The sequence below is a fragment of the Meles meles genome, chromosome 20, assembly GCF_922984935.1.
Source record: "Meles meles chromosome 20, mMelMel3.1 paternal haplotype, whole genome shotgun sequence".
Taxonomy (NCBI): domain Eukaryota; kingdom Metazoa; phylum Chordata; class Mammalia; order Carnivora; family Mustelidae; genus Meles; species Meles meles.
Window position 1 is genome coordinate 2,109,608 of NC_060085.1, and position 52,290 is coordinate 2,161,897.

The following is a 52,290-nucleotide window of genomic DNA, read 5'->3' on the forward strand; positions in this document are numbered from 1 at the left end:
CGTGGGCCTGGAATTATCCGGGGGCCTCCGAGGCACCCCAAAGAGCCACGAGCTCATGTTCCGCAGCCCCTTGTACGTGTGCAGCGACTTGGGAGGACTCGGTCCCGAGAGCGGGCCGTAAGAGACCCAGGCAGCTCTCTCTGGGGCCAGAGCCCCGAGCGCCTGTGGGACTTCCTCTCCCTGCAACGCTGGACACCCCCCGCTGTATGTCGTGATGGCAGAAAGTCCACCATCCTGGAGCCCCAGGTGTCTACCTGGAGCTGAGCCCCACCAGCCCGGGGACAAGAGTGAGCGATCAGGGTCTGTTGTGTTCAGCCACGGGGGTCCGCGGGTGTCCCTTAAGCCGCGCTGCCCTGTACCACGCCAGCTGCTCACGGCGCACCCCGCGCTGTTTGAGGCAGGACCGGCTCCTTCATCATCCAGGGAAGGAACAGGACGCCGAGAGGAGGAAAGCCACTCACCCCTCCCCAGTAACGGTGCGCGAGAAAAGCCACAGCTCTCCAGCCCAGGACAGAAAGGCAGTTGTGATAAATACATTTATTTCCCCAAAGTCCACCTGCCCGTCCAGCCCCACATCCAGCAAGGAAAGGTGGGAGGGAGTCAGCCAGAGGGCAGACGAGACTTAGCACTCACAGGTATGAATGGAGAGGGGGTGTCGGGGTCTCTGTCCGGGATGCCCCTTCCCCAGGATCCGGGCCAGGGGTGCCGGAAGACGGCGGGGGGTCTCAGTAGACCACCTCATACACGGTGGCCTTCTTGTCCCCTGAGCCCGTCACAATGTACTTGTTATTTCCAGAGATGTCACAGCTCAGCACGGAGGATGATTCCTTGGACTGTGGGCAGGGATGGGGAGAGGGCGAGAAGGGGAAGGTGAGACAGGGCCCTGCACAATGTTCAGAGGGAAGAGGCAGGGCGTCTGGGTGAGTGCCTGCCCCCAAGGATGAGCCGGCACCAAGACAGGACACGGGAGCCCACGGTGGGGGGCCAGGACTCTCCCAGTTGGGGGACAGTAGATGGGGGGAAGGAGGGTGACATGTGTTTCCAGAAGAAGGTCCCCTGGAACCGAGCCTCTGGACAGGTGACAGTGCTCCTGGGAAGGGCAGGACCTCTGTGTTCTTGACCCCGAGAGGGATGGAACTGCAGCCCTGCCCCTTTGCAGGCCGCTCAGAGAGCATGTGCAGTGGGCCAGCTGAAGCTCCCGCCACAATGAGCAGCAGCGCAAACCTTCGCTGGAAAGGGCCCAGCACGAAGTTCTCAGGCTTCGCCAAAGGTCCGGATACATCCCTAGCCAGCTAGTCCAGAGGCCAAATCTGTGTCCCATGATTCCCCTTTTGTCTTCCTGCCCTTAAGAAATGTAGAAATCCCGCACTACTGGGTATTTACCCTAAAGATACAAACGCAGTGATCCGAAGGGGCACGTGCACCCGAATGTTTATAGCCACAATGTCCACAATAGCCAAACTATGGAAAGAACCTAGATGTCCATCCACAGATGAATGGATAAAGAAGATGTGGTTCATACACACAATGGAATACTATGCAGCCATCAAAAGAAATGAAATCTTGCCATTTGCGACGACGTGGATGGAACTAGAGAGTATCGTGCTTAGTGAAATAAGTCAATCAGAGAAAGACAACTATCATATGATCTCCCTGATATGAGGACATGGAGAAGCAACATGGGCGGTTAGGGGGATAGGAGAAGAATAAATGAAACAAGATGGGATCGGGAGGGAGACAAACCATAAGTGACTTTTAATCTCACAAAACAAACTGGGGGATGGCTGGGGGGAGATGGGAGGGAGGGGGGTGAGGTTATGGACATCGGGGAGGGTATGTGCTATGGTGAGTGCTGTGAAGTGTGTAAACCTGGCGATTCACAGACCTGTGCCCCTGGGGATAAAAATACATTATATGTTTATAAAAAAATAAGAAATAAATAAAAAATTTAAAAGAAAAAAGAAATGTAGAAATCCCCCCATAGCCACTAGGATGGCTGGGACCAAAAAAGACACACTGACAAGTGTCGGTGAGGATGTGGACAGTTTCGAGCCTGCAAGTGCTACGTTTCCATCGACAGGTAGACAGATAAACACCGCCAGGTCCGTCCCCACGCGGGAATGCGGTCCAGCCTCAGGAAGGGAAGGACCCTGACTCCTGCCACCACGCGGAGGGACCCCAAGGACACAGGGCTCAGGGAGAGCAGCCAGACCCAAGAAGGACCCGTCCCGCAGGACCCCACTCCCAGGAGGTCCCCAGAGGAGTCCTGTCCACACGGACAGAGAGGAGAGGGTGGGAGCCGGGGCTGGGGCACGGGTGGGGAGTCCGTGCTTCGTGGGGACGGTGCTCATGCACTTAGTGCCACTCAACAGTACACTTGAAAAGTCTAGGATGACAAATTTTACATCTTAAAAAATTAAGTACACAAGTAACTAAAAACAAAAAGAAAGAACCGGGGCTGCAGGCAGAAACGGCCCGCGGGCCAGTGTGCAGACCCTGCTTCAGTGACTGCCGGCCCGGGGTTGGCAGGGAAGGGGGATGGGAGGACCCGGGGAAGTTCTCCGGTTTGCCCCCCTCCCCCCTGCAGCGAGGCCACCCTGGGGCCCCAGGCGCGTGGCGACCCGCCCGGCGCTGCCCGCCCGCCAGGCGCTGCGCTACCTGGAAAATACTGGCCCCATACGGCGTCCTCCAGGCATTCAGCAGATTGTCCTTCCCGGTGCTCACAAACCAGCGCCCTGGGAAGGGAGACAGGGTGCGTTGAAGACAACCAGGGGCTGGCCGCTCCCTTTCTGGCACCTCTGCTCTCACAATGGGGACCCTGGGCCCCCCGGGGCTCCACCTGGCCTTCGAGCAGGGGGAGCCCCCAGGAGAGGGCGGCTGGATAAAACCTGGGATGTCCGGTTACATTTAAATCTTCGAAAAAAAATCATAAATCGCTTTCAGTACTGGTGCGCCGTATCTTATGATTCATTATTTATTTTTAGCGTATGTGTGTGTCCTGGGAAATCCTCGGGACAGACTTACACTAAAAACCGTTTGGCTTTTTTTTTTTTTTTTCCAAGTGTAAGTATATCTCACGCACCGTTTAGGATCTATTTGTGCGAACAGACGAGGGCAATATTGGGGAAAAACTTACACTAACAAATGATCCGCTAAGACTCAAATCCCACCGGCATCCTGGCCGTGTGGGCTGTCTGTGGTGCGCCGTGTGCTGGCAAGCCCGCCCCAGCGCCCGGGAGCCCTGCCCAAGCCCGAAGACCCACCGCAGGAGGCAAATTTGAGGGCGAGCACGCAGCTTTCGTGCAGGTGCAGCTGGTACTTCTCGGGCTTGCGGACGTGCAAAACCTCCACGTTGCTGCTCTCCATGCCCACGGCCAGCCAGTCCTGGTTGGGGCAGTGGCCCAGGGAGAAGATCTGGGGGGGTGCAGAGGGGAGATCAGAGGGTGGAGGGTGCCCAGGAGGGGAGGGGAGGGGTCCAGCGCTCTCCCGCCGCAGCCCCGCACGGAGAGGCAGCTGGCCCAGGGCCTGGAACGCAGCAGGCAACTGCATGTCGAATCATTAATATTAATCAGAATTACACGGAACCCTGGGGCCTCACATCCATTATCCGCTCCGAACGCACAACAGCTCTGGGAGGGAGGGAAGCGGGGAGAGCATGAAGCCGGGCGAGGACAGTCGTCGTGTCCCCCCCCCCCCGCTCACGCCACTGCGAGCAGATGGTGGAAGCAAGCTGAGACCCCAGCAAGCTCAAGGTCATGGATCCGTGAAGGATCGGGGCCTTGGGACTCCCAGCTTGGAGCTCTCCCCGCCTGCCAATGCATCCTCTGACTTTGATCTGAAAGGGTTCAGTGGCCTCGCCCTGCCGTGCCCAAGGCTGAGTGGGGCACAGGGAGGTATAAGGCCCTGTTCCCCCCAGAAACTTCTCAAAGTCTTACTGAGAGGACACTTGTGGGAAGAACCATAAACTGAGAGCAGAGAGAACACTGGGAGGTCTTACGAATTCTTTCCTGGCCATATAGAAGTGTTCCTGTATAAAGACGGGGGGCGGGGCACTGAGGGGGGCGGGGCACCTGGGTGGCTCAGTGGGTTAAGCCTCTGCCTTCAGCTCAGGTCATCTCAGGGTCTTGGGGTCGAGTCCCACATCAGGCTCTCTGCTCAGCAGGGAGCCTGCTTCCCCCCACCCCTGCCTCTCTCTCTCTCTAATAAATAAATAAAAATATTAAAAAAAAAAAAAGACAGGAGACCCCACGGTATCCCCAGAGAACCACCCATCTAAGTCTCAGGAACAAGGGACAGACAACTATGTCCATCTGCACCACGACTTCCTTATCAAAGCAACTTTCAAGCTAAAGAGAAGATAAGGTAGAACCAAAGGAGTTTGGGAGTTAGCTACCCCCAGTCTTCAAGGAAGGGGGCAAAATGGAGTTGGGTTTTGAAGGATGAGTAGGAGCTCACCCATTTGGCAAAAGGAACAGGAACACATGTCAGCTAGAGGGAATCAGCTGTCAGCAGAGGGGTCAAGGTGTGGCAGGACATGCTGTGCCTGAGACTAGAGCGCCGAGGCCTTAAATGTCAGGCCAACAAGCTCACGTCCTGCCCCCAAGGCAGGGGGAGAGAGGATCTGGGTGACTCTGCTCAGCCCTGAGGAGCCCCCTGGTTCTGTTCGGCCCCTTCACCACATCGTTCAGCCTGGACTCCCACGATGCCCTCAACGGAGACCTCTCTGCCCAACTCCCATGTCAACCTCTACCTGTCCCCCCGATCAATGGCTTCCCTATGCTAAGCCCCAGGGGCGGCCAGGAATTCTTGGTTGAAGGCCAGGAGGAGAAAGGAAGGAATGGGGGTGGCTTGGCACAAGCATCTGGGAAAGTGATCTGAGGGTCTTAGTAGGCCCACAGCTTAAAATCAATCAGTTCCTCTGTGCTTCCCTCTGTCCCTGGAGAATTTAGGGGGAAGGCCTGTGGATCTGTCCAAAGGTCAGACAGCAAGCCTCTGGGCCCACTGGGCCTGTGGAAGTGTGGGGAGGAGGGGTCTCCGGATTCCTGAAACTTCTATGGCCCTCCCAGCCAACCCACTGCAGCACCTGGGAGCTGAAGTCGTGCTGCTGCAGCTGGCGGCCCTCCCGCAGGTCCCAGCAGCGCACCGTGTTGTCCAGACCCCCGGTCCAGAGCCGAGTGCCGTAGTCGGAAATGTCGATGCAGCTGGCGCCGTCGGTGTGGCCCTGGAACTGCCTGCAGGGAGAAGGGCCAGGGTCCTTCGGGGCCGCCCCGGGCCACTCCTCTGCCCCCCACAGCGTACAAGCCAAGGCGGGGTGTGGGGGGGGGGGGGTCACGACGCCCACCTGACCATGGTCTGGTTCTGCAGGTCCCAGACCACGATGTTGCCATCGCTGCAGCAGGAAAAGCAGACCTTGGCGTCGGGGCTGACCGCCAGGGCGTAGCAGGCGGGAGCCGAGGAAGTCAGCTCTGCCTTGATGCGCGGGGTGGGCGCCGCCAGGTCCCAGATGGACAAGGTGCTGGCCTCGCCGCCCACGATCAGACTCCGGCCGTCGGGCAGCAGCTTGCAGGAACGAATGTAGTTGTCCCGGTTCTGCGATGGAAGACAAGCGAGGGTGTAGGCCTGGCCCTTCCCCCCCCCCCACCGGGCCGCGGGTCCCCCCCCACCTCTGGCCCGCAAGCCCCGCCTCCGCCAGACAAGCCACGCCCCCACCAGACAAGGCCACGCCCCTCCCGGCGGCCTCCCGGGCTCCGCCCCCATCGGACAAGCCCCGCCCCCACCGGCCTCCAAGCCCCCGCCCCCAGGCGGCGGGCCCGGCCCTCACCAGGCAGTCGAGCTGCGCCACCGGGGTCTTGGCGCCCGGCTGCCCCACGTCCCACACTTTGACGCAGCCCTTGCCGCCCGTGTACACGTGCTGCGTGGAGCCGCTGATGGTGACGGCGCAGACCACCTCGCCGTGAGCCAGCGTGTGCAGCTGCCGCGCGTGCCGCGGGATGCCCGCGCCCACCAGCGCGTCCGAGGGGAAGGGCACCGGCTGCATCTGCCCGTCGGCGGACACGTGGAAGGAGTAGGCCCTGCGCCCGGGGAGCAGGAGGGCGGCCGTGACGCGGGGGAGCGGCCCGCCCGCCGCGCCCTCGCCCTGCCTCCCTCCCCCTGCCGGGTGCCCCCGTGCGTTTGGGGAAGGAGCCCCGTGATCACCGGTGACCCGACAGCGACAGCGCGGTGCAGGAGAGGAGGGGTCCTAGCCCTCGCCCGGCGCCCCGCCCGGTGCAGAGTAAGCGCTGCGTAGAGGGGACCTGCCGGGACGGCTCCAGAGAATGGGACCCGGGGAAGCCACCAGCCACAGGGGCCAATTAAATGTAAATACATTTACAACTTCAGTTCCTCCATGGCCAAAGCCACAGGTGGCCGACAGCGGTGGCAATCACTGGACAGCTGTGCGTCCAGAGCATTCCCGCGGCGGCAGAAAGTTCTGGGTACCCAGGGCTGGGTCCATCTCTGGGTCCACGCACTGCAGGGTGGGCAGCAGTACCCGCGGCCCCCACCCACTAGGGGTCGGACGTGGGTGTGGCAACCACAAAGTCACCAGAAGTGCCAAATGTCCTGGGCTGGGGGGGGGCAAAATTCCTCCCCTCCAGTTGAGAAAGAGTGGTCTCCATTTGCTTGTTACACACCGCTCTCTCCAGAGAGACCTTCCCGGAAGGCAGCCGGGGAACCCCAGCCCCCACCCCACAATGGGGGCCCCGAGCCAATACTCACGGCTTTCCGCCAGGGATAGTGGGCAGGGAGGAGGAGATGGACGACCCTCGGAGATGCGGATGACACTCAAATGCCATCTGCCAAAATGCCAGAGGGGGTGTCACGGGTCAGGGGACTCCAGCCCACCTGTGCCTTCCCCCAGGCTCACCCGCCATATTTCTCCGTTTATGAGAAGATCCCCAATCTGTTCATGGGCCCCTCCCCAAGAGGCCAGAGATGCCCTGTCCTCCACCCACACTGCAGCTAGGAGAGTGGAGGCTTTCACTTGCGGGAACCCCGAAGTCTCTGCCCAGGGAATCCTAGAACCGCAGAGTCGTAAGGACCCTGAATGGGACCCTCAGCCCTGTGGCTGGGGCTCTCTGCTCTTTACAAGGCAGCATACTCACTGTTGCCTCTGCCGGTTACAGGTGCCGGTTATAGGTATTAAGCTTGTGGGCTACTGAGACCCTCAGATCACCTCCCCACACGCACATTGACTTGCTAAGCCAGATTCCCATCCCTTTCCCTATTCCCTTGTCTCTCCTTACGTAAGTGGTTTCTCGTCCTGGCCCCCAGCCCCTGCACCCTGCTGGTACCTCCTGGTGCCCCCACGCCAAGGACTCACCATGGGGGACCGTCCATACACTACAGAGCCGCTGACCTGGGGGGACAGGTGGAGGCTGACGTAGGAGCTGGGCACAGAGAGGTCCCCATTAAGGGCGCTGTGGGAGCTCAGGCTGAAGGACGTGGTGAAGGGACTAGACAGCGTGAGGGGGCTCCGCAGGGCTGAGTGAGAAGAGACAAAGCTCTTCAGACACCTCGGGCCCAGATCCCACCTTCCACAGCCTCGGCTGTCATTCAGGGCTGCTGTGCTCTGGTCCGGCATCCACCACGGCCTCTCATGTTTCCAGATGTTTGAGAATATATTGTTCCCTCTGGCTGACATGCTGTTACCTTTCCTTCCTCAGCTGCTAAACTCCTACTTACCCTTCAAAACCTAGACCCAGGGGTGCCTGGGTGGCTCAGTTGTTAGCCGTCTGCCTTTGGCTTAGGTCACGATCTCAGGGTCCTGGGATCGAGCCCCGCGTCAGGCTCCCTGCTCAGCTGGAAACCTGCTTCTCCCTCTCCCACTCCCCCTGGCTTGTGTGCCCTCTCTCACTGTCACTGTCTCTCTCTGTCAAATAAATAAATAGAATTTTTTTTTTAAATAAAAAAAAACAACCAATAACCTAGATCCAATGTCCAACCATATCTCAAGAACATCACTGAGCCTCTTCACCCCACCCCTCACCTCTAACCTTGCCCATGCTGGTTCCCTCCCTCTACCCTAGCCATGATCACACAGGACGGCCAGTTTTGGGGTCTGGGTCTCCTTCCCCACCATCTGGGAGCATCTTAAGGGCAGGCTCCAGGGCTGATTTCTTTTTGGGACCCCAGGACTAGCACAGGGCCTGGCCATAAGACAGAAAAGAGGAACACTGTCATCCCGACATTAACGATGGGGAACCTGAAGCTCAGAAAGGTTGAGTCACTCGCCCACGGTCACACAGCTGCTGAGTAGCCAAGGCTGGCCTCAACCCCAAGGCTGCCTGACTCCGAAGTCCATCTTGCCAGGGCTCACTAGGCTAAAGCTCTTGAGTAAATCACTTCCCCTCTAGGCCTCAGTTTCCCCACCTGTCAACCCAAGACCGTAAGGAGAGAGAGGTCCAGAGGGAGTCAGCGCTGGGCTCAGACGCATGGAAAGGGCCAAGGCCATGCCCGAGCTGGATTCAAACCTCCTGCTTGCCCCACTCCCTACCATTTTCTAACCCCCCCACCCCACGCCAGAAGAAACCTGTTTTGATGGGCCCCAGCAGACACTCACCAACACTGTCCGTGCAAGGCGCTGGCTTGGCAGCAAGCTGGCGGAGGTGCCCGGCCGAGCTGGGGCCCGGGGTGGATGCATCCTGGGGCGGGGAGGAGTCGCAGGACTTGGGGGCAGGAGTGCTGGCGGGAAGGTCGTTCTGGGGAGAAAGGTCAGGACTGATCGCCCCCTGGCACCTGGCACCTTGCAGCCCATGAGGGGGTGAGAAACTAGATCAGAGGAGAGACTGGGTATATCCGCGCTAGGCCAGGGCAAGCAGGACCAAACCCTCTGTGGTTTCGGGGACGCAGGCCCCTCAGCTGGTCCCCTGAACACGGACACGCGAGGGTCTGCACACGGCCACACCAGGTGCGCGTCTGAGCGGAAGGGGCAGGCATCGCCCACAGGGCTGTGCACAGGTGGGGGAGGGGAGCCAGCACCGGCTGCCCGGCCGTGCTCCTGTATACTAAGATACCCGGTTAGGAGTGCGGGTGTAGACTGGCCTTGAGCAGGGGCACGCCTGCGGGGAGAGGGGGACAGGAAGTCAGGAGGTTGTCCCATCCTCTGGGGACAAGGAATGGAAAACTCCCGGGGCGGGCGGATGAGCTCCCGGATGAAGGACCAGCACCCGGATGAAGGACCAGCACCCCGTGCAGGTGCCCGGCCCCCCACCTGCTCCCACGGGGCGGGGTGTGCCTCCTCCCACCCCTGCTGGCCGGCTCTGGAGGGGAAACGGCCTTCATGGACCAGCTTCCCCCTCTGCCCTCTTTCTGCTGCACCTCCCTGGCCTTCCAACAACTTCCCATCCTTATCCCCTCTTTCCACTATACAAGCCCACGTTTTGTGCCCACCACAGGCGCACGCCCACGACAGGGCGTGGGTGGCGACCACGTGGGACAGGGAGGCCTTGGGGGCGGGGGCGCTTCTCTGGGAGAACAGAGCTGCCCCTCCCCCTCTGGTCTCCTGGAGTGGAGGAGGTCACCGAAGATGCCTCCGGAGCCCCAGCCTCTGCGGTTGTCATAGCAACCTGCTGGGAGGGGAGGCCTAGAAACCGACACACTCTCTGGGTAAGTGCAGGGCAGGGGTCTGGGGAAGATTTGGGGGAGGGAGGGGGTGGGACAAACGGACCCCGACTGTGAATGTAGGAGGGGGGAGCTCTTTGGGGGGGGAGTCCTACAGCTGGCACTGACAAGATTGTTCCCATAGGAATGTTCTTGCCTCTGGGGACAGGGATGACAGCTCGGGTGGGGCTGGTGTGTCTCCTGCGCCTGCAAAGACTTTAACACTTGGGGGGCTGGAGTGGCCCTCAAGAGAGCCTCCCTCCTCCAGCTCCCTGTGTTCATCCCCAGGGGGCTTCCTAGTTTTTGCAAGAGATACCTGGCTTCTCTACAAGACGGGGAGTGGTCTCTTCCTACCCACAGAGCCAGCGCACTTGGGAAGCCCACTCAGATAGAGGAGAGGCGGTGTTTCAGAAGGTGGCAAAGAATCTAAGCCGGGCTGGTTCCTGTCCACTCCGTATCCAACGTGGTGGCATCTGTTTCTAGGTCCCCAGGATGAAAAAAGTGAGTTTCAAGGCCTCCCCTGCTCCTTACCAGGACAAGCTCCTTGGCTCTGGGGAGTGGGGAGCCGAGGCTGGAGGCCAAGGACGCCGGACTGTCCACAAGGTCCCGACGGGCAGGGACGCAGATGGGTGCCTTTCCACACGGGGTGGTAGCTGGGCTGGGGGGCTCCGAGGGTTGGTCCTGGGTCCGAGGAGGTGATGTTAAGTGGAGATGAAGTGGGTGAAGGAGGAGAACCCCTCTCCATACTCCCAAACCCCATCCCACACTCCAGACTGGGCACCTACGGTCCACCTTGAGAGGATTATGAGCCCCCTGGCTCCATGCCTTACTTTACTCATCTGTAAAATGGGACTGATAGTTCCCAGCCCATAAGCACACAGAGCCGCAGCTACATCAGGACTTGCTTTTGTCGCCCGCCTTGAACAGATGGGGAAAGTGAGACCCTTGGAGGGGTTAGACTACCCCAGTCACACGGTGAGGCAGGGCTTAAAGCCACTTCTGCTGCCCATCCCCAGGGTCCCCTGGGCCTCCGTCTCCCCACCTGCACTATGGAGAGGAGGTCGGCCTGAGGTGTCCCTCTATCCCCTACTCCCCTTGTCCCATGCCACCCTCATCCCAGCCATCCATGGGGGGAGGGGGCAGGACTCCTCCTTGCCCCTGGGCCCCCCAGCACCCAGGAAAACCTACAGCTCGCTGTGCCCCGACCTCCGAGTCCCGGAAGTCAGAGGCTGGACCCTGACTCACCTCGTCCACCACCAGGTTGTAATCGCTCTTGTCTTCGTCGCTCTCCTGGGGGGATACGGGGGGGCAGGGGGAGCTTACCTGGGCATGCCCCTGCCTCCACGGCCTCTGACTCATTCTCAGGCGCGGGGGTGTACACGGGGCCAGCCCCGTCTGATCAGGAGTCGGGGGCTTCAGAGGCCCATTGGCTTGGTTCGGAAAGAAGGCTGCCATTGCTCAGGTGCAGCGGGGAGGTGGGAGGGAGGGGACGGGGGGGTGGGGGGTCCCGGAGCTGCGTACCCTAGACTTGCTGCGTGGCCCTGAGCCTCCCAGCCCTCCCTGGGTCTCAGTTTCCTGCTGTGCAGGGAGGGGAAAGACAGAGACCAGGACTCATCCAGACCCGTTAGTATGGTCTGTCTGGTCTACCCATCTGCCAGAGACCTCACCCCTCCTTTCTCCTGGCCTTCCGCCTTGCCCTCTCCAGGCAGTCCTCCAAGCTTGCCCCCGAGGGATTTTCTTAACACCTGCCCCCACATCTATCCTCCCTCCTTCTGCCACTCCCCACTGCCCTTGGGAGAAACAGCGCGGTCTGGGCCACCCTTTGGTCTAGCTGAGAAACAGGGGAAGACCAGAGCCCGCAGCCCCAGGCCGTGCAGACCCAGCCGGAAGGCCGCAGCTTCCCAGCAGGGGGTGTTTCTTTGAGGGCCCCCAACCATCCCCGGTTCTCTTCTTTAAGACAGAACGAGTTGCTGACACGGAACAAGCTGTTTGATGCTTGAAGACCAAAGGCAGCTCTGGCCGAGACTGGGCCTGACAGGCGGCTGGGACCAGGGTAAGGCTGTCCCCACAGATGGCGTAAGTGTCTCCCGCCGGCCGAGTCCCAGCCCCCCCATTTCAGCCGGGCCCCTGGGTGCTAGAGGCGGAAACTAGGGGTGCGGGTGCTCCTCCAGTGAGGGAGGGGGTCCGGGCCCGGGACAGCCCCCTGCAGCGGGGAGCACTCTGGGCCTCGCAGAGAGACGGGGGGGGGGGGGGGGGCGTTGTAGACAGGCTGAGCCAAAGCCAGGAGGTGGGAACGGATGCCGGTCCTGAGGCTCCAGAGACACAGCAACCAGAGCTGGGCCCGGCCCCACAGGGCTTCCCTGGGCAATGGGGAGCTATGGAAGACTGCAGATGAGAGTCGTGGCTAGAGCTGGGCTCTGGGAGGCTCTGAGGAGCCAGGCTGGGGGCCCACTCCAGTCTTCTGCTTGCCCCCCACTTACATAAGGTCCCGATAGATCCTTGTCCTCAGGTCGCTGCTTCCCACTGCCCCCTGGGCCACCCGGTCGCTCCTCTTCCACCACACTCTCAGGCGGAGAGGGGGAGGCGCTCTGCAGAGAGACGGGAGCTGGGTGGGATGAGGGGTCAGGCTCCTGGGGCCCCAGACTCCATCCTGGCTGAGCCAAGACTGGGGGTCCCCAACACTGTTATGAGGATCTGTGCCTCAAGCTTCCCCATCTGGGAAGTGGGACCTTCCAAGGCTGGACTCGATGCTAAGCCCTTGACTTAGAAAGGCCAAGGCCACGGCCACGCGCCATGCTTGCTTTATTTCAGTGATGCATGTGGCCAGCTTTCCACGTTGCCACGTCTCAACTTTCTTTTTTTTAAGATTTTATGTATTTATTTGACAGAGAGAGAGAGAGAGAGAGGGAACACAAGCAGTGGGCGAGGGAGAAGCCGGCTTCCCCACAGCAAGCTTGTGGGCAAGTGATGGTTAATCCCATGGTACAGACAGGGAAACTGAGCCGAAGGGAAGACAGGGCTGTACAGTGAATTAGGGGCCGAGCCAGGACTCAAAGCCAGCCCACACACGCCAACAATACGGCCTCTGATAATAAAGAGATAAATCTCGAATAAATAAATAAAATGTTAAAAAAGAAAGAAAGGGGGTGGCTTTTCCTGGGTGGCTCAGGCATTGAGGGTCCGCCTGGGGCTCAGGTCATGATCCCAGGGTCCTGGGATCGAGCCCCACATCAGGCTCCCTGCTTGGCGGGAAGCCTGCTTCTCCCTCTCCCACTTCCCCTGCCTGTGTTCCTTCTCTCTCTCTCTGTCAAATAAATAAAATCTTTAAAAAAAGAAAGAAAGTTGAGACGTGACGACGTGGCAAGCTGGCCACACGTATCACTGAAATAAAGCAAGCATGGCGCGGGGCCGTGGCCGTGGCCTTTCTCGGAGACCCCGCGCGAGCGCCCGCACCGGTCTGCATCTGTGTCTCCGGCTGTGGAATCGGGACGGGAGCGGCACCTGCTTCAGAGCTGCTGGGAGGAGCCAGCGAGCCGCGGACCTAAGCCGGCACCCGGCCCGCCGCGAGTGACCCCGGGCTCTCTGGAGGACCAGCCCGTGTGTGTGCGGACACAGAAATCCACATCGCACACCAGGGTCTCTCGTCTTGGCCTTGTGGGGCCAGCACGGGCACGCTGGGGGGCTGAGTGGCATCTCACCCCCCCATCCCCTCGATGCCAGGTGCTCCCCCAGTCGCAAGAGCCACAGATGTCCCCACACAGGGCCTGGTGTCCCCGGGGGCATAATGTCTCATTTGACACCCCCTCTTTCCCGTGGGGCACACCTGACACCGGGCAGGAGCAGCCCTTCAAACGAGGACAGGAGTCGCTTTAGGAAAGGGCACTTGGATGCGGGGTGGCGGGGAGCCATGGTCCCTTTCCTGGGTTGGACAGCATCCCCCACAGTCACGCGTGCAGCCAGAAGCCCCGGATGGGGCCTTATCTGAGAACAGGGTCTTTGCAGAAGCGATTGGTTCCTGCGATGTCCACCGCGCGCCATCGCCGTGAGAGAGGGAGGCCCGGTCTCCGGCACATTCTGTCCAACGAGCAGGACCCCCAGCGGGGCGCAGACCGCTACCTCCCGTCCACTTGGACTTGAACATGTGCGAACGCGCGTTTACACGTAACAGAGAGAGGGCCAGACGCCCATCTCCGGGCGCAGCCGAGACGCAGGGTCCCCACCGCGGTTCTCCAGATCTGGGCCTCCAGCTCCGCATCTGCGAAACGGGACCGTCGGAGGGCGGACTCCAGGCGGTCGCGGGCACCACGGATGGCGGTGCCTGCCGGGCGCGGGCGCAAGCTGGGACGAGCTCTGCGCGCAAAATCTGCGCGTTTGGAGCTTGGAGCTTGGGCCCCACGAAAAGAGCGTGACCCGAGCCGGCAGTAACTGGGGCACGCCAACGGCTGGGACGGCCTGCACGCGTGGTGTTAAGCGGAACAGACTCGGAGTTCACAGCCTCTGCCTAACTTTTTTAAACGCGGCTCCCGGAAAACCCGCGAGCGCAAACTCGGTTGTCACGCAACTGCGTAGACCCGCCGGGCGCACGCGCACCAGAACAGCGCCGGCCCGCAGGACGCGGGAAGCGGAGTCGGTGGCGGGGCCCGCACCGTGTGCGGTTTCCCGCACCGAGACTCCACCCTGGGGGGCGCTGGGCCAAGGGACTTTTCTTTGCAACCTCCTGTGCATTTATAATTGTTCCAAAATTAAACAATTTTTTAAAATGACAGACAGTGCCGGGCAGCAGTCTGGCAGATGCGGAGGGAGGACGGACACACTACCGGACGGAAGGCTGCGGGGAAAGCCACCCGCCCGCATTCGATTATTCATTGCAAAAAACCACTCGAGCTGGAGAACTTTCGATCCATAACGCTCTCGCCTGAGGAGCACCTCCCACAACCACGAGGCTCCCCGCGGCCCAGCTGACCAGCCGTGGGTCTGCTTCTGAGGGCCCCATCAGCTTCAGCCACGTGCCAGTACAAAGCAAAGTTCACCCAAGTTCCCGGCCGCCCTCAACTTACCCTGCTCGGGGCTCTGTCCACTGGCAGGTTGCGGGGGAAGCAAAGAGAAGAGAAGACGAGGGTTTCATAGCCCATGGGGCGAGAGGGCACACCCCTCCAGAGCTTCTAGAGCCTTCTCCCCAGCTCAGAACCCCCCTTCTCTTTCCAACACCCTGGCAAAGGAGTGGGTTGTCCGCCCCCCCATCCAGATAGATGCCCAGAGACGGGCAGTAACTCGCCCAAGAACACACAGCCGCTGGGGAGTCAAGTGGACCCCCAGGGCCCTGCAGGCCCCATCATTCACTCCCTCACGCTTCGGTGAGTCTGGTGCTCTGGATGGGGTGGCCTGCCAGTCCCCCTCCCCACCCTCGTCCCCCAGCCCCTGCCACTCTGTGCTGCCCGCTTACCTCTGGGTCCCTCGGCCTCCCCACCTGCCCGGTCTTCCTTGGCAGCCGCAGCCAGCTGAGCCTGGGCGGCCAGTGCTCCGGACAGGGCCAGCAGCCCCGTGGCGCTGCTGCCCACCAGGCCAGCAGGGCGAGGGGTGAGGGGCACAGGGGGGGCGTGGTGGGACAGCGGCTGCAGTTGCTGCTGCTGGAGAGAGGAGGGGTGGGCAGGGCCAGGCCGCGGCCCAGCAGTGCCCCTGGCCCCAGGGCCGGCCCAGAGCCCGCGCAGAGTCTGCGCCCCAGAGTCTCCGGGGAGGCCGGAGCCCAGGCCGGCTGCCCACCCGGCACCCCCAGCTTGAGCACCTACTGGGTGCCAGGGCCCCGGGGCGGGGCGTCCCCAGGGCAGGGGAAGGGCAGGGGGGACTCACCCCGATGAGGCTGTTCAGCTCCCCGACAGTCACCTGCTTGGCCCGCTCCACGGCCTGTAGCACCTGCTGCTGATGCTGGGAGGTGGGGGTACCGGGGAGGGGGTGCTCGGGCTCCCCGTCTGCTGGCCGCCCCCGCCTCCCAGGCAGAGCCCTCTGACCCCCAGCTCCCCTGCTTGCCCCCATCCCTGTCCCCGGCACTCGGTATCTCTCTCCCCTTTTCCATTTTAAGTCGTGAGTCAAACACAGAGACAAAGAAACAAAGCGTGTACGGGGCAGCGAAAACCAGTCAGTGTAAGTCCGGCTGAAGGATCAGGATGTCCCTGGGCACTGTGGACGCGGGGTCGTTCTCTGGGGGGAGGCGTCCCGGGCGCTGCGGGGGCCAAGCAGCATCCCCACCCCCCACCCACTCCATACCCACGTCCCAGACACCGCCCAGCGCGCCCTGGGGCAGCCGCGCCCCCGGCAAAGAACCATGGTCGGTCTAAATCAGCACCAGCTGAAGGATGTGGGGTCAAAGAGGAGAAACGGGCAGCCCCGAGAGCCCCCCGTGCCTCTGCCCATCCTGTCATCCTTCTTCCTGCCTCTCCCTACCTGGAGCAATGACAAATGGTGCCCGACCTGCGTTGCTGGGTAAGGGAGCCACCGGCCACACGTGGCCACTGAGCACTGGAAATGTGGCCAGTGCAAGTGAAGAACGAAACGTCTCATTTAATTTAATACAAATGTCCGCAGAAACTCAATATATTGAAATCGAAATACAAATAAATGTGTAACGAGGGCCCACACGTGGCTGGTGGCTCTCATGGGAACACACGACATACAGCTGTTTACGCACACTCCCGAGGCCGGGGATTTGGGCTGTCCCCACCGAGGACGTGTCAGAGGCTACCAGGAAGCTGCTGTGTATGGCACACCCGTGTGTAAGTGTGTCTAGGCCGAGGGTTGGTAAACTTTCTCTGTAAAGGGTCCCACACTAGGTATTTTCAGCATTGCTAGCCTGTCGCAGATTTTCTATCTGCCATTTGATTGGGAACGCTGCCCCAGAGATCATGTACATGAGTGGGCATGACGGTATACCAATAAAACTTTATTTACAAAATAGACAGAGGGTAGGATTTGGCCCTCGGACTACAGTTTGCTGACTCCTGGCCTAGAATGGAGTCGCTGGGGCACACCTGTGTGTCTTTATTCACTTCCTAGTCTTTTCATCCTCCTTTCTTCCCGTGTTGCCCTTCTCACCACGGCCACCTTGTCCCTACCCTTGGCCTCAGACATCATCTCTACAGTCTCAGTCTAGTCGGGATCTCCCTCCATCCCAACCTTCCAGAAAAATCTCAGATTCAGTGGGGCCCAAAGCAAGATGAGCATCTGTTCCCCACCACAAGGGCCCCCCCAGTTATCCCTCCTGCCGTGGAACCTGCCCTCACACCTCTTACGGAGACAATGCTCCAGACAGAAGCAGGGACAGCTGGTGCAAAGGTCCTGAGGCTGGCAGGTACTGGGAGAATTCTTACAAGTGCTAACGTTTTTTTAAGATTTGGGGAGGTGTTCATACTGCTTTATTACGTCATCTGCCGTGGCTCTATCTTTTTAAAATTATTATTGTGGTTATGGATGTTTAAGAGTCGTCACTGTCACCGTCTCTAAGGCATGAAGCAGACTCACGCTGTCCTGCAACCACCCCCACCCTCCATCTCCAGAACTTTCCATCTCCCCAAATGGAGACTCTGTCCCCACAAAACACTGACTCCCCATCTCCTCCCTCAGTTCCGGCTCCCACCCTCTCCTCTCTGTCTCTATGGACCATGGGTCTCCTCCAGGGACTTCCTGGGGGAGGAAGTGGACAGTATTGGCCCTTTGGTGACGAGCTGCTTTCACTGAGCGCACAGAAGGGCGAACTTTTTACCGGCTGCTCACTTAGCTACCAGCCCGGTGTGTGTTCATTTGTCTAAACACCTCCACAAAGGCACAGACACAGCACGCAACCCAGGGCACGCAGCCAGGACTGGGACCCAGGAGGCCTCGCGGCAGGGCTGGACCCCCACTTCTCACCCTCAGCCACCAGCCCCCTCCGTCCCTGAAGCCCCCTGCTCCAGCCCGATGCCCCTCCTCCCCCAGGCCACCCAGTGGAACCAGTGCCCACCACTCTGAGCCGGCCGCCCTCCTCCAAGCCTCCAGCTCCCCTCTGCCCCAGCAGGGCCCACTCACCTCCTGGGTCAGGAAGGGGATAATCTGAGCACAGATACCACTGAGGCGTTTCACGATCTCGGCCTGGCAGGAAACAGTGGGGAGCAAGCTTGGAGGGGGGACCCTCCGTCCAGACCCTCCACTCCAGACATAAGAAGTCTTGGTAAAGCTGGGAGGTAGGGGGCCGTCACCATCAGGTGCCAACGGGGCACGCTGCAGCCGGAGAGGCAGAGGCTCGGGGCAGACCAAGGGGCTGCCGAGGAAGCAAGCCGTCTACTGAGCAGATGCCCAGGGCCGCTGCGAGCCGGAAGGCGGGGACAGATCCAGCAGCCGCCAGACTCAATCAACAGATTCCCAGGAAGCAGCCACACAGCCGCCCCTCTCAGTGGGGCCTGCGGGTCATCATAAACAAAGGAGTAGCCCTCCCAGGCCGTCTCTCCTGGGCACCGGCTCTCTCCGGGTCTCCTCTGCAACCCGGGGCCACAACCAGGCAGAGACCCCCAGCGCACCACCCTCCAGGGAGGGGCTTTGTGGTGGTGGGTTCATAAGAAGAAATCTGTCTTTTGCTCTTCGTCCCCAGTTCCTGGCAAAGAGCCCCTAAAACTCTTGGGACTTCTCAGTGATGGTTGAGGGACCTGGTGTGAGGAGGGCATCGTTCGCTGCTCTCAGTAACCCCCTTCAGGCCATACCTGCTTTGATTAGAGGGATGGAGTGAATCACCAGTGGCCGAAGATTTCAGGCCTATGCAGTGAGACCACCAGAAAACCCCCTAACAGAGTTGGTGGAGAGCTTTGGGTGGGTCCAAGTACAGAGGTGCTGGGAGGGGGGACGCCCCCAGGGAGGCCACGGACGCTGTGTGACCCGTGCCTGGCCTCCGCCCTCTTCCCGTCTGGCTGTTGCTGAGCTCTGTCCTGTCTAATAAGCGGGTAACCTAGTAAGTCAACCGTTTTCCTGAGTTCTGGGGACGGTTCGGGCAAATGATTGAGCCCCAGGTGGGGATTACGGGAACCCTCAATTTACACAGAGTTGGGTGGTCAGAAGTTTGGGCCAGAGACCCAGACTTTTGCTTGGTATCTGAAACCGGGCAGGCCAGTGGGACTGAGCCCTGAAGCTAGGGTCCGTGCCAACCAGGCACACAGGGTCCCAATCATGCTGGACACGTGCCGGTGTGGGAGCTGGAGAACCGGCCGGCGTGCGCAAACCCACGTGTCTGGTGTGGACTGGAGGCCATGCAGTTTTACTCGTAGGTTTCACCGGGGACGGGGTCTGGGCCACGGGTACGGAACAGAGAGACGTGGGGTGGGCAACGGGGCAGGTGTGGCATATCGAGCTGGGTGTGGGCTCAGCCTCTGCTTTGCTTGTGTTTGGCCTGGAGGGGTGCTGGACTGGGTCTGAGGTTCCGCTGGGAGGGCGGAGACTGGGCCCTAGCACCTGACCGCCACCCCTGTAAGGAGGTCTATTTCATGGACCCATGGGACCACCCCCTACGCCTGCCACATCACCCCTCTACGGCCCACACCAGGGCCAAGAGAGCCCACATATACCCAGAAAGGCGCAGCCCACACTCAGCCCACCCACCCGGAAGCCACCTTGTTTTACGCTCTACCCTCCATTCTGATATCCTAAGGGACAGAATCTAAGAGTCCATCAACCTCCCAATCTTTCAGGGCCCTCTTATCTATCAGAGAAACTTGAGGTCAATGTCAGGTTCTTGGGGTTAATCTTTTTTTTTTTTAAGGAGACTCCGTGCTGGGTGTGGAGCCCAACGTGGGGCTTGAACTCAAGACCCTAAGATCAAGGTCTGAGCTGAGGATCAAAGAGTCAGATGCTTAACCGACTGAACCATCCGGGTGCCCCATCTCAGGGTTGATCTTGAACAGCTGGAGTCCACTTCAGGACCTCCCAGTCTAACTTAGAACCTTGAATCCCATGCAGAAACTGACAAGAATCTCAGAACCTCAGAGCATTTGGCCCATGCCACATCCTTCAAAGCACCAACAGAAGCTTGAGGTCCACCTCGGACCATCAGGATCTATCTCCAAACATCAGACTCCCTGAGCTGAAAGGGACCGCCAAGACCCTCACGCTTCCTACTAGACACTCTGACCCCTACCAGTTACCTGCTTGTGCATTTCAATGTTGAGCCCGTAGGACATCTCGTAGTACTGCAAAGGAAAAGCCAGTTGGGAATGTCTACGGGGCCAGTCCAACGCTGGGTCTTCCAGGAGTCCCCAGGCTGGGGGAATCACAGAAGGGCACAGAGCCTCCCAGCCCCATGGGATCCCAGAGGGGAAGACCAGGGGAGGAAGCAGGGAGGGGGACAGGAGGAGGTGCCCAGAGACCCTGGCCCCTCAAAGATGCCCGTGGAGAGAGAGGACATCCTTGTCTCATTGTGTGTAAGAGTTGGGAAGGCCGGCATAAAGGCAGCTTGGAATCCCAACCAGCCCCATCACAGACACGGAAAATGAGGCGGGGAGAGGCAGTGTGAGCGGGATTCAGACCCCTCCCGCTTTTACTCACAGCTGAGGCCCCCCCTCCCCACTGCCCAGTCCTGGCAATGTGAACCCCTCACCATGACATAATGTCGCTGCATTTCTGTCTTCTCACTGGCCAGCTTCTCGCATTCCAGCTTGAGGCTGGGAAGGAGATGGGGCATGGGGTCCCACTCGGCCCTGCCTCTATGGCCACCCTACCCCCACCACACCCCACCCTGTGAAGGACACAGGGACACCCCCTCTGGGCCACTTTCCAAAGTGATGGGTTTGGCTCTTTCCCCTGTCCCCACTTCCCTATCATCGCCCCACCTCCTGGTCCCAGTCCCTTCCCGCCCCTTCTCAGGCTCAAAGTGTCCCAGTACTGAGTGTCCCCATGCACCTCACCTGCCTTCCACCTGGAAGCCGTCCCTCCCTCCTAGAACGGGGGGGGGGGGTCTCTCCTCCCGGCTCCCTGGAGGCCCCGCCCCGCCTGGCTGCGCCCCCGGGGCCCCCCAGCGGCCGGCCGCTCTCCCCGGGGCTCCCAGGTGAGCTCCCAGGAGAGCTCCCGGGCCCCCCGGGGTGGGGCGCCCGCGCCCCCCCTCACCTGTGGTACTGAGCCTGAAGAAACTGAAATTCCTCTTTGATGCGGTCGCAGATCTCCAAGATCGAGAACTTGAAGGGCTGGCCGGACTGAAGCGGGGTCTGGGGGGCACGTTGGGGTCTGAGCTCCCGGGCGCCCGCGCCCCCGCCCGGCGCAGCCCGGGCCCCCCACTCACCGGGTGCCTCCCCTGGGGGTACATCCTGCCGATCCGGAGGCCCCCCGCGCCGCCGGGGCCCGACGATCCCGAGCGGGGGGTGGCGAGGAGGCGGCGGGGCTGAGGGGGAGCCGGGGGCCGCCCGGAGAAAGGAGGGGGCGCGGCGGCGCGGGGCCGGGACCCCGGAGCGCCCGCGCCCCCCCCCCGAGCTTGCGCGGGGGGCGGGGACGCGCGGGGCGCGGGCCGGGCGGGGGGCGCACGGGGCCGGCGCGGAAGGTCGCGCGAGCCGCGGCCGGGTGTCGGCGGAGGCGCGGGCGGCGGGCCCCGCGCGGAGCCGCCTCCCTCCGGCGGGGCTCGGCCGGGAGCCGCGGGCAGAGCCGCCTTAAGGTGGCGCCGCCGCCCCCGGCCCGCCCACCCGGCCCGCCCGCTGCGCCCCCGCTGCCTCCCGCCGGCGCCCCCGGGAACCCATCCCGCCCCTCCGCCCCGGCCGCGCCCGGTGGGGAAACTGAGGCTCACGCCCGGCTCCCCCCCCCCACCCGTCGCCGCCCCCTCCCTCCCGAAAAGGGCCCCAAGGAGAGAACCGAGGAAGCTTAGAAATACCCGGGAGGCCGCGGTGGGGAGCAGCGAGATGGGGCGGGGGCAGCTGGGGTCAGAAATGGCCTGAGGGAGCGGCCTAACACCTGACCGGAGGCCCGGAAACCTGCCTCCCCGGCGACCGGGAAGAGCCTGGTGCGGACACCCGAGGAGGCCCCGGAGCCCTCGCCCCCTCGGGGTCTCAGTATTCTCATCTGTACAATGGCAGAGACGGCGGCTATTTTTCAATGAGACGGTACCTGAGCAGCCCTCAGCCTGGCCCCGCACAGAGCAAACTCCCAGAGACTGGACTTGGTGTTCCCCTTGCCACCACCCGCGGACTGGGCTGTCTCCCCTCTTGGACTGTGAGCTCCTAGAAAGCAGAGTTCCCGTTGACAATGGCCAACTGAACCCCTGCCATCAGACTGAGGTCTCCGAGGCCAGGGCTCCGCTCTGGCCATAGACCACTGATGTCCAGGGAGCGTTTCTTGCACTTGCCTTGCGGGTGGGACGTTCTCATTCCCATCTTGCTCATAAAAACCCGCAGGTCCGTTGTTAAGTCAATCAACAAGCATGTACTGAGCACCTCCTAGGGACCAGCTAGAGCTCTAGACGCCCCCCGCACAGCAGAGAACACAGCAGAGAGAACTCCCTGCCTTGTGTATTAGTGGCCGCATCTGGGTCCATAGGGTGAGGGAGCAAAAGCATAGGAAACCCTACTGGGCTGAACAGCATCGCCTTCCAGCCACTGGATGTTTAGGGAACATGTATTATATGCCAGGCATCCTTCCAGGTACCAGGAATATTAAGGTGTGCAAAGAACCCATTCCTGCCTCCTCTGCGCTCTGGGGACCAGACAGGATCATCAGGCAACTCTGTGTGTACGAAAGAAGAGACTGGGGGGCTGGACAGGAGCTACTTATCTGGGGTGTCTGGGAACGGCCTCCTGGGAGAGACCTGAAGGATGCGAGGGCAGGGAGAGAAAGAGAGATCCTGAGGACAAGGATATGAGCGTGTGTGTGTGTGTGTGTGTGTGTGTGTGTGTGTACTGGAGTATTCAGTGGCTCTCTATGGCCATCAAAATAAAATCCAGATTCTTTCCTCTTCCCTGGGCAAACCCCCTCCCTGTGGTCCCAACTGCCTTCGCCTTTGCCCGCCTCCCTTTTACTCTGGCCTCTTCCCCAGTTTCCCAACAGTCCGGATAGGAGTCTGCCTCAGGATTTTTGCACGGACTGTTCCCTCTGCCTCAGGTCCTTTAAGTCCCAGCTCAAATGTCACCTCCTAAGAAAGCCCCCTCTTGGCCGCCCATTGCAGGGGAGCTCCTTCATCCCACCGACTGCTTCTCAAAACACTCTATCCTGTTTTCTCTCCTTCTAGGTCCCACTAGAGTTCGTTTCCTTTCCTTTTGGCATGATCGCGTTTCTCTGTGGGTTGTCCTATTCGATATTTGTCTCCCTTGCTAGGCTGTGTGTGGGCAGAGCCTATTTCTTGCAGAGCCTTGCATACAGTAAGTGCTCAATAAACGAACAGGCCATGCGTGCCTGTTTCTTGCAGAGCCTTGCATACAGTAAGTGCTCAATAAACGAACAGGCCATGCGTGCCAGGGGAGAAGAAGCAGCTGATCCAGCTAAAGCCAGAAATCACCAGCCACACTCCTGCTGGGAACTTCTAAGAAAGGAGAGTTTCACGGGTCTGTAATGCCAGGAAGTCCAGGTTCCGGTGGGGTGGGGAGGGGTGGGGGGGGTTTGTGAAGTCCTAATTCCAAAACTTTCCCATGAAGTGCCATGCCTCCCCGGGATGTCCCCCAGGTCGCTAGATGGAGCACCTCCTCCCAGACCTGTTCCTCACCCTGTCTGTCCTGCTCCCCCAAGACCTCCGTCAACCCAGCCTCTTCTGGCCTCTTCACCTGCCCTGAACCCCTGCTCCCTAGCCGCACAGCACCCCGCTCCGGCCCGTGCCAGCTCTCCCCCTCTCCCCTCTGAGCTCAAGCTACCCAGCTTCCGCATCCACGCAGCTTTGACTTTTGCCATCTTTTGAGTCTGGCCTTCCCCCACCTAAAACCTTCCCATGGCTCCCTATGGCCCTTGGGACAAACCCTCAGACCCTCCGGCTAGCATCGGTTGCCCTGCACCCTCGCCTGGCCTGGCCTGGCCTCACCTCCCTGCACCTGCTCCCGCGGCACGAGTCACACCACCTGCTCCGTGTTCTCTCCCGCTTCTGGGCTTCTGCTTGCCGTTACCTCTTCCTGGAGTTCCCTCCTGCTCCTCTCTGCCTGGAGAAAAGCCATTTCTTCAAGGCCCAGCCCCAAAGCCTCCCTCTCCGGCAGGCATCTCCTCCAGGAGTCTCTCCCTCTCCATGCAGGGAGCGAGGCTCTCCGGCAGGTAGTTACTCTCCAACCCATCCTCATGCTGGAAGACGCTGGGCCCAGGCTGGGGCCGTGGGGGCAGGGTTGCGGACTCACGCCCAGACCCAGGCCCAGGCCCCGGCCGTGTGCAGTCAGCGCTGAGACAGAGGGAGCACCTGGAGGGGGGCAGGGACTCTGCCTGGTCAGTCCCGAGAAGGCTTCCTGGAGGAGGGGACCTTTCCCCTACAGGCTTTAGACGTTTCCACCAGGCATATTCCCCGGGGGTGGGGGGGGGGGCAGTAAATACAGATTTGTGGATTCCCTGAGAAGCCACAAGACCACACACACACACACACACACACACACACACGATTGTTTGTGTGTGTGTGAGAGAGAGAGATGACGGGAAGGACAGGCTTTGCTCTGAGCACCGGCTTTGGGAGCAGCTTTAAGAATTTGGGGAGACTCAGCTGAGGGAGGCCGTGAGAAGAGAGACCCCAGGCAGGAGGCGAGGCAGGCCAGCACAGCACAACCTGCTCATGACCCCCGAGAAGGCCTCGCCCAGCTAACTCGGCTGCCCGCCAGGACTTCGCGCCCCACGTCGCTCGGCCTCAGTTTCCCCACCGGCCCCCTCCAGGAAGAAGCTGCAACGTGGGGGAAGGGGCTTAGCTTCTGATCGCTCTCCTCCCCCTGTACAGAAAGGCTCAGCCCCGGTTCCTGGCTGGGTGTTTATGATGTGGGCTTTTTTTTTGTTGTTGTTGTTGTTGTTTTTTTGGTTTTTGGGGTTTTTTTTAAAGGAAAAATCTGAGAAGCAGCGCTGGGACCCCGGATTGCTCAGACCACCTTAAATCAGCCTCGCCGCCTCAGCTACTGTGGAAATTCCTTTCTCTGCGGTGGTTGGCTGGGTGCGCCAGCCAATCCTCCCGCAGCGCTCCCACATGGGTCTGTGACGTCACCGAGGCCGCTGACCAATGGAGAGCAAGAAACCCGCAACCAATGGCAGGAGGCGCTAGGATAGGCTGGGCCAATCAGAAGGCGGCCAGCGCTGTGTGGCGAGCGTGCCCCCCCACCGCCCGCGCCCGGAGACGCTGAGAGCCTCGTGGACGCCAGAACTCAGTCCTGTTGGCGGGGGGCGGGAGGGGGTCCAGCCCGATTAGTATCCGAAAACCCCGAGGAGCGAGCCACCCCCTGAGCCGGGCCGGTCTCTCCTTAAATGCAAGAGCCCCTTGTCCGACACGCCACTTGGCGAAAGCTCGGCCAGCTGGCGGGGCCGACCGGGCGCCCTTCGCCCCATTTCACAGATAGGTAAACCGAGGCAGCCTTAAATCACGCCGGACAATCCCACACACACCCCCCCCGGGAGGGGCGGAGACTCGCACCCGGGACTGGAGGCCCCCAGCGCGCGTCAGCTTTCGTCCCCGGGTCGGAGGGGGGAGGGACGAGCCGACGTGTAGGCGGAAGGGAGGGAGGCGCGGGTTCCTGTGCCTCAGTTTCCCCGAGCGCAGACGGGAGAGGAGGCGGGAGCGGGGTTCTCGGAAAGACTACGAGCCCCAGAAGCCCCCGCGCTGCGTCCGCCGGGGCTGTCAATCAAAGTAACGTGGGTCCCGCTACGGGCCCGCGCTCCCCCGCCCGCCGCCTCTCGCCTGCCAGCTCCCGCTCCCTCCCCGCCGGCTCCGGGCCCGGCGCGGTATAATTACAGCCCATTGATCCGACCCGGGCCGGGAAAGCGGCTCCCTCGGGGAGGCCAAGCCTTTGGCTTCCGACTTCGCCAACCTCTGCCTACCGCTCCCCCCGCCCCGGCCCCCCGGCCCTAGCCGAGCTGCTGGGCCACCAGCCAGGCCTGTCCCCTCCTGCTGGCCAGGGCTCTCAGGTGACCTCTGAGCCTCTGTTCCTGCCAAGGTTGGCGGCGAGCCCCGGTCAGAAGAGTCACACACAATTCCTTCCACCTGGGAGCATGGGGACCCCTCCCTGGGCTTCTAGCGCCCCCCACCGTGACCTTAAGACTTGCGGGCTTCTCTCTGGGCCTCAGTTTACTCACCCGTGTAGGGAGATGGTTGAACAAGCCTTGTTCGTGAAACCCATGCTTTTGGCTGTCCCCTGCGTGCGCAGCCAGGCTAGGCCATGCTGGGGATTCAAGGAAGAGTTCCCCAAGTTTGGAAAAGCAGGGGAGACCCTGCAGCACCTTCTGTAGTCAGGGCTGAGGTGGAGGGAGGGGCCAGGACTGTTGGCGGGGCAGACACAGAGCGGAAGTGAGGTCCCTGCTAGGGAGGTCAGGAAGGCTTCCTAGATGGCCAATGGAGGTGTTGAGGCCGGGGTTCTGCAGAGCGCGTAGGAGTTGCCTCCTTTGAGCCGTGCATGTACACCTACCTAACCCAAAGGAGACTCCCAGGAGAGCTGGGGCAACGTTAATTCCTCCCCTGGGATGGAGGAGTCCTGGGCCCTGACTCCTCGCCTTTGGGGGGGGGGGGGGGGGGCTCTGACCAGGCCAGGCTGTGAAGTTGGGGGAGGTGGACAGGCTATGATCTGAGAGGTCCTTTCTCCAACCTTGGCAAGGGCGGCTCTCCGGAGAGAAAAGTAGGGGTCAGAGGAATCCATCGGGGCGCCTACTCGGCAGAACGGGCGGAGGACAGATTCTTCCAGGAAGTGAAGGCTGAGCAAGTATCTAAAGACTCCTAGTAAATGCTCCATGGGGGGTAGCCACTGTCCCACTGTTATGGCCCAAAGGCCCTCTCTCCCACCCTAGCTTCACACCTCACGGGGGACTCTGCGCCGCACTCTCCCTTCCTCCCACAACTCTGACCACTCACTGAAAGGGCTCAGTCCCTAGAGCAGAGTGTGTGACTCTTCTTAATCTCAGGGTCCTGAGTTCAAGCCCCATGTTGGGCATACGGATTTATTTTTAAAAAGTAAATACACACACACATATTTATATATTTTTTTTAAAAGATTTTATTTATTTGTTTGATAGAGATTGCAACTAATCAGAGAGGCAGGCAGGGAGAGAGAGGAGGAAGCAGGCTCCCCGCTGAGCAGAGAGCCCGATGTGGGGCTTGATCCCAGGACCCTAGGATCATGACCTGAGCTGAAGGCAGAGGCTTTAACCCACTGAGCCACCCAGGCGCCCCTATATTTCTTTATTTCAAAATAAATATATATAATCAGATCCCATCCTTCCTCTGCTCAAGAATCTTCCAGAGCTTCCAGTCACCCTCAGAATAAAACCCCAAATCCCTACTCCGTCTGCAGGATCGAGCCACAGTCCGCCGCAGGTCCTCATCTCCTCCCTCACGCCCCTCCAGCCTCTCCAGCCTCTCAGCTGTTCCTCTAACACACCAGGCAGGGTCTTGCCCCAGGACCTTAGTATGGGCTGTTTCCTCTGCCTGGACCGTGGCGGACTCTTTTCCGGCTTCCAGCCCTGGCTTGAACATCATGTCCTAGTGAGGCCTGGTCTGGCTGGCCTTACGGCAGCTCTCAACCTTCCTACTTGGTCAGCCTCTCTAATTTGATTTTTCCGTAAAGCGTTGTCCCCCTCCGAACACTTACTGCTGATTTCATGGTTGGCCCAGGTCCTGCACAAGGCCTGCCCGCCCCCCGGCCCCGTATTTGTGGGGAGGACGAAGAGGCAAAGCCTAGGGAGGGGGTCCACTGCTAACCTAGCTTGCAGGGACCCGTGGCCACCCAAGGTCACACTTTCCTTGAAGGCCTGGGTTCAAATCCATCCCAAGTCCCGGCCTTGCCCGGCGCTTGCATCCCCGTGAGCCCTGCCTCCTTCCCTGCTCTCAGGGGGCTCCTTGGTGGACCCTAGATCCGCCCAGGCCCCAGTAGGCCTTGCACAGATGTGTGCGTGTGGAACAGACTGTGTGGGCATTTTGGATCTTGCTTTTCTGGTCGCTGGTTTGCTGTGAGACCTTTCATGGGCCTCAGTCTTCTCATCTTGCAAAGGGGCTAACAGCGCCGCCTCCCGAGGCCGAGGCCATGATCTCTGGGCCCACCAGGTTATTCCCTTGACCTGGTGTCTGATGCTCACAACAGGCCTGCAAAGTAGGGGATGCGAACTTGCCGGCTGCCTCTGGGCTCCTGCCCTCATCCTCCTCCCTGCCGGAAGTCGTTCCCCCCCCACTTCCCCGCAGGCTCCTGTCATCTGGGTCTCAGCCCCTCCGAGAGAGGTCCCTGTCATTCTCTTGTCTCCTGCCTCTGCTGGATTTTCTTTGTAGCATTTGACTCTTCTCCGAAATTTTCTTATTTGCCGGTTTGTTATCTGTCTTCCTTAGATGCTCTGGGTTCCATGAGGGTCAAGAGGACCTCTGTCCCAGGTCCCTGGGCAGCCACCACAGGGCCTGGTACCCAGCAGGCCTCCAATAAAGGCCGGTGGCCAGTCGATCTGGCTCGAGAGCCAGTAGAGTAGAGGCAGCCGAGCCCAGAGACGCTGAAGGGCCTGCCCAAGGTCACACAGCACCGGGGCTTGGGGTCTGCTCACAGCGCCTGCTGTTCAGGGGCCCCAGGCCATCCCCTTCCCCGCCGCCGGGTTGGCCAGGCTAGTGCCTGGCGGGCCGCGTCCTCTCCTTCCCCGACAGGCCCAGTCACGCCCGGCAGGGCAGAGGGAGCGCGGGCCCCGCCCCTCCCCGGGGCCCGGCTCGGGAGGCGGGGAGGGGAGGAGAGGAGGAGAGAGTGGGGTGCGGGGAAGAGGCAGCGCTGGGGACAGGGGGAGGCGAGGGAGGAAGGAGAGGAGGCGGAGGGTGGGAGGGAGGGGAAGGGTGAAGGGGGCGGAGAAGGAAGGGGCGGGCGGGCGGGCGGGGGAGAAGGGGCGGGAGGGGGGCGGAGGGTCAAGGGCGGGGGAGGGGCGGGCTTCCAGGTCTGGCTGGCGCCCAGCTCCTTGGCCCAGGGGCAGGGGTGGGTGGGAGAGGCCTGAGCGGAGAGGCGGGGGTGGGGGGGGGGGGATCGAGGGCGGGGGGCGGCTTCCAGGCGGGGATGGCGGGGAGGGGGCACAGAGCGGGGGGCACACGGGGAGAGTAGGAGGGAGAGATAGGGAGGAGAGAGAGATCTGGAAAGACCTCGAAGGACGGTGGGGGAGGCGCTGCGGGCGAGAGAGAGAGAGACGGGGAGACAGAGACTCTGGGACACCCAGAGCCAAGGGCGGAGACACACCGAAGGGCGAAGATACTGAGAGGGACCCTGGGGGAGGGAGGTCCCTGGCGGGCAGGGCTGGGCGCGTGGGCTCTCCTGCAGCTCCTGCTGTCAGAAAGCAGCTACACGCTCGAGGCCTCCTCCTCGGCCCCTGCCGCGGCCTCCCCTCCAGCCTGGCCCCTCCGCGTCCCTGGGTGTGCCCCTCTTCCCCTCCAACACCTGCCATGGCTCCCAGGGGCCGGGTCCTCTGCCATCTTCTCTCTTGCTCCCTAAATCCTCACTGAACGCCTACTGCGTGCGGGAGGGATGCTAAGCCTGGAGATTTTCCCTGAAGACCAAATCAGACCAAGTCCCTTTTGTCATGGAACCCGGGGGGGGGGGGGCGCGTGGAGAACGAGGGACTATCTGTTGACTTAAGTCGTGCGCAGCGGTTGATGCCGGGAGACAGAGCCGGCAGCGGAGGGTGTGCTGGTGGTGGTCATGGTAATGAGTGTCCGGCGCTGGGAACAGTGTGTTCCAGGCAGAGGGAAAGGCCCTGAGCTTCTATCAGGCTTGGTCACCCCCAGGCACAGGAAAGAGGCCAAGAATGGTTAGGATGAAGGCCTCCACAAAGGTGGGGGGGCAGTTCCTCAAGGAGCACCCCTGTCTACCTCTCACACCCTCCTCAGCCCTGCCCCCCACTCCCAGCCTTGAAGCCCTCCCCTCCAGCACTGGCTCCAGAAGCTTCTTCTTTCTCTTGAACAGCTAAGATCCTGGACCCTGTCGTTCGGGCCTCCCTACATCGGGACCCAGGCTCCTGGCGGTGTGCTCTTGGGCAAGTCACTACCTACCTCGAGCCTCAGTTTCTTTATCTGTAAAACGGTCCTTCCTTCACAGCTATTTTCTTTCTTTTTTTAAGATTTTATTTATTTATTTCTCAGAGTGAGCACAGGTAGACAGAGAGGCAGGCAGAGGCAGAGGGAGAAGCAGGCTCCCCACTGAGCCTGGAGCCCGATGCGGGACTCGATCCCAGGACGCTGGAATCATGACCTGAGCCGAAGGCAGCCGCTTAACCAACTGAGCCACCCAGGCGTCCCCTTCACAGCTATTTTCAAGAAGTAATTGAGGGATGGGGCTCCTGGCTGGCTCTGTCAGAAGAGCACATGACTCTTGATCTCTGGGGTGGTGGGTTCGAGCCCCACATTGGGCGTAGATTTGAAGAACAATAAATACATTAATGTAAAAAAAAAAAAAGGAATTAACAGAGACTACTCCAAACCCTTAGGCAAGGCCGGTGCCGGAACAGAAGTTCAGAGCACAGCTGTTGATGACTTCTGTTATCCTTAGGACCCGCCTGGCCTTCCTGACCATTTCTGGTTGCTCCTCAGTAGGGCCAGGAGCGCCTTCAGCGGCGGCCGGGGGACCTGCCCTGGCTCTGCCCTGTTCTGTGGCCTTGGCAGTTTGCTGCAGTTTTGTTGTCTGCAAAATGGGCAGAGTGACGTCATCTCCAGGTCCCAGACTCCACCATCGGTGGCCTCCGGTTCCTTTCTGCCTCTCCCTCAAGACGGTGTCCGAGCTGCCAACCGCCGGAGAACTCAGGAAGGAGGAAGGCAGCAGGTGTCCCTGACCAGCCTGGACTGTGGCCATTCGGTGCGTCACGCGGGGAGTTCCAGCTCAAACCAGAAGAAGGAGGAGGAGGAAGAGGGCTGGCTCTCTGGGCCTGGGGCGCTCTCAGACCTCAGGGTCTACGGGCATCCACGGACATGCCCACATGCCGAGGGGTGTATGGGGCCGGGGGCTGGGTCCGGCTCAGACCCCTGGGGACTGTGGGACACTGAGAATGTTAGGACCATTGTAGGGACAGGAAATGGGGGGGCTCACACCCCTGAGGCGCCCAGATCCTCCTGCTAGAAAGACTCTCCGAAGGGGAGTGGAAGGAGACAGGCAGGAGCTTTTGAGCAGCCGGGCCCCCCTGAAGGGATGGTGCCAGAGTGGGGTTGAGTAGTCAGAAAGCGGGGTTCATCCTGTCCCCACTGCTCCCCTCTCCTCAGGTCCTGTGCCCGAAGAGCTGGGGGCATCGCCCCTCCCCCCTCTCCTCCCTGGGCCCCTCCTCCAGCGTCTCGGCCCCTCCCTCTCGGTCCCCCCCCCCACCCGTGCCCCCCCGCGCTCCACCTTCCCTCCTCCCCGTCCTCACCCTCCTCCCGGCCCCTCTTATCGCCTTCCCCCTCCTCTTGCTTCGTCCCCGAACCCCCTCCCGTCCCTTCCCTCCATTCTCTCCCCCTCCTCTTCCCTCCCCTTCGCCCAACCTCCCCCACCCCTCCATTCTCTCCTCCCCCCACCCCTTCACCCCCTCCCTAGTCCTCCTCCTCCCTCTCCCCCTCCTCCCCGCCTAGCCCCCACCCCTCCCTCCTCTCCCCACTCCCCCTGCATTCTCTCCCGCCGCCCCCTCCTCCTCTCCGCACTGCTCTCCCGAGCCCCCTCCCCTGCGCTCTCCCCACCGCCCCCTCCGCCCCCTCCTCCCGCCTCATTAGGCGCGGCCGCGGCGCGGGGCCCATTAGCGGATCAATTAGCCGAGGTCGCCGGCGGCGCGGTCGTTAAGCGCGGGAGGCCGCGGCGGGGAGGGGGGCTCCGGAGGCAGCGCCTCCGCCCGCCCCGGCTCCGCGGCCGCGATCGCGCGCCCCGAGGACCTTTTGGTCCCCACGCCCCGCCGGGGGCTCCTGGACCCTCGGGAGAGCCAGCCCGGCCCTGCAGGCGGGCTTGCGGGGAGGGGCTCCGAGGCCCAGAGGAAGACCCCTCAGGTCACACACCCTTCGCGGCTGCCCAGGGCGCCTCTTCACCCTGGTTTAGGGTGTCGGTTTTGTGACACCCACCCACCCACCCACCCACGGCGCCCTTCCTCTCCCGGCAGCATCAGTAATAACGTCGGCTGACAGCTTGTGAGCCCTCGCACGCTTCCTGCTAATTCCCGGGAACAATTTCCCAGAGACAGATCAGACAAGTGACTCCACTTGCCTCCAGTCACTAGTTAGGGTCTGAGACGGGTACAAACTCAGGTCTGCCCTCAATAAATTTGCGAACATTTACTGAGTTGCTTCTATGAGCAAATTAAAAAAAAAAAAAATGCAGCCAACACTCCCCATCCCTTCTCGGCCTTGCTGTCTCTCAACAGGGGTGCTGACATTCTGGATTTCCCTAGTTGTCTGTCTATTGCAGCCAGAGGGCAGGAATTTCTGTCTTCTGCGTCCCTGGGGCTCAGAGGCGGTCCCAATGAATGAATGAATGAACATGCTAGGAGCATTTCCATGGCTTAAATAATTTGGTCTTCATAACAATAGTTTGTTCTGAGATCATACCCATTTTACAGATCAGGAATCCAAGATCCGGAGAGGTCAAGAGCCAGAATTTAAAGCGAGGCTGGAGGGGCACCTGGGTGGCTCAGTTGCTGGGCATCCTCCTTGGGCTCAGGTCACGATCCCAGGGTCCAGGGATGGGGCCCTGCCTCTGTCCCGCGTGGGCCCTGCATCGGCCGGCATTGGGTTCTCTGCTCGCCAGGGAGCCTGCTTCCCCCCCGCCCCACCTGCCTCTCTGCCTGCTTGTGATCTCTGTCTGTCAAATAAATAAAGTCTTTTAAAAAAATAAATCGAGTTTGGAGGCCCCGTGCCCGCAGCCATCATATGACATATGGGACCTGGGTGGAGGGATCACAGACCCCTGCTTTGGGGTAGGGTCTGGGGAGGAGTTGAGGAAAGTGACATCTGGAAGTCTTGGAAGCTTACTACCCTGGGGAGGGGGGAAAAAGAGAGAGAGAGAGAGAGAGAGAGAGACACTGTTCCAGAATAGAGGGAACAGCATATGCAAAGTCCTCCAAGCAAGGAACAGCAAGATGCTTCAGTCTGGAGTCACTGGAGGGGTGAGAAGCAGGACCACTGCCATGGGCACCCCCCAAATCCACTTTGTAGGATTTTTAAAGCATTAAATCTTTTTTTTTTAAAGATTTTATTTATTTATTTGACAGAGAGATCATAAGTAGGCAGAGAGGCAGGCAGAGAGAGAGGAGGAAGCAGGCTCCCCGCCAAGCAGAGAGCCCGATGCGGGGCTCGATCCCAGGACCCGAGATCGTGACCTGAGCCGAAGGCAGAGGCCCAACCCACTGAGCCACCCAGGTGCCCCGTAGGATTTTTAAATTGTGAAATGTAACGCACCAAAGAGGGCCCACATTGCAAGTGAACCACCGGATGATTAAAGACTGAACAACGCACTCACCGGCCCCCAGGAGTCAGGAAACCCAACATGCGCCGCCTGGTGTGAAGCGCCCTCTGCCCCTCCCCCTCCCTCTCCAAGGGTGACCCCATGACACCTGACACTATAGGGCTCTTGGGCTTGATGTTGTTCCTTATGTAAATGGAACCACTCGGCAGGTACGCTTTCCTCCGTCCCGGCTCCTTTGGGTCAGCGAGCCGTGGGCGCAATGGCGAGTCCCGGGTGCTGAGCAGAGCGGTGCCTTCCCTCTTTTTCGTGGCTGCGTAGTGTTTTCCAGGCCTGGTTCCACTACGGCTCAGCCATTCTGCTGTTGATGGGCGGTGGGTGGTTTCCGGTGGGGGCAAGTGGGGAGGAAGCACAGCAGCTCTGAGCACCCTTGTCCCGTGCCTCTGTGGAGGAGGGGCCCGGTGCTCTGGGGGTGGATCCCGGAGGGGAAGCGCTGGGTGCCGGACAGCCTTCCAAGAGGGTGTGACGGTTGGCGGTGTGAGTTTTTACTCCCTGAGTGGCCTGGGTGAGTTCTGGGTTTTGGCCCAAGGATAACGGCTAGGCAGGGAGGGACCCCATCACACGGGCCTTTTTGGTGCTGCGGTTGCCGTGGAGGTGGGCTGGGCCCCGGTGGGAGGCTGGTGGGACCACCCAGTCCTGCCCCCCCCCCCCGCCCCTGTGAGCCATTTCCCCAGAGGGAAGCACTCCAGCCCTGCACCCCTGTGCCCTGGGTCCACCTTGAGAAGCCACTAGATGGGGGGGCAGGTGAGAATTTATCGATTCTAACAGAAGTCCCCCGGGGGGCCCAGGTCCTTGAGGGTAAGGAATCCCATGCTGTTGGACCATGCCCCATATCCTGGTGGGCAGCCTGAGGCATCTTGGCCCCATGCCAGGCTCACTGGGGGACTCTCTTTTCCTTCTGGCTCCCCCAGGCGGCCCAGCTGGGCTGTGGCAGGGAGACCATCAAGAGGTCCTTTGAGGGTCAGGTTCAGCTGGTCCTGTAGGGGGGTGTCTGTGTTCTCAGATCCGGATGGATTCCGCAGTGTTAAAATCTTCTAAGGAAAGAGGCGGCCACTTGGGAGCCCTCTGGCCTGGCGATCCAGATCAGCTCTGCTCAGCGGCACACACCTGGGCCTGGCTGTGTGACCTGGAGCCTCCAGGAGACCCTCTCTGGTCTGTGCATCAAGTTGGGGAGACAGACCACACTGGCAAGCCGGACTCCCGCAGCGGGGCGGGGAGGATCTCACCATCCCGTCCTGTGAGGAGGAGGGAGCTCAGACATGAGGGAAGCCCCCTCCTCCCCTGGGAAGGGGGCACCGCGGCGGCAGCCGGCAACACAGAGGCAGGAACAAGGCAAATCAACCTTCTCACATCTTTATTTGAAAGGCACAGCTAAGCCCACCCTCGATACAGCATTCTCCCTTCTCTCCGCAGCGATCAAACGACTGAACACAACAAAAGCTGACAGTCTAAGAGGCTATATACAGACACAGGTGTGGGTGTTGCTTGTTTTTTTTTTTAAACATTTTTCTGTCTTTTTTTCTTTTTTTTTAATATCCCTTTTCTTAAAAGACAAGCTAGTATACTGGAAAACGGGAAAAAAAAATAAAATAAAAACCAAGACAACTTGAGTACCCTCATCTTTATTCGGGGAGGGGAGAAAGGGAATTCTGGGACGCCCGCCCGCCCGCCACCCCCACCCCTGCTCCTGGCTAGGCTCACTGTCTCCGCCCCCTCTCTGGGAGAGGACAGGTGGGCGTGGGCTCTGGAACTAGCAGAGGAGGTGAGTGGGGAGGGGCGTGGGGTGCGGGCAGGAAGGGTCGGCTAGCAGTGGTGTTTGCATGCGGTGCCAGGGTGGGAGGCTGGGGGGGCGTGTGCCCTGAGGGACCTGGCGGCCCTGCGGTCAGGTGCACGTTTGCGGAACAGGGCTGTGCAGGGGTGCTGGGCTTGAGGCTTTGCTGTCTTCTGACCTGGCCTCCCATTTGTGCCTCCAGGCCTCAGCTTGCCTCCTGTGTGGAATGAGCGGGCATTCGCCCACTCGGGCTGCAGGGGAGGAGGACGAGGGAGGAGGCAGAGGAGAAAGGAGAGGAGGGGGGGAGGCCGGGAGCTGGGGGTGTGAGCGAAGCTAGGGGTGGCGCACGGGCAGGGCTAGGACCCCAGCAGGCGGCTACCATAAATACTACCAAGTTCGGCCGATCCCGAGCTACACTGTGTCTTGCGCTAAACATTTCTCTCTCTCCGTGTCTGTCTCCTCTGTCCCCCCCACCCACCCTGTCCCCGCCGCCCACTAATCCGACTTCTCGCCGTCATCCTCCTGGTGGGTGTCCCCGTCGTGCCCATTCTTGTCTTCCTTGGAGAGGTGAGCCTGGGAGCCCAGCGCGGACAGCGAGAGGAGGCCGGTGCCGGCGCTGACCGCGGGCAGCGAGGGCGGCTGCAGCCCCACGGGCAGTGGGGTCAGGGGCAAGGCCAGAGCCTGAAGCTGGGACAGCTGATGGGCTTGGAGCTGCTGCTGCAGGGCAGACGGGAGGGAAGCATGAGCTGTCTGGGCCGCCCACCCAAGACCCAAGACCCAAGACCCAAGACCTAAGGCCCAAGACCCAGACATACCCGGATGATGGAGTTCAGCTCAGGAGCGGTGACCTGCTTAGCCCTCTCGATGGCTCCCAAGACTTGCTGCTGGTGCTGGAGGGGGGACGGGGTAAGGAGAGGAGCCAGGAGCTATATGCCCTGATCTCTGTGAGGGTTTGAGGCACAGAGCCCAGGGGAAGGCACCCCCCACTGCGGCTTTCCATCCCACCAGAAAACCCCTCCCTCCAGCCATTTCTGTTCACCAAGCCAGATTCGCAGAAGACACAGAGGGACTGGTGCCAGATAGTTAAGAAAACGCCATCGTGCAAGTCTGAGAGAAACCCTGGACCATGACCTATTCAATGTCAAGTGCGAAGAAGTAAATGTACAGTGCACAACCTGGCCAACTGTACAGGGAAGTCTTGATCCTAAAAGCTTCAGACTGTGCTGAGATTTGCTAATCCAAGCTCCTCTCCTACTACAGCTGAGGAAGGCCTAGTGGATTTTGGCAGTACAGGAGTAAGAGTCTAGGTTCAGGACAGTCCCTCCTGGGGCAATCTGCCGCCCACACCCCAGCCCTCCCTATGAGTCCATCTCTCCTGCCCTCAGATGCCAGACTCTGCCAATCTCCCTTTTCGCCTTGCCTTCCAGGAAGCCCGTCACGAAAGGAAAGCACAAGTCTAAGTCTTCAGGGCCCCAAGAACCCCCTTCTCTAGGGTTTTCAGAGTGTCCTTCTGGGCATGCAGGTCACCCGCAAGGACCCCAAGATAGAGTCAGGGATCACAGAGGAAACGATGAATGACAGACAGGAAACCTGGCGGAGGGCAGGAATGGCAGAGTAGGGAATGCGGAATGGACCTCACGCCAAGTCTCAAAATCCCAAAAAACAAAAGCGCGTGGTTCCCCAGGGCGCACGTGTCCCCACGGTCTGTGTTGCACCTGCACGCGTCTGTCCGTCTGTCTGTCTGCAGACACGAGCTGAGCGCCCTCCCCACACACCCCGCCTCTGGTTTCTGGCCTAAGGCGGCTCACAGGGCCTGGCAGGCAAACCTCGGGAGGGTAAAAGGCAGAATCCAAAAGGGGGAAAAAAAAATCTCAGTACTGTCTGGGGCATATCTGACATTTTTACCCGTGAAATGACTCACTCGGGCTGGGAACTCCGCAGCAGAGTGAGGCCCCCTCCCTCCAGCGCCCTGAACCCCTGGGGTTTCTCCAACCTGGGGATTCTCCTGTGTCTGGAAGGTCCACAGAGTGGTGTGTGCCCTGGGCATCCAGAAGCTGCTGGGGCAGGGGGGCGGTGGGGGGGGGAGGGAGACAGGCCCTGGGGCAAGTTCATGGTCCAACTACCTCCTCCTCCCTGCAGCCCCAGGGCGCCACTCACCTCTTGGGAAAGGTAGGGTAGGACCTGGGCACAAATCCCATTCAGCCTCTTGACGATTTCAGCCTGTAACACACACGAGCCTCAGCCCTCAGCGGGGGGCAGGTGCAGACCCGCCCCGGGAGGCTGTGAGGTTCTCCCTCCGAGGAGGCCAACTCAGCCCAGGGTCAGACCAACACCTGGAGCCCACCGGCACTGGGTCAGCAGCCAAGGTGGGATCCGAGGCCAGCTCTCAGCCCTATAGCTAAGAGGGTAGGCTTGCGGGTGGGGGAGGGCAAAGTAAGGCCAGAGGGAGAGGAGCAATCGGGGGCTGGCATGCCCCCCCCCCCCACTGCCAGAAAGGGGAGTAAGTGGGTAGGAAAGGTCTTGGCCCCCCACCTCAGGGAGAAACCTCCCAGGGAGGCCTGAGAAGGAACCGGGGAAGGGGCTGGGAAGGTTACAGGAGCAGGTGTGGAGGCCTGATTGGACTTGGGGCACAGCCAAGGGGCCGGGCCCGCCTGTCTGGGGTTGCAGAAGCGGGGGGGGGGGGGGGCGTACCTGCTTGTGCATCTCAATGTTCAAGCCGTAGGACATCTCGTAGTACTGCGTGGTGGAGACACAGAGACAGAGAAATGGCGGTGGGCGAAGACTGGGGTGTGTGACAGAGGGACAGAGACACACACGCCCGCGTGGTGGGAGCAGGAGGGCACATGGGGGGCCCCCCACACCTGGAGCAGGATCTAGGGCACCTGGCGGGGCCGCATGTGGGGAGCTTCGGGGCCCCAGCCAGGCCTGGATCCCCTGGTTTCTGGAATAAGTATCCAGCCCCCTCTCCAACACACATACATTCCAGGACTCCTAATCTTTTATCTTTATGTGTCTTGTCTGCGGGTGGCCCCAGACTCCGGGGAAGTTTGCCTTCCTGGATATAAATAACCAGGATAAACGAAGCCTGCGGGGTCTGGCTCTGGGGTCAGTAGCCCCCCCTCCTCACGCCCCAGATCTGACCCTGCCTCCTCCCCTCCTCGAAAGCCCCTCATGGCTCCCGATCATCCCTGGGGGTGGGGCAGGGGAAGCCAAGTTCATTCCCAGGACTTTCTATGGTTTCTTCTCCTCTGCCCAGCAAGCTCCTACTCATTCTTCAAGACCCTAGCCGCCATGCCCCTTCCTCCATGCAGCCATCCGGGCAGTGTGCCCCCTACCGAACACCCCCATCCTGGGTTGTCCTCTCTGTCCCAGCCCCGGCCCTCCGGAGCTAGGAGGGTCAGCGTCTGGCTCTGCCTCCCCCGCAGCCGGGGAGAACTGGGCTCTGGGCTGGACTGAGGCAGGGGCTTTTTGCTGTCGGAACTGCCACCCGGTGGGCAGAAATCCCAGCAAGGGATTTCTACAGGCAGGTCTCAGACCTTTCTCACGCTCACAGGCAGGGTCTCAGATGTCAAGCAAAGAAGGCGGGTGTCACCCCTTCCCTCCCTCCAACCTCAAAGGATGTCAGCTTTCTGCCCGATGCCCCCCGCCCCCAGGAGTCCTCCTTCTGAAGCTCGGGCAAGGAGGGGTTAAGGGCTGGGATGCCCGAACTGTGGGGGCAGGGAAGGATCCGGCCGCTCCCCCAGTCAGTTCCTGGCTTTGGCTTACACGGCGGCTGCCTCCTCTGCTGCCAAGGACAGCCGGGGGACCTGGCAGGCCCGGGCTGCAACCCGGTGGTTTGGCACCTGGGCCACTGCCTGGGCCGGCGGCCAGGCCAGCAAGGCGGCCTCGGCCAGGCCCCAGGGGCCCAGCTGAATGGAGAGCAGACCCCGAATCCTTGTCCATCCCACAGGAGGTGGCCAGGGTTCAGGCAGCTGCCAGGGTTGGAGGAGGGTCAGGGGTCTCCCCGCCCCTCCCCACGGGAGCCACTCACCATCACATAATGACGCTGCATCTCCGACTTCTCGCTGGCCAGCTTGTCACATTCCAGCTTGAGGCTGAGAAAGAGCAAGGGGAGAGAGACCAGGGGCCCGTTGTGCGGGGCGGGGGGGTGGGGGAGAGGCACAGAGCTTTGGCCGTGCGGGGAGGGGAGGGTTGGGGGGGGGGGCGCGGCTCAGGCCTCCTAATAACAGAAATCGGAGCGAACAGGCAGACTCCGGGTCAGCCAGGGACTCAAAGAAAACTCTTCCCTGTCCGGAGCCTCGAGGACATCAGTAATATTGCTGTCACCCTCATTGCCCGATGATGCAATGGATGCCCAGAGAGGCTGAGTAACTAGCTCAAGGTCACACAGCCAGAAAGCTGGCTTCCGAGGCCACAGGCCCAATCCCTGGGGAAAACTATCCAGCCAGGGAGGAAGGAACGGAAACCACAGAAGTGGGGAGAGGGTGGGGGTGAGGGCTGGCTGGCAGGGCTCTGGGTCGGATTCACCAAGGAATCTCCAGGGGGGTCTGGTCCGTCTCTTAAGCCTTGATTGCGTTGGCGGGTAAAAGTTCCCACTGTTGGGAGCCGCAGGCCTCTCTCAGGCAGGGATGAGCTTAGGCCATTTCTCAAAGCCTACCCACCCGTCCCCAAGGAGAAGAGCAGAGAAAGACCTAGAAAGACTGCACGGGCTCAAGCCAGGCGCACTGGATTCAAAGGTCAGCCCGGACCCCTTGATGCTGTGTGGCTCTAAGCAAACCCCTCTACCTCTCTGGGCCTTGGTCTCTGTATCACCAAGTACTAACCTCCCAGGGTGGGGTGGTGAGAAGGAAATGGATTAAGACAAGAAAATCTGGGGACGCCTGGGCAGATCAGTTGTTAAGCCTCTGCCTCTGGCTCAGGTCATGATTCCAGGGTACCGGGATCAAGCCCTGCATTGGGCTCCTTGCTCAGCAGGAAGCCTTCTTCTCCCTCTCCCACTCCCCCTGCTTGTGTTCCCTCTCTTTCTGTCAAATAATAAAATCTTAAAGGAAAAAAAAAAAAAGACAAGAAAATCTTCTGGAACAATGCCTGGTATACAGTAAGCACCCAATAAATGCTGGTCTTAGAGTCCTCCTAGGGGCCTGGCGCTTCACTCCACCAAGCTGTGACTTATACGCCCAGAGTCAGAGATGAGCCATAGTTTGTGTTGCTGTGGACCAACCCCCCCAAACAAAACGAGTTTTTTTTCTCTCATTTTCTTTAAAAAACGCTATTTGTTGACACCATTGGCAAAAAAAAAAAACCCCAATCAGGCAATTTCAGCCCAAACTCTGAATTTCTGGCTCTTCTTGAGGGTCTGGCAAATCTTGGGTGTGCCCCCAACGTGGCAGGACCCCTCACCGTGCAGACAGAAACCCAGGCCCAGTGGATGGAGACCCCAAAGTTCAGAGAGGGTGTCTGGTTTCCCCAAGGTCACCCAGCACACGACAGCACTCTGACCCGGAGCTATGGGACTGGACCGGGGCCAGTGCTCACTGAGATGGGCCTGGGCCAGGTTGGGAGGGAAGGATCGCTGGAGGGGCTCAGAAAGAGCCAAGTTTGCCAAGCCAAGTCCCTAACCAACCGGGGAACCAGAACAAAGTTCATGGGGCCTGCCTTTCAACTGCCTGTGCCTCAGTTTCCCTGTCTGAAGAACGGGCACACTAACAGGACAACGAGGAAGACTGAACAAGAGGATGTCAGTTCAGGATTCAGCGTGTGGGGAAGCACAGCCAGTACCCCCCCAAAGGTGAGATTTTTGAAAACTTATCTATAAATCTGTATCTTGTTATTTCTCTTTCTTCTCAGGAGAAAACCCAGGATCCTTCTTGGAACACTCTGGTGTCGGCAAATTGAGGTCCCGAGGGGGTCCAAGGCCCGGTGGGGATCTGTGACCGTGACCAAGGACTCCCTTCGGATTCCCAGGCACAGCCCCCCCGACTCTGGAACAGAGCCTTGAGAATCTGCATTCTTCAACCCAGAGATTGGCTGCGAACCTGAGTCTGCCACTTCTCTGCTGTGCTGCCCCAGAAAATCTCTAACCTCTCTGGGCTTAAATTTCTTTAACTGTGAGATGAAAATAATACCACGTCTTTCCCCTTAGCTCCGGCACTTGGCAAGCCCTTTACAATGCTAGAACCTTCAATTCTGGAGGAAGAGCCGCCTTTGAGAATCTGTTAGGACGCCAGGAACTCCTCCGAAACTAAGCAGAAAGATTTTAACAGGCTACAGAGTGTTTCCTTTTGGGGTGGGACGTGGAAGGTCCGTCCATTTCCCAACTTCTTGGGAGGTCTTTTAACCAAGGGGGATTGGGGGGGCTGGGGAGAGGAACTCTGAAGCCACACAGATAGCTGAGTCTCTGGGCAAATAATCGTAACTTTTTGTGCCTCAGTGTTCTTACCTGTGAAATGGGCTGTCTTGAGGTCTATGTGAGTTTAATATTAGAACGTGCTCACGACGGGGCCGACCCCATAACAGGACGCTCTCTACCTCCATTTCTTTCAAATATGAGTATGTAGCTGAGGCCACAAGCTTCCCTCCAGGCCTGGGCGGGGGGGGGGGGGGGGGGGGGGGGGCGGTCCACCATCCCCCCTGCGGGCTCTCTGGGCCCCTGCTCACCTGTGGTACTGAGCCTGCAGCAGCTGAAACTCGTCTTTGATGCGGTCGCAGGAGTCCGAGGTGGTGAATTTGAGTTGTTGGGGTAGGTGAGACGAGCCCTGCGGGGCGGGGGAGCGGGCCTGGTCAGGGCCAGGCGGGGCGGGGCGACCCCCAAGGCAGCGGCCAGTCCGCGCAGCTGCAGCGCGGCCCCCCCTCTCGCCCCACTTCCCGGGCCCGTGTTTACAGCCCCTGGCGCGGCCCCCGCCCTCGCTTCCTGCCCCCGCCTCTCCCGGGGGAAGGCGAGGGGGTGGGTGCGCCCGGAGCCGCCTCGTTCCCCGCCACCCCCAGGCTGTGGGGGTGCGTTTTAAGGTCCGCCCTTAGTGGGGGGCAGCGTGCGCCCTCTACCGCCCCTCCAAAGCGCGGGGGGGTGCACATCCGAGAACCCCAACTGCCTCTGCGAGGGGGGGAAGGCGTCCTAGAGTCCCCCTCCCCAATTTGGTGGGGGCGCAAGGCCCCCTGCAAAGTCGCCTTGGGGAAGGATCCTCTCCCAGCGCCCCAAATTACCCGGGGGGGCCTCCACCCCAGATTCCCAGCACCCTTCTTCCCGGCCGCGCTCTTCCGGGAGGGGTGCGCCTCGGATCTCCCCCCACTCCCAGGCCCCAAAACCAGCTCCGGTGCTCGAGGTGCCCGGTGGGGCTCCCCGGGTGCCCCAGGCCCGAGGCCAAGGCCGCCGCGGCCCGGCCTGGCTGGGTTGGGGGGGGGGGGGGTAAGCATGCCCCAGGGGCTGGGGGAGGGGGAATCCGGGCCCGGAGCTGGAGGGGACCGGGCCTGGGAACTAGGGGGCGAATCCGGGTCGCGAGCTGGGAGAGGGACCGGGACCTACGGGGCGAGGGTGGGGGAGAGCCCGGGTGGTGGGGGCGGGGGAGTAGCGCTGGGCCGGGAGCTGGAGGGGACCCGGCCCAGGAGTTGGGGGAGGCGCCGAGTAGGGAGCCGGCGGGTGTTGGGGGGGGGAATGGCCCGGCTGGGAACTGGGGTGCCAGGCGCCGACCTGGGGGAGGTGCGCGGGGCCCGGACCCGGGCGGGGGGCGGGGAGGAATGGCCCGCACGAGAACTGGGGGTGCCAGGCGCGGACCTAAGGGGGATGCCGGGCCCGGACCTGGGGGTGGGGGGTGGGGGCGCCGGGCCGGCGGGCCCCGCTTACCGAATGCCTGCTTTGTGGAAACATCATGTCAGTCGCGGCGGGGGGCGCGGGCTGCGCCCCGGCTGTGCGCCCCGGCTCGGGAGGCTCGGGGCGCCGGGCGGCCGCGCCTTTGTCCCGGCGCCGATCGGCAGCTCCCGGGGCCGCCGCCGCAGCCTCCCGCGCCCGGCCTCGCCCGCTTCCTGCGCCCCCTCCCCGCGCGCCCGGCCCCGGCGCGCCCCGGGCCCCGCTTCCTGCGCGCCCGGCGCCCCTCCCCGCCCCTCCCCGCCGCCCGCCTCCCCGCACGCCCGGCCGCCGCTCCTATTGTCTAATGGCGGCGACGCCGGCAGTGGCCGCGGCCTCGGCTGCGCGGAGGCTCCGGCTCCACCTGCTGCCGCCGCCGCCGCCGCCGCCGCCGCCGCCGCCGCTGCTTCCCGGGCCCCGTGCGCGCCGCCGAGGGGGGCGCGCGCCCGGGGAGGCCTGCGGATCCCCACCCAGCCCGCCTCCCCCGCCGGCCCCCGCGGTGACCTTGGGCACGGCGCGCCCCGCCCCGGGGCCGCGGCCCCTCCCGGCGGGGTGGGCCCGGGCCGCAGCCGGGCCTCGGTTTCCCCATCCGGCAGAGAAAGGGCCCGGCCGCCCCCATCGAAACCACCGACTCAGTCATGGCGCGACCTGGACGCGTGCCAGGGACATGCTCTGTAACCTTGGCTCGCTGGCTATTTCCTCTCCGAGCCTCGGTTTCCTCTCCTGTAGAGAGGCCGCTAACCCCGCCGACCTCGTGGGCGCCGGCCCTTCGACAAGCATGAGCGCCTACTGTGTGCCGGGCCCTGCTGCAAGACATGGGGTTGGGGGGTATAAAGTCCCAGCCCTCCGCCCCCCCCCCCCCCCCCCCCCCCCCCCCCCCCCCGCCCGAGGTGACAAGAGACACACAAATGCTCAGGCCAAAACCCCGCAGGTCAGCGGGTGGTAACTAAGGACTCTGGGGCAAATGAAGCAGCTCGGAGGTCAAGAGGCCAAGAGGCCTCCTGGACCTGAAGGTGAGAGAGAGCCCCGCCAGGGGTGGGGGCAGGGGAGGCTTAGTCAAGGAGCCAGGGTAGCAAGTGCAAGGGCCCTGAGGCAGCTTGGGGAGCCAGGGCCAGCAGCTTCATGCCTTGGCCCAGGGGGCCCGCACTCAGAAGGGCCTGTGCTTGGGTTCATGACCTGCTCTTGTGGTCTGGAAATTCCTTAGTTTTTGAACAAGGGGTCTGGCGATTTGGTTCTCCATTGGGGCCCGGCGAATTCTGTGGCTGGTGCCAGGGGCATGAGCAATGATGTAGGCCTTTGGGGAGTGGGGGGAGACTTGGGCTTTTACTCCAAGAGAGGCAGGGAAGTGAAAGCCCTGGACGGGGCCGGCCCAACCGGGATTTTGATAGGCTCTGTCTTGCTGCCATGTGGAGAACAGGCCCCAAAGAAGCTGGTGAAGGAATGTGCAGTTAACCCGGCAAATACTAAAGGCAATCTCTTAATTACCACCACCGTAGCCATCATTATCAGTTCCGCCGCGGGCCTCTCCCCGTGTGTATGACTTCTTTGGGCCTTGGGTTTTCCCGAACTGTGAAACGGACAGTCATGACCCCAGACACCTTTCCTGGGCAGACGAAAGGCCGCACAGGAATGAGATGAATAAGCAAAATTTAAGGTTCCTCCTATCCCCCCGCCCCCCCCAAAACAAAACCCTTTCAGATACATGGTACTTCCGTGTTTTTTAAAATAAAAATTCCAACAAAAAATAAAAAATCACTATGAGCAGAATATCAGTGCGTTAAGTATGGGGCCAGAGATAAGGAAAACGTGGTACCCCCTCGTCCCGATGCCCTAAGAAAAAAAAAAAGAAAACCTTTTTTGGAAAGTTCTTCAGTATTCCTGTTGGGTTCTGGAACACGCAGGCCCCACAAATTGTACCAGAGTCCCTGAAGCAGATGGGCTATCAAATTTGGGGGCAAGGCAAAATGAAAATGCAGGGTCTCCTGTTGGAAAGTTATTAGGGATTGAGGAATTTCGAGATGTTGACAAGAGCATTAAACAGAGTTCAGGTCCTGTGGGACAGCATGAGCCCCATGCCACGTACCCTTTCTCCTGGGACACCCTTTTCCAGCCCGTGTCTGAGCTGATGTAGTATTTAGCCATTTGGGGACCAAACACTCCCATTTTCGCAGACCCCAGGTTGGCTGGCAGTGGCCCGAGCCGAACACAAGAGACCGCCCGCCCCCCCCCACCCCGACCCGCCTAATGTGGGGTCAGGCCTGGGCCTTTCTGCAGGCAGACAATGCCCAGGATTGTGTCCCAGACCATGAGTAGGAATCAACCAATCAACCTCACTTGACTTTACTACGTCCCAGGCTCTGCTTTAAGGATTTTAACCTTAGGTATTCGGACCGTTGGGAAGATGGGGAAAGGAAGTCACCACACGGTAAAGACCTGGCCAGAGTCACGCAGCTGGAAGGTGACAGGGCCAGGACGTAAAAGTCAGGTCCGCCCGCCTGGGTGGCTCAGTCAGTTGGGCGGCTGCCTTCGGCTCAGGTCACAATCCCAGGACCCTGGGATCGAGTCCCCCATCGGTGGGACTCCCTGCTTGGAGGCGGAGGCGGAGGCGGTGGCGGGGTGGGGGGGAAGGTCTGCTTCTCCCTCTGCCTCTGCTGCTCCTCCTGCTTATACTCTCTCTATGCCAAATAAAGAAAAAAATCTTTAAAAAAAAAAAAAAGTCGGGTCCTTGGGTCTTTAACCCTGGGTGACACACTCCTCCAGGTAGGGCATGAAGCCGGGGCATAGTGGGGTATGTCGGAGAGGGCCAGGAGGCTTGAGGAAGCAGAACCCTGCATTCTGGACTGTGACGTTGGCTTTTTGCGTGGAGGGCACTAGGGAGCCATGGAAGGTTTTAGAGCAGAGTGTCTGAGCCAGCCTCTGCGTGTCTGGCATTCTGGCCCGGCTCGTTCTCTGCGAGGGCCCATCCTGGGCACTTGGGGTGTTGAGCCGCATCCCCAGCACCCACCCCCCGCCGCCCTGCTCCTGGCACGGAGCCCAGTCTTGACAAGCAGAAGCGTGTGCAGACGTCGCTGAGTGTCCCTGGGGGCCGACTCACCCCCAGCTGAGAAGCCCTGGCTTAGAGCAGCACCGAGGGTCTGCCAGGCAAAAGGCGCTGCTGGTTGCCAGAATGCAGGAAGGCAAGGCAGGAGTCTGGGAGATGGGGCGGGGCGCCCACGCTAGGGTTCAGGAGAGGGACTAGGCCCGGCTGGGCCACTGCGGGGAGGCGCGGTGGGTGAAGGCAAGGCAGGGAGAGTGCCGTGGCCCAGGACGGAACAGTCTTGACTAGATAATTAATATGGGGGGTTTGGGGCTTCCGAGGACCGTACTGTGTCGGGCCGCCCCTCGGCTCCCGCCACCCCCGACTCTGGGCCTGCATCCTGCTTCCAGGGCCATATCTGGGAGCCAGGCGGGGCGGGGATCTGTCTCCTGGATCCACCCGTCTGAGAGCAGGCTTGCAGCCTGCTTACAAATGAGCGCTGGGCCCCACAGGCTCCGGGGCAGAGCCAGGCACTGGCTGGTGCGTGATGGATGGACTGCAGCGCCATTAATCACGGGCTGGGGAGGAAACAGGTGGCCACCGGCGGCTGCGCTGGGGACCTCCCTCTGGTCGGCTTGGTGGGGCAGGGGCCTCAGCTGTCCGGCTCTGGGTTTGAGCCTCTGGCCTGCCACAGCCTGGCTTGGTGGCTGGGGCAGCCTGAGTTGCCTGCCCTGTGCTTCACCCTCCCTACCCACGCCCAGACGGAGCTCTTCCTCCTTCCCTCCCTCCCTAAGAAGCTGCACCTTCTGTGTACCAAGTAGGCTTCTAAGTGGAGGTTCAGGGCCTGACTAGGGAGGAAGAAAATCCCTCCCCCTGCAGAGCTAACAGGCTTTAAAAACTTGACTCCAGTCCTGTCTGTCCTCTGCCCGCAGCCCTCCAGGACTCCGACCTCCCTGGGATAAAAGCCCAAATTCTCCCCGAAGCCCCCAGGTCCCTGCTGAAACTGGGCCATCCTCTCCCTGTCTTCCTCTCCTCTTCTGTCTCCCTCCCTCACTCTGCTCTAGCCGGGCCTCCTTGCTGTGCCTCCAACAGGCCAGGCCTGGTCCTGCCCCAGGGCCTTTGCGTGGGCTACTTCCTTTGTTCCAATAGGCATTCCCAAATGGGTTTTGGCCAGTTCCTTCCATGAGGCCTCATTGTGACTTCCCTACTTAATTCTGGCAGGGCTGGGACCAGGGTAAGTGCCCTTCCTGGTGAGGAACTTCCTTCAGGCATAAAGTTTAAGGGGCCACCAAAAATCTCCATCCATGAGACACACTATTTTAGGGCAATCTATTTTTCTTTCTTTCTTTTTTTTTTTTTAAGATTTTATTTATTTGTTTGACAGACAGAGGTCACAAGTAGGCAGAGAGGCAGGCAGAGAGAGAGGAGGAAGCAGGCTCCCCGCTGAGCAGAGAGCCCCATGCGGGGCTCGATCCCAGGATCCTGGGATCATGACCTGAGCCGAAGGCCGAGGCTTTAACCCACTGAGCCACCCAGGCGCCCCCAATCTATTTTTCTTAATTGTGGTAAAATATCCATAAAATTCACCATTAGAGACATTTAATCCATTCACCATGTTGTGCAATGATCATCTCTACCTAGTTCCAGAACATTCCGTCACCCCAAAAAGAAGCGCCATCCCCATCAGCCATCCCCCCCCAGCCCCCATAAGCCCCCTTCCCGTCCGGGGAGGAGCCTGGTCTGGACGTGTCACATGCGTGGACTCACACCCGGTGTGGCCTCCTGAGTCTGCCTCCCCCCCCCCACCCCCCGAGCGTCTCCCACTCCCTCTGCTCCCGGCGGAGAGACCTCCTGCACGGGGGTGCACAGGCCTGCTTGTGCGTCCCCCTGCTGACGCACACTGGGGCCATTCCCACTTTGAGGGCCTGTGAATCCTGTGGCTGTTTGTTTCTGTCTTTCTGGGGATGAATCATTCCATTTCTCTCAGCTATACATGCAGAAGTGGGATTGCTGGGTCGCCATGGTAATTCTGCTTTCAATAGTGAGGACCGGCTCACCTGTTCCCGCAGGGTGGCCCGTCTCCGGCCCTACCCTGCCCCCCAGCCTGGCAGGCAGGGTGCGATTTCTCCACATCTTTGCCAACACTTGCTGTTGTCCTCTTTATTTTTATTATTTTTATTTTTTAAAAATGGTTTATTTATTTATTTGACAGAGAGAGTAAGAGAGCACAAGCAGGGGGAGCAGCAGAGAGAGAGGGAGAAGCAGGCTCCCCGCTGAGCAGGGAGCCCGATGATGCTGGGCTGGATCCCAGGACCCTGAAATCATGACCTGAGCGGAAGGCAGTCGCTTAACCAAGGGAGCCACCCAGGTGCCCCATGTTTTATTTTTATTTAAAAAAATATATATATATAAATATTTAAAAAATATATATTTAACATATATTAGTGTATATCTATATTAATATAAAAATAACATATATAAAATAAAATAAATATTTTATTTATTTATTTGTGAAAGAGAGAAACCACAAGCAGGGGGAGTGGGAGACCTGAGCCGAAGGCAGAGTCTCTTAACCCACTGAGGTGCCCCTGTTGTCCTCTTAAAAAAAAATACAATAACCATTTTAGTGGGTATAGAGTGGTATCTCATTGCAGTTTTGACTTGCGTCCGGCAATATCTGAACAAATCAAAGTTAATGAAGAAATGTCCATGACGAACACAATTTCAACACTTTATTTATTTTTTAAAAGATTTTATTTATTTAGTTATTTGGCAGAGAGAGAGTGGGGAGCAGCAGAGGGAGAGGAGGAAGCAGGCTCCCCGCTGAGCAGAGAGCCCGATGAGGGGCTCGATCCCAGGACCCTGGATCATGTCCTGAGCCGTAGGCAGAGGCTTCACTGACTAAGCCACCCAGGCGCCCCTTTAATGTTAATTCAGTACCAAAAGCAGGTAAACTGCTAAGATCCAGGAGCGACCCCACTGGACCCCAGTGGGTCCAGCTTCACAAATACACTCAGAATCAAGTTGTCCCCGACTCTGTCCCCGCTGGGTCATTGGATCTGTGCTCCACTCTCTGAGCCCAGCTTGTCGCTTCCGCCCTGCTCCTGGTCTGAGCCCTCTCTGCACGAGTCTGCTTCCCTTCATCGGAGAACGGTGTTTGGAGACCGAGAACCAAGAACGGGGAGCTGCGTGAGCTCAGACTTGGGGGATTTGCTGTTCCAGGACTTCTCCAGGGAGCAGAGGGGAGTTCACGGGTCCACACACCCCCCACTCACCTCCATCTATGACGTACCTGTCCACCTGTCAATCATCTTTTGATTTTATCTGTTATCCGTCACGTGGTTATGGACCATCTCTCCGGCCACCGGCCACATACCGTATCATCTATTACCCACTGGCCGTCTGTCTGTCCCTCAGCAGTCTGTCTTAGGAACAGCGAGTTCCCAGTGATCGCTGCAGTCCCACTGCACAGCCCCACGATGACTCCTTCCCTCCTTTCCGTAGTCTCACCCCTTCTCTGGCAGGGGGACAAGGCTCAGAGGGAGAGTTTGGAACCCAGAGACGAGGTGGTGTTCCTCCCTGGATCCCCTCATAGGTTTCATTACTTTCTTTCCTTCTGACCAAATAACTGATTTTGCTGTGGGATTCTCAAAGAGGGAAAACTAAATGAATATTTATTCTGTCCATTTCATTATAGCATGTATCACGTTGGGCCATTTAGTGAAAAATAAAGAAACCTGTAATTTTGGCTTAAATTTTTTTTGACTTAAATTTTTTAAAATGTGGAACATTTCATGCATCTGCGTGCCGTTCCTGTGTAGCGGCCTGCTGACCTTCCCTGTAGCATTCCGGTGTTCGTGTGTGTGCTGCCAAAGAGAGCCCCTGATGAATCCGCAGTGAGACCCGAAGTTCTCCCCGTGGTCCCCAAGGCCCCTCAGCACATGGCCCGTCCCCTCCCTGCCTTCCCCTCCTGCCTCTCTCTGCCTCGCTCACTCTGCTCCAGCCACTCGGACCCCTTCGCTGTTCCTCCAACCCACTAGCTACAGTCCTGCCCCAGGGCCTTTGCACCAGCTGTTCCTGCTGCCTGGGAGGCTCTTCCTCTTGAGATCACCCGGCACACCCACACCTCCTCACGCAGGCTACCGTGAGCCTCCCTAAAATAGCCCGACTTGCATTCAGTCCCCTGTCTCTATTTTTCTTTCTTTCTTTTTTTTTAAAAGATTTATTTATTTATTTATTTGACAGAGATCACAAGTAGGCAGAGAGGCAGGCAGAGAGAGAGAAGGAAGCAGGCTCCCCACTGAGCAGAGAGCCCGATGCGGGGCTCGATCCCAGGACGCCAGGATCATGACCTGAGCCGAAGGCAGAGGCTTTAACCCACTGAGCCACCCAGGGGCCCCGTCTCTATTTTTCTTGATAGGAACAGCTCTGTCTTGACATTTTCCTCTATGTGTTTACTGTCTCCTCTGGAAGGTCAGCTCCCCAAGGTGGGGACTGAAGCTTTTTCATTCCCCGCACAGAGCCCGTCACACAGTAGGTGCTCAGTAAATCTTGCTCGACAGAATGTCGTCTTCCTCAGGATGAGGCCTTGCAGCAAAGCGACCTGAGTCTTGGTCAGCCTGGGGCCCCCCGCCGTAACCGAGTGCCGCGGCCGGCCTGCTCGTCAACTGTGAACTGATTTCTCACCATTCGGAGCCTGGAGAGTCCATGATCAAGGTGCCTGTGGCCGATGAGGAAGGTGGAAAACTCAGTCCCCAGGGGGGTTCTGCCTGCTGGACAGGTTTGGCAAGATCTGGGGACCTCTGTGGTTGTCACCCTGGTCAGGGCTCCTGGCACGAAGACGGGTGGGGCCCGAGACGCTGTTCGGCCCCCCTGCAGCCTGGTGTGCCCTCAGAGAGGGATCCTGCCAGGTGTCAGCGGCACAGGGGTGGGGGGTCCTTGCTGCTCTAGTGAGAGCCAAATGGCAAACTGAGTGAAGGAGGCCCTGGTGGGGGGGGGCTTCTTTCCAGGAGAGTTCATAACAATGGAACTGACCTTGGCTGTGGGCTGGAGGCTGGTGGGGAGTGCTTCCCCCAAAACGAAGGATGTGGCGGTTACCTAGGTGAGCAGTGATAGGTTGAAAGAGACGGCTGGTGCCAAGGCCCAGGGGCAGCAGGAGGGGCTGGAGGGGAGTGGGCGGGGGGGGGGGGCAGAGAGAGGAGGAGTTGGGGTTGGGGGAGAGGAGGGGACAGGCCACTCAGGAGCTTGGACACTGCGTTCATTTGGAGGCTGCAGGGGGGGCCACAGAAGGTTTTAGGGTGTCATGAGAGGGCAACATGGTCCCGTTGGCTTCCGAAACCTCCCTCTGGCTGCTTCCAGGAGAGCAGGACGCAGGCAACGGAGCCATCAGCACGTCCGGGGTCCCTTCCCCCACAAAGTACATTAAAGATGGTGTCTCAGGACAGCGTTGGTGTGTGCACGGAAGCACCCAGGGCGGATGTGGGATGATCTACTCCTGATTGCTGTATTCCTTGTCGCCCCCGATTCTGGAGGAGATGAAAACGTTTCACAGGCCCCTAAATTCTCATGAGCCCCGGGCACTGCCTAGTGGACCTGCTGGGCCGGTAGGAGAGCGCCCAGAGAGCACAGGGGGCTGGTTGCTGGGGGGCGGGGGGCACAGGGTACAGGGAAGCGGCCGGGGTCATGGAGATTCGGCGTGGTGCTGGGAGGCCCTGACGGGGCTGGCAAGAGGCAGGGTGGCAGGCAGGGACGGACAGACAACAGTCCTAACGGTAAGGGGGCCTGGGTCTCCTACGTGCCGGGAGCCGCTCTCAACTTCTGCTCCGTGTGTTCATTCGCTCACCAGTAGCCCGTTTTGCACGTGAGCGCAGTAGAGGCTCATGGAGAGTGTGGCCCAGCCGGGGGCCGCCCCACCTGCTTGGGGGCGGTGGGGGGACACCCAAGCCTCTAGGCCAGCCGCCACCAGCCCGGCTGCCCTTGACAATGACTGGGCCTTGTTTTTGTGCCTCCCCATTTCCCTGGAGCTTCTGGGGGCACCCTCAGGAGCCAGGCGTTGGCAGGGCCGGGAGCTGCTCTTGGGGTGCTTAAGGGCCTTTAAAAGCTGTTCCCAGCATTTCCCCGGGGCTGTGGGGTAATTAGGCACAGCGATTAGGAGGCTGCTGCCAGGGGCCTGGTCTCTGGGGACCTGTGGGGACCTGTGGGGACTGCGGGGAGCAGGAGACGTGGCTGCCCACCTGCCCTGCCCTCCAAAGGGGCTTGCTGTCTCCCCAAAGATACCACGGGCAAGGGCCAACTGCAGCTTTGTGACTGGTGGGCTGTGTGGCTCTGGATAGGGTCTGTCCCTTTCTGGGCGTCTTTCTCCACTGTGTAGTGGAGGAGAAGCTACTGCTTCTCCCGCAGGACCCAGTGCCCCAGTCCTGGCTCCCCGGTGCCCAGGTGCCCCCCACCCGCCCCAGTCCCATAAACACCCCCTCCATGG

The 52,290-nt window shown here is 60.4% G+C and overlaps 2 protein-coding genes and 1 long non-coding RNA gene across 6 annotated transcripts; 1 reads left to right on the forward strand and 2 right to left on the reverse strand.

Annotated features, from left to right (window-relative positions):
* Positions 1 to 518: 518 nt before the first annotated feature.
* TLE2 (TLE family member 2, transcriptional corepressor) lies at positions 519 to 25,984 on the reverse strand. 4 transcript variants are annotated; one of them, XM_045989837.1, is made up of 20 exons: positions 25,858 to 25,984; positions 20,752 to 20,849; positions 20,246 to 20,309; positions 19,794 to 19,838; positions 17,695 to 17,757; positions 15,487 to 15,561; positions 15,083 to 15,266; positions 14,697 to 14,716; positions 12,120 to 12,227; positions 10,885 to 10,929; positions 10,171 to 10,320; positions 8,600 to 8,738; positions 7,361 to 7,521; positions 6,757 to 6,833; positions 5,822 to 6,071; positions 5,342 to 5,589; positions 5,084 to 5,231; positions 3,264 to 3,414; positions 2,659 to 2,735; positions 519 to 833 (listed from the first exon to the last, which is right to left on the reverse strand). In XM_045989837.1, the coding sequence occupies exons 3-20, from the start codon at positions 20,264 to 20,266 to the stop codon at positions 726 to 728; spliced, it is 2,070 nt and encodes a 689-aa protein (XP_045845793.1). In that variant the 5' UTR covers positions 20,267 to 20,309; positions 20,752 to 20,849; positions 25,858 to 25,984; the 3' UTR covers positions 519 to 725. The 4 variants fall into 4 exon arrangements, with proteins under 4 accessions (XP_045845793.1, XP_045845791.1, XP_045845792.1 ...); XM_045989835.1 differs by lacking the exon at positions 25,858 to 25,984 and adding an exon at positions 20,924 to 21,220 and having other exon boundaries at positions 15,083 to 15,263; XM_045989836.1 differs by lacking the exon at positions 25,858 to 25,984 and adding an exon at positions 20,924 to 21,220 and having other exon boundaries at positions 7,397 to 7,521.
* On the forward strand, positions 10,012 to 14,676 carry LOC123932122. The gene is made up of 3 exons (XR_006816400.1): positions 10,012 to 10,140; positions 11,597 to 11,692; positions 13,642 to 14,676. It is a non-coding gene; the product is annotated as an uncharacterized LOC123932122 (long non-coding RNA).
* An 8,541-nt stretch (positions 25,985 to 34,525) lies between the features above and the next one.
* TLE5 (TLE family member 5, transcriptional modulator) lies at positions 34,526 to 42,966 on the reverse strand. The gene is made up of 7 exons (XM_045989838.1): positions 42,797 to 42,966; positions 41,617 to 41,714; positions 38,990 to 39,053; positions 37,651 to 37,695; positions 37,117 to 37,179; positions 35,775 to 35,849; positions 34,526 to 35,676 (listed from the first exon to the last, which is right to left on the reverse strand). Exons 1-7 carry the CDS (start codon positions 42,821 to 42,823, stop codon positions 35,455 to 35,457), a joined length of 594 nt encoding a protein of 197 aa, XP_045845794.1. The 5' UTR covers positions 42,824 to 42,966; the 3' UTR covers positions 34,526 to 35,454.
* Between the last annotated feature and the right edge of the window lie 9,324 nt (positions 42,967 to 52,290).

What these genes read in the sequence shown, in the direction of transcription:
- TLE5 (XM_045989838.1), bottom strand. Translation starts at nt 42,823, where the DNA reads ATGATGTTTCCACAAAGCAGGCATTCG. An exon ending in TTCCACAAAGCAGGCATTCG is followed by an intron (nt 41,715 to 42,796) that starts GTAAGCGGGGCC and finishes CCCGCCCCGCAG; the next exon opens with GGCTCGTCTCACCTACCCCA. An exon ending in TACCCTACCTTTCCCAAGAG is followed by an intron (nt 35,850 to 37,116) that starts GTGAGTGGCGCC and finishes TCCCCCCTCCAG; the next exon opens with CACCAGCAGCAAGTCTTGGG.
- TLE2 (XM_045989834.1), bottom strand. Translation starts at nt 20,947, where the DNA reads ATGTACCCCCAGGGGAGGCACCCG. An exon ending in TGCAGCGACATTATGTCATG is followed by an intron (nt 19,839 to 20,245) that starts GTGAGGGGTTCA and finishes TTTCCTTTGCAG; the next exon opens with TACTACGAGATGTCCTACGG. An exon ending in CCTCAAATTTGCCTCCTGCG is followed by an intron (nt 2,736 to 3,263) that starts GTGGGTCTTCGG and finishes CTCCCTTCCCAG; the next exon opens with GGCGCTGGTTTGTGAGCACC.